We start from the raw sequence: 72,089 nt of genomic DNA, 5'->3' as shown, positions 1-72,089 counted from the left end.
GGGGGGGGGGGGCGCAAGTAGCTGGTCTTGCCTAGGGTGCAAAATGGTCTAGCATTGGCCCTGCTGGGTAGCCTCCTCTTAGTCAGTTAGGACCTGGACTGAAATACATTTTGGATTCTTAATGCCACAAGAGTTTCTGGTAAGGTTTCTAAAAAGTTCAAAAGCCTCGTCTGAAGTTACTCTAAAGGGGTGCATCATGATTTCTGCGGTATGAAAGAACAGGGACTCTAAAACACACTCTGGGTACAGAAGGGAAGCTACTACACAGGGTTAACTTGGTGGAAGGTGTGGAGGAAGAGAACAGTTGCCATGGGTAACCAAGGTTTTGTGGAAGGTGTATAGCAGCCTGTCATGAAGCGTGATACCTGACTTGGTGATGGTTCCTATGGTAGCTGGAGATTCTGTGATCTGGTTTCCTCCCTAGTGTTCATCTCCTCAAAAGTATCTCTGACCGAACCCGTGTTACGGAGACCCATAGCCTAATGGCATGGCACAGGAGAGCAGAAGGGGTTAACTAAGTGCACGCTTGAGGTCCATACTATGTGCGCGGTGGTACCCCATTCTATCACTGGTAGTGAGGTGGCAGAAATATGCTAGACAGAAGGAGAGGGCAAGGGCTTAGCAGTAGCCCTGCTTAATGCAACATACAACGAGGAAGGTGTGTAGTGACATGGGACAGAAGGCTTCAGAGAGGAACTCAGGAGGTCATACAGCTGCACACAGTGTACGGCTCATGCCTAAGTCGAAGTCAGTGGCGTCCCTAGGGGAGTGCTGGGGGTGCGGGCCACACCGGGCGACACCATCTCAGGGGGTGCAAGAGTAGGATGCTGGCACAGTGACAGCTGCCCCCGCCCCATGTAGTAGTAAAATGAGTATCCCCTAAGCAACTGCACGTGTGGTGGTTTCCGGCCGAAGAAGCCGATCGCCGGCTCTGTGCTAAAGTCGGAGATCAGCCTCTTTGACCTGAAACCGGCACATGCGCAGCTGCTTCAGGGGATACATATCTTTAAGGGATACTCATTTTACTGCTACACCGCCACCGCTCCTTCCTGTCTGGAGGGGTGACACCACGTGTTACCGCACTGGGTGACACCAACCCTAATACGCCTCTGGTCGGAGTACCGCCATAATATTTGACTTCACATGAACGTGGCCCTGCCTGGCCCTAGGGCATTGATGAGCACACACATATGCCAGGCAGGTACCCCTATGTGCAGTAGGCTCTGCCCACAGGTAGACACAATTTTATTAGCACAGTTTATAAACAGAGCTGCAGAAAATGTGCAGGCACAGCCTTTTGAATGCCTGTGCTTTAGCAGACACATACAAAATGAAATGAGTCAATCAGATTGGTTCAAGCACATGTTATCACTGTGATGGCCAATACAAGCCAAATCAGCAGTATCAAGCTGCCTCTCAGATCACATCAGAGAGGAGAGCTGTACTGTCAATGGTGTCAGTGATGCATTATATGATTGTGCTAACTGCCACCAAATGCCAGATCACCCTGTGCCTGCCTGCTCAGATCTCACCAGGAAGACAGGCAGCCATCATCAGTGTGTCTTCCCTTGTTAATGCTCATCCGTCTTTGTGTGACAACCTGCCATTTGGGCTGTATTTGTTTTTTTTTCTTTAAAGAAATGTAGCAGAATGTATTATGGTCTAAATGTCTTTTAAAAAAAGACTTCTTTTTACCAGAAAAAAGGGAATATTTTAAAAAAGTTTTGTTTTTTTCCCCCTCACAGAGTAAAAAAAAAAGAACAGAAAAATATAAATTATCAATATCAAATACCACCAAAAGCTCTATTTGCCTCTAAAAAGGATGTAACATTAATTTGAGTACACTATTGCATGACTGAGTCATTGCCAGCCAAACTATCACAGCACCAAAAATGGAAAAATGGCCTGGTAATGAAGGGACATATACAGGCTGGCACTCAAGTGGTTAACACACATCATGCTATTTACCTGCGTGGGCATAATTATTAGTTTATTACTATTAACTATTCTTTTTTTTTAAAGGTATGTAATGAAAGTATAGACAGCCACATTCACTTGATCCCAGCTGTAGTCCTGGTTTTCTAGTGAGAATAACCCCTTCCCACCGAACGTATGTACATATGTGACCTCACTGAAGTGGGTCTTCTGTGAAATTGCATATGCATGTTTGTGCTAGGAACATGCTGCAAAGTGTGCTTCCGGCACAGAAACCAAACTGTGCCCCTGTACTCTTACTCCTCTTAAATGGAGAAAAATAAATTGAAATATTTTCAAGAAAAATGTAAACATAAGATAAGTATTTGTAAAAATGAAAGTAATATAAAGAAAAAATAGCTAGATCAGGGTTTAGTCTATGCCAGTGTCAGGGTTAGGGTCACATTCAGTGCTGATTTACACATGTGTGGTGCGGATTGAAGCTCAGGTTTCACAGCTAATTGACACAGTAGCTGTTCACTGGTTCAATCAGGTTTATATCAGGTTCAGGACAGGACCAGCTCAGGATTTTGACCTGTTCACACATATCAGGTTTAGAAACTGTTACCATCGAAGTAAATAGCCTGTAATCTGCACCTGAACTGGACCGAACTGCTCAAAAATCGTACAAGACTCTTTTTTTAAAACTGCACTGAATCTGCACCGGCAGTGCACTGGACATATATGAACAGGCACCATAGGAAGCAATGTTATTTCTCATGGCATTCAGATTGGATGCAGTTCAAATCACATCTAATCTGCAAATATGTGAACCAGCACTCAGGGTTAGTGTGTTTTAGATAGGATTCTAAAAAAGCATTTTTTATTTAGTATCGCTGTCTGTGCACCCTGGGCCAGACAGTGATACAGACAACAAATAATATACACACAAGTGGTATTGCTATGATTGTTAGGTGTTGAAAAATTGATTTTGGGTTGTTCTTTGGTGATGGGTAATGGTAATGATAAGAAATACACTTACAATTAAAAAAATAATAATTTTTTTCACTAATTTGGGTCAGTTTTTCTTTGATTAAAAAAAAATAAATTTTACCATTTACGTACCACCAAATGATGGCCAAATTTGTCCTGAAAAAAACAAGGTATAATTCACCTGGATACATTAAAGCGGAACTTCACCTAAAATGGGAAGTTCTGATTTTCCGCCTCCTCCCCCCACTTCTGGACTTCTTTTTTTTGGGGGGAGCAGGAAACTTGTTTTGATAGGTACTCGCTCCCACCCCACTTTCTTTGTCCTGAACCTTCTGGGACATGTCACAGATCCCAGGAGGCTGCAGGACCATTCACAAAGCAGTGGGAAGCCGGCTGTGAACCCGCAAGAAGTCACAGCTGCCTTCCCAAAGTAAACATGCCAATGCCAGGGACCCAAAGACCAGTGAAGAACCAGCCTGGTTGAGGACGGCGCTGGATCCTTGGACAGGTAAGTGTCCTTTTATTAAAAGTCAGCATCTATAGTATTTGTAGTATTATAGTATTTGTTCTAGGCAGGGGGGACTGAGGAGACATGAAACATGCCAAAATTGCAAAACTGGTTTCAGGCTTGGCTTTACAATTTGTTTGGACCTTTGCCATTAGGGGGATAAGAAAGGTGTCTGAAGTTTTAAAACAGTACCAATAGCATTGTAAACTAACACTGAAATAACACACTGGGTATTTGGTGGCACTTTTACTAAGGATTCTGAAATAAACCTCTAGAGGGCGATAGTTTGAGTACAATATCTAACAGAAACTCTTGGAAAGAACTTTGCAGTATTATAAATAAAGAAAAGAATATGAGTTTACAAGAGAAACATCGGAGGAGGAAAAAATTCTAGAATAGTACAAGCAATTTAGATTACTGCAGCGGAAATATATTGAAATTCCTGATGAGACTTTTCTGCATAGTGATCCATTAACAATTATTTGTCTAAAATAATTATTTGACTTTGTCTTAAGGTCTCATTCACACAGGTTGAGCTGGTGTTTTACTGCCCAAGATTGCCCCTCTAAAAAAGAACAAGTAGTAAGGGCTGTATACATGCAGAGGCCATTGATGCATTGCTTCACAGTCGCAGCAAAAAATTAAATCCCCTATCATATTCAGCGGGCAGTACCTCCACTTAATGTGATACATTCAAGTGAATGGGGTCTCAATGGAATTGTGTTTATTGTAGCACACTGATGTGACCTCTTCAGAGTTAAAACAGGCAGTGAGGAGGCAACACATTGCCTTCCAGTTGCCTGTAAACAGCCCTCTGAAAAGTGATCCAACACAAATTACTATTAAGAAGGGAAACAAAGTTTGTCGCCCATATGAACAAGACATTACAGGTAATAAACGGTTCTCCAAATAACTCCAGTAACTGCAAAGGATCACTGTTGTACACAGAAGAGTTTCTGCAACTCTCTGGTGCTGCAAAAACAAGCCTCATTTTAGAACACTCTGTATTTATTCCTGCTGGGCTCAGTGGAAGGTCATTGTCTCCTGGGGCTGCCACTTCTTATGAGAAACACAAATACAAATGTTCAAGTGTAGGCTGTGTTCTGAGATTCAGTGTGGTGCGATTTTCAAAAAGAGTCTGGGACTGCTTTCCCTGCATTTCTGTGAGCAGGGCAGTCCATTGAAATAAATGGGCTGCCCTACTCACAGAAATGCGGGAAAAGAAGTCCCAGACCCTTTTTGAAAATCATGCCACACGGAATTATATGGTTTCGCATGTGCAGTTTTGCATGTGCAAAGATACAGACTTTTTGTCAATATGTAGGAATGCTTTTAAACAGCAGCACATTTCTCTCACGTATCGCACACATTTGCAGTTTGGGGTTAGAAAAACACACAAATATACAAAGCCCCGTGCTGCAGCATTAAAATACCTGCGAGGATCTACACCTTAAACACACTATCACCCATGAACCTAAATCAAGATCTTGAAATTAGCACCATTTTGTGGAATAAACATCAGCCATACATATACAGTCATGGCCGAAATTGTTGGCACCCTTGATATTTTTCCTGAAAATCAAGTATTTCACACAAAAAAGGTATTGCATTAACACATGTTTTGCTATACACATGTTTATTCCCTTTGTATGTATTGGAACAAATATAAAACAGAGGCAGAAAAGCAAATATGACATAATGTCACACAAAACCCCAAAAATGGGCTGGACAAAAGTATTGGCACCCTTAACTTAATATTTGGTTGCACACCCTTTGGAAAACATAACTGAAATCAGTCGCTTCCTATAACCATCAATAAGCTTCTGACACCTCTCACCCGGAATTTTGGACCACTCTTCCTTTGCAAACAGCTCCAGGTCTCTCTTATTGGAAGGACACCTTTTCCCAACAGCAATTTTAAGATCTCTCCACAGGTGTTCAATGGGATTTAGATCTGGGCTCATTGCTGGCCACTTCAGAACTCTCCAGCGCTTCTTTGCCATCCATTTCTGAGTGCTTTTTGACGTATGTTTGGGGTCATTGTCCTGCTGGAAGACCCAGGATCTTGGACGCAAACCCAGCTTTCTGACACTGGGCCCTACAGTGCGACCCAAAATCCTTTGGTAATCCTCAGATTTCATGATGCCTTGCACACAGTCAAGGCACCCAGTGCCAGAGGCAGCAAAACAACCCCAAAACATCATTGAACCTCCACCATATTTTACCGTAGGTACTGTGTTTTGTTCTTTGTAGGCCTCATTCCGTTTTCGGTAAACAGTAGAATGATGTGCTTTACCGAAAAGCTCTATCTTGGTCTCATCTGTCCACAAGACGTTTTCCCAGAAGGCTTTTGGCTTACTCAAGTACATTTTGGCAAACTGTAGTCTTGCTTTTTTATGTCTCTGTGTCAGCAGTGGGGTCCTCCTGGGTCTCCTGCCATAGCGTTTCATTTCATTTAAAAGTCGACGGATAGTTCGCGCTGACACTGATGCTCCCTGAGCCTGCAGGACAGCTTGAATGTCTTTGGAACATGTTTGGGGCTGCTTATCCACCATCCGGACTATTCTGCGTTGCAATCTTTCATCAATTTTCCTCATCCGTCCACGACCAGGGAGATTAGCTACAGTGCCATGGGTTGCAAACTTCTTGATAATGTTGCGCACTGTGGACAAAGGCAAATCTAGTTCTCTGGAGATGGACTTGTAACCTTGAGATTGTTGATATTTTGCCACAATTTTGGTTCTCAGGTCCTCAGACAGTTCTCGTCTCCTCTTTCTGTTGTCCATGCTTAGTGTGGCACAGACAGACACACAATGCAAAGGTTAAGTGAACGTCTCTCCTTTTTATCTGCTTTCAGGTGTGATTTCTATATTGCCCACACCTGTTACTTGCCCCAGGTGAGTTTACAGGAGCATCACATGCTTGTAACATTCTTATTTATCCGCAGTTGTGAAAGGGTGCCAATACTTTTGTCCAGCCCATTTTTGGAGGTTTGTGTGACATTATGTCGAATTTGCTTTCTTTCCTCCCTTTTTTTGTTTTGTCCCAATACACACAAAGGGAATAAACATGTGTATAGCAAAACATGTGTTAATGCAATACGTTTCGTGAGAAATACATGATTTCCTGGAGAAATATCAAGGGTGCCAACAATTTCGGCCATGACTGTATACACTGGTTAACTTAATTTGCTGTGACACATATGGTGTGTTGGTGTCCTATAGCCACTATAGTTTGCTGCAGTTCCCCAAATGTATTATATACCAAAACTCCAGAGTCAGACTTAAGAAAAGAGGTTTATTCTCGAAACACATTGACTTGCACCCCAGACCCCCACCCTGACATTGTCTGTGCCTTGCTTCCTTAGAGATGCAGTCAGGTATCACATACCTGGTGACAGAGGGCAATGGAGAGAGGGCTTCCCTTGCAGCTAAGTTCCAGACTCCCCTGAAGGTGGGACAGCAGAAGTCAGGCCTAGAGTAGCACAGGTCGCCTGTGTGAGTGCTTGTTTGGTGGTCCACCCAGGAGCACGGCTGATGCACTGAGATGGGGTCTGCAGGCAGGGGGTGCCTGTGCGAGGTATGCAGGTCTTCCAGAGAACAGAGGATCACAGGATAACCAGTTTATACCAAGGTCGGGTGCCAGGTGGGGATCGGAGCAGATGTAGTCAAAAGGGAGAGCCGAGGTCATACAAAGAGAGCAGCAGAGAAGCTCCGTTAGACAAGCCGGGGTCAGGTCGGGGTTAAACAGAGCAGACAGGTCCAGGAGCAAGCTGATTTGTTAACAGGAGATCACAAGTCAGGATATCAAGGGAATGAAGGTACTAGGGAGCAAGAGATCAACCAGCACCTGAGAGTAGTGCAGGGCTTCCTTATAAAGGCTGTTTGGCGCCAAATTTGAGCCAATGTGAACTTCTGCTGCCATGCAAGGTACTAGTAGGGGTGCCAGGTCTCCTAACACCTCTGCCGAGGACAGAGCCCTGACATCAGGAGACTAGACTGGAGAACAGTAGAGCAGGTCCCAATCTACAGGTGTGACAACCGCAGAAGTGCCATGGTGTACTGACTGCTCTGCCACTTTTATAATTGTTACTCTTTTGTATTGCACAAGATTTGTTTGCTCTTCTTTTTTGTTTTAGTTTGTGGATACCCTCCATTTGTTTGCAGCTACTGGATAAAGTGTAAGTGTTCTAAAATATTCTCCCATCCTGCACATGTTTGCTGTGGACTCTTACCATTCCATAGTCCTACAGTAAGCACTGAGTTTTCCTTTTTTCCTGTCTGTAAGTTAGTTGCAGCTCATTACTCATCCAAAGAAACCCTAAAGATGGCTAATGACATAAATGATTAAAACCCAATGGTCAACAACAGATCAGGGGACAAGTGTAAAGCCTATTATACACTATTAGAAAATCAGACAAATGATTTTTGTGTCCTTGTCTCATGTTGAAATCAGGAATACTTAAAATGGTATGAAAATTCTCAAATGACAGAAGACAAATTCCTACATACATAGCTATGGTCTATGTCTAGTCTTTCTGATTTTCTAATGGTGTGTACCAGGCTTTAGACCAGGGGTCTTCAAACTTTTCAAACGAAGGGCGAATATGCTGTCCTTCAGACTTTAGCAGAGCCGGATTAGGGCCAGTGAGAATAGAAAATATCCTGGCCCCAGCATTACTGAGAATAAACATGGCATCAGGGTTGTTGGTCAGTAGGAGGAGTAGTGCCCCACCATTGATATTAGTGGGAAGAATAGTACACCATCATTGGTTTCATGGGAAGAAGTACTGCCCTATTGTTGGTCTCAGTGGGAGTGCCAGATAAAGGGTAGCAAAGGGCCACATTCGGACCTCGGGCTGCAGTTTGGAGACCCCTACTTTAGACTATGGGTTGTTCATCAACCCCACGCCAACTGGTCTAAAGAAAAGAAACTCTCTGGGAGGGATTTAATTAGACTGTTTACTGTTTTTAAGGCCATTACCAGTTACAATATATCTGTTTATTGTATGAACATGCATTCTTGGCCAGTATATACTGTAACATTATAATATTAACTAACTGTGGTTCAGTTTTCTGATCTTTCAACTTTTATCTCATGTCAGTGGTTAAGGGGGCTATTTAAAATAAAAACAAAAGTCTTCAGTATTATTCATCACATTGACCACAAAGTGTCCTTTAAAAGGATGTAATTTTTTTTTCTTATCTTGCTAGATATTGATGTTAATCCTTCTAAAGATTTAGACACTGTGATTATTCCATAACATTGGTCAATGGTTAAAAGTTGTTTAACTAGAGCACAAACAAAGACTTTGACCTCACCTGCGTATGTTAAGTGGAATTTACCTTAGCATGACCTCAATGTTTATATGTGCATAAGAAGAAACTACATTGGTTTTGGGTTCGTTTTTTTTTTAACTGATTATAGGTTTATATTTCCTTAAACTGTTGTTTTATATCTGCTTTTATACTATATGTATACAATCTTCTTTTAACAAAAATGGTTTCCAAGAGCATTATGGGTTCCACTTTAAGGACTGAAGTCTCCACACATTCTTCTTTTTAGGACTGATCTACATGTGTGTTTATTTGTTGTAGTTCTACCTCTGAAGACTGAATAGACAGGTACTACCTTGTTCTCAAGTTGGATGTTGGAATTTCTATTGCTGTCATTACAAAGAAGTTATCATTCTCAGTTAAGGGCCAAGAGCTTCTAAAAAATGTATCTAAGCTGGCCAAACATCAGTAGTATTTGTTCAAACATTTGTACAGTAATTTAAGAAAAATTGTTTGGCAGAGCATTTAAAAGAACCATTAGTTTATGAATACCCTGAAATTAGAATTTTGTTTGAGAAAAATGTTCTCCAAGACAAATGTCAATTTGAAGTTCCTTAACTATTTAAAAAAATGGACAAACATTCCTATAAACAAATTCTTTTGAATAAAATTCTGTTGGTCAATGACCAGTTTTACTTCTTTTTGCATCCCTGGCTTTTCAGTAGCAATAGTCAGTTATTTTGTACACACCAATGTTACGTTTTTAGCTTGATTTGTGTACATCCAGTTCTGTAGGAGACATGGAATGATCACTTACTTCAACAATGCACATCTGAATGAGACCATAAAGTTATCTTGTGGGATGGAAATCTGTTTATTACCTGCTATTAGTGAGCACTGAAATGACAAATAATCTGGAAATCAGTGATCTTTTACACACCCTCCAACAGTCACCTATTATTGTGTAAAATGGTGATATGTTTTTCATTCTTTAACCTTCTTGTTTGCCACAGGGTCATTGGTTCATCATGGTGTATTCATCTTGGCAAGTAGCAGTGAAAACAAACATTTCAAGCTTATCTAAAGGCAAAACATAATATTTTACTATTGGATAAAGTGTGGAAGTGTTAGATTTACCCTAATTATTCTGGTGACAGATGGTGATGGGAAATCAAACATTTTACAGGAAAAGGAGGTAAGAAAATCTTCCAATTGGGACAAATTTTCTGGTGGCAATTGTCTAAGAGAGGAATTCCCCTCTCTTTGGGAAGCTTTCTTCTCACTTCCCGTTTAGTCTTCATGACAGGAAATGAATGAAAATCTTTCCAACAGGGTAGCAAAAAAAAAACTGACATTGGTTTAAACCATTATTTATTAAAAAATAAAAAATAAAAGTTTTAGCTTTAGATATAATTTAAATATCTAACCCACTCATAGCATTTCTGTAGAGAATGATATTACACATGCAGATATTAGCGCTGACCCCAAGGGATGCGTGCATTTATCAGACCAAAACCCATCTGGGGGCTTGGCCACTCTGGTGACTCTAGGTAACCTCAAGCTGAACGCATGTCCCTGTGATGGCGACGATACATATGAATATTAAATTTCCTTCTTTGTATGCTGTTTAAAGTTATGTACAATTGCTTAAAAATTGTTTTGAGATTGATAGCCCCTGCGTGGTCGTACCTTCTGCCTTGTTGAAGTTAGAGCACTGTTTTTCTTTTATTATTATGTTTTTTATCTTATCGGTGCAATTGATAGCCCCTGTAGGGGCATGTTTTATACTGATTAAAACTAATAAAAACTATTGAAATACAAAAATTTTTTGAGGAGCATTTAGGTATTTTTCCTTGTTGCATTCATCACAGTGGTGAATGACTCCTTATTTCAGATCCTGTTTACTTGCAGTGTCTCTAACTAAATGCTGGTAGAGCAAACCACAGTGAGGTATAGGGCAAGGTTCATGTTCACAAAGCCATTTTTATGTACACATCTATGTTACATCACAGTGTGTTGAACCCAGAATTCAGCATAGAGCAACACTGATATGAATTTACTACTGAAGTGAAAATAACATATGATGAGAAAAGTCATAAAAGATTATAAACTTGTGAAATAATAGACTAAAATTGTAAACAATCATAGAAATAAAGTCCTGGAGTGTGAATGGAATCCTTAAGGTGAAAGAAGTCCAGCGGATATCAAAAGAGTGCGCCCAGTCCAGGATAAAACACCCAGAATAGCCTCTTACCAGAACGCAATGACCCCTGTGTAAACCAGATGGGTCAAAATACGCATGAGAAGATGGGAATAACTCCTCCAGGAGATCCTATCATCCAAGCTGACAAATAAAATCCAAAATTGCATCCAAAAATGCTCAAAGATAAAACATTAGGGACATACCCATAGTTTAAAACCGTAAAGTAAAAGTTTATTAGAAGATGAAAATACACTGACATAATAGGATGAAATTGCAGGCTCCATACATACTGTACAATAATGGTGCTCCTGTTGGCTGCCGTGGGTCAGGTATCAAACGCTAGCCAATCAATTGCGCATGCATGACATGACATGCATGATGACATCAGAGGGGGGACAGACTGAAGGAATAAACCTGCCAGCAGTTGTCATTGTGGATTGCAGTGTGTAATAATCAAAGATGCTTTTTGTCCATATGCAAGTTCATAATAAAAAAATAAGTAGAATATTTAATAAAGCAGTGTACAAACAAAAGTAGGACCTTAAAATTTATTTAAAGTTAAAAAAAAAATTAGGTAGATAAATTAGTCATACAGTAATCATCAAGTTAATGACAGGAATGTCTTGCATTCTCCTTTACCGTTTGTCTTGCTGCAAGTCACCACACTGGCACCTGTCTCCATCTCTGTGAAGGTCCCTGGTCTGATGCATGCGTTGTCAAGTATACAGGACCTACTCTGCCGGCAACAACTTCTCAGCCTCTTTTGGCGAGTGGTTGCATGCCCCTTGGGCTGCATCCTTGTTACTAGGCAGTGGGATTACCACTTTTGCCTGACCTCCTTGACTGACATTGGCAAGTGGCTCTGTGTGCCTTATTTGAACATCACAATCCCAGGGATTTTGGGCTTGACATACTACTTTCTACACATACTCTATGCTGCATACTTGATCCTGACTGTAGTTTATATACTGTATCTTGACCTCAGCCTGTCTCTGGATTATGCTCAAGATCTGCTGCCTGCCCTAAGCTTTGCCTGTACCTGGATTACTTTATTATCGGCTCCCTGCCCTGACCACAGCCTGTCTCTGGATTGTGCTTATCACCTGTTGCCTACGCTGACCACCATCTGCCTCTAGATTTCGTTGCTGGCTTCACAGCTGCTGAGCAACAGGCCATGCCTGACATTCCTGAAGACCACTTACACTGTTTTTTATATCCTTGCTCAGTACTTCATGCCACTTGGCCAGTTACTATAGCACTGTGAATTAAGTCCTGGGGGCAACCAAGATCTGGTTGGCCTGCTTGTCTTAAGAGAACAGGAGGGCTGCTATAAGTGAAACTACAACAAAAACAACCTGCGCCACAAGAACATTTGAAAGTGAATGCTGCTGTGCCTTGATAAGAATCAAAAAGATTGATAAAATAAAAAAATCAGTGAAACAATAAAACAGCGCAAAACATGAAATGAATCAAAAATAATTATACACAAATCATAATAAATTCTGTGGTTATAAAATAAATGTCTAAAACCACCAAAATGAAAAAAAATATAAAATTTGTGTCCAAATACAAAAAGTGATGGAACCAAAAACAAAGAAAGTCCCCTTTAAACATGTAAATAGTGCCCCAAAATTTTTTTTAGGGTAAGTGTAATACAGAGAAAAGACTCCATGGATCCACACCTTCCTGTGAGTACTGATGTATTCAGCACTCACCAGAGATAAGAAAAACTGCACTTTATGGATACAATATTATCCTCCAATTTCCAGGGAAAATTTCCTCTCCATAGCCTTCTCCATATACAAGAGCTTCCTTACATCCAACTTCAAAAGGGATTTCCCCTCATAACAATGTGTTATATAGGAAGACAGAGGAGAACCAATAGTGCAATATTGCAAAGACTTTTAATTGAATAAAATAGTGCTTAATCTACTCACATTATAACTTAAAATAAGTCGCCAATTGACAAAATCCTCCAAAACAGACTTCCTAGTGCAAAACGGATTCCAGAAAGTAAACCAAACTGGCAGCACCGGATATGACGCAACATAGGAAACCAGAAGTACGTCTGTCTTTTAAAGTTGGATGTAAGGAAGCTCTTGTATATGGAGGAGGTTCACAATTTATCATGATTTGTGTATAATTATTTTTGATTCATTTCATGTTTTGCGCTGTTTTATTGTATTACCTATAAGTGAAACTACACTTTCCAGCTTTGGCCACGCATTATAGTTAGCCAACACATACAGATACTACTAAAATAGGTAAATGTCAAGGCTTCAGTGATGTTTGGTCACAGTTTAACAATTTACTGACGCCACTTTAAGTAGTATGGAACAGTAATGGGATGTAAATAAACTCGTGACTGCAATTACGTTTGACTTACGTTGACTGCAAAAACGTAAGTTTTTAAAGCATCGCTTATTTTTTGGGTATCATAGTTTGTTGCTATTTTTCAGCTGCACACAATTTTAGGTTATATTTAATATCTATTTACTCGACTCAGTCTTATCTTTTATAATTTGCAGAAAAAATTGGAAATGTTAGTGTCTGTGTGCACTAAAATTAATGTAATTATATTTTTTAATGAAAATATAGATTTGATAAACACTTGCACTATTATATTTAAATAATATATAATAACTTTAAAACATTACAGATAATAACTTAAAGGATAAGTTCACCTTTTGCAAAAAAAATTATCACAGAGGCTCTGCCCACCCAGCCATGTTTTTTTTTTTAAATTTTGACAGCTAGCGGGAGGAGAAGATCCCCCACTAGCTGTCAAAGTGGGGGAGCAGGGGCTGGACTATTCATATCATGTTACATTTTACACCCTGAATATGAGTGTAACATGTAACATGTTATGAAAGGTAAACTTATCCTTTAAAATTACAGATAGAATATGCACCTGTAAAGACACCTTTCCCACTGCCAAAGCTCTCAAAGCAGCTCTGTCAAAGAAAGTTTGGTTACCATGCCTGACACATCTGGGAACTCCTAGATTGTAAGCTCGAAAGAGTAGGGCCCTCGAACCCCTCGTGTTTTGTCTTGTTACTGTATTGTTTCATGTACTGTCCCCCACTATAATGTACAGCGCTGAGCAAACATTTTGGCGCTATATAAATAATGTATAATAATAATAATGTTGATCTTCTGTGTCACTCAATGCACTCCTGTCCTGTGACTACTAGGGACTACAGGACATGCTATAAACAGCTGAATTTTACAGCCACTATAAGCAGTGCTGACTATTAGAGGATCTATCTATGGAACAGATGGAAAAGCCCAGCCATGTGGCAACTGTCACAGTAACTATTGATATACAAGCAAAGTAGGGTTTACTCCCTACTTACTACGTTGTACCTACTTAAGCTTTCTGTAGCCTTATAGAAGTTAAAGTTTATTTATAACCTTTTTTTTTAAGTTTGGCTAGAGTGAAGAAGCATTAGAACAGCCTTTCACAACCTTTTCAACACAGATGAACTCTTGAAGTAACTTTCTAGTCTCAGGGAACCTCTGCTAAAAAATAGTATATCTACAACTCATGAAACATTAGTGTGATGGTCTGTGGAAACAATGCTTCTTAGAATTGTGGACATTGGGAAGAATTATCCTCTTACACATAGATTAAATGATCAATGGTGTCAGTAAGAATTTATCTAAGAGGCAGAAATTACTCATTGCTTGAGGAACCCCTGGTAACCTCTGGAGGAACCCTAGGGTTCAATGGAACCCTGGTGAGAAACCCTGGGTTTGACATTTCTAGTGTGGAGATCCACTCCTCTGTTTGTACTGGTGACCATTGTCAACAAGAATGAAAGGGAAATAAGAGACTATTAGAGTTGTACCCAGGACAAGAGGTAAGGGGAATTTTCCAATGGGGACACCTGTTCCAGGGACAACTGTCTAAGATGGGTATTCCCCCCACTTTAGGAGATTTCCTCTAACATTCTTTTCCTGAAACAGGAAGTGAGGGGCAAATTGACCCAATAGGACACAGACAGCAAAAACATAAACTGTCAGGGTCTGTACCCTTCCGTACGCTATCCAAAATTAACATTAATGCCATGAAAAACTGTGCATATTGATAGGGAGGTCAAATGCTTTAGAAAGCATCTTCTACTACCTCAAACAAGACTTGTAAACAAGGGAATATTTATTTTAGTTTTAAATAACACTTTGAAGAGTGTTCTGTCCCTCCAATCTAAGCATTGATAGCATGGTCTCTGTAGCTTACAGTTGTGATGAGATAGCGATAACTTCAACCTCAGTTGGATACCACAGTCAGTGACTCAATCGATAAGACATCTTGCAGATCTTGTGAAGTTTATTCCATAAACTGAGATAATCTTACAACAATGAACATTCGATAGGTCAAAAGATCATAATGTTTCCTGTTCCATGACATGAGGCTAGAGCTGCAATGCATTTCTGGGAAAGGGGGAGGGCTATCTATACAGCATTAACTAAACCAAAGGAAAGGGAGGAGCAGAGACAAGATATAGAAAACACTTAAAGGCATATGACAGTCAATATGACAGTCATGTGAAACATGACAAAGAGTCTTTTTTAAATGGTGTAGGGGGGCCGTTTTATTTGGCACTGATGCATGAGATAGGGAAAACAAGGAAAAGGGCTTTATGCTTTCTAGGCTATAACTAGGAGTCCCTGGAGACATCTACCATGCAAAGCTTCAAACAGGGAAAACCTTGTGGAAGGCTGTGACACTTTCCATATTGAAAACATTAGTTCAGTAGGGGAAAAGCAAGCATGACAACGGGACTCCATGTCTTTTCCAATCAGCCCATCAGTTTGGAGGTGGTACGCTAAGGTGCATAGATGAGTTGTTTTCAACAATTGACACAGCTCTCTGGTTACCTTTGACATGAAAAGGATTTCTTGGTCTGTTTTAATTTCCTTAGGAATATTGGAACAGGAAAACATTTGGATCAACTCTATGACTAAATCCTTAGGCTAAACCCTTAGAACACCCGTTGACTTGGCCCTTACAATTGCAAAGCTTTACCCACATATTTATCTACTTAGATCTACTAAAAAAATCTAAGTAATCCAAGCACTGTTTCATACTTACTTTACAATGTTTCATGTAACCTTATTCTTTTTTTATTGAAATTGGTCTTTGGTGACTTAAACCAGTCATAGACTGATCCAAGCTCGGCTGGTTCAGCAGGGAGATTTGATTGATTTATGGGAAGGCTGGTTGTACTGAAGTCGATCCAGTGATCGACTTGGGTACAATTAGCCTGTTGGATTTCTTACATGCAATTACTGCCAGCAGCTATAGCCGCTAGCAGTAATCATTATGTTCTGCCAGCAGGGATGGCTCCCCACTGACAGAACACAATAGTGTTGCAAGAGGGATTCCCCAATGAACACTGATTGTATTGATGAAGAAATTGAGCAATTTATCAAATCATCTATAGCTTTCCTTATACATCAAAATTTACTTAACAGTTCAACCTTATATGTTTGTAGAATCCAGTTGTAATGTATGTGGTCAGATTTAGATTTCTTTGAAGCTCTCACTGGGTGACAAGCATCTTCTTGTTATTATTATTATTATACAGGATTTATATAGTGCCAACAGTTTGCTCAGCGCTTTACAATATAACGGGAGAAAATACAGCAACAATACAGTTCAATACAAGAGGGTTAGGAGCGCCCTGCTCCTTGGATCTTACAATCTAAGAGGAAGGGGCTGGTGGTACAAAAGGTAATAACTGTGGGGGAAGAACTGATAGGAGAAACAGAAGATTCCATTATTAGCTGAAGGCAGGATAGGCTTCCCTGAAGAGATAGGTTTGTAGAGATCGCCTAAAAGTGAGCAGAGTAGGCGATAGTCTGATAAATTGGGGTAGAGAGTTCCAGAGGATGGGGGAAGCTCTGGAGAAGTCCTGGAGATGAGCATGGGAGGAGAAGACAAGGGAGCTAGAGAGAAGGAGGTTGTGCGAGGAGCGGAGAGTACGGTTTGGATGATATTTGGAGACAAGTTTGGTGATGTAATTTGGTGAGTTATAAACGGGTTTATATGTGATTGTTAATGTTTTGAAATGTATCCGTTGGGCAATGGGAAGCCAGTGGAGGGATTGGCAGAGAGGGGTGGCAGATACGGGACGGTTAGTAAGGTGGATGAGTCTGGCAGCAGCATTCATGATAGACTGAAGAGGGGATAGCCTGCGGTGAGGTAGGCCAATGAGGAGGGAGTTACAATAGTCAAGGTGAGAGATAACAAGGGAGTGAATAAGTTGCTTAGTAGTTTCCGAGGTTAAGATCGGGCGTATTTTGGAGATGTGAGGTTTGTGAAGACTCACACTAGGTTCACATTTGTGTGTTGCTGGAATGTGCGCAAAATCTTTACCATGTGTTTTGGTGGGTTTCGATTAAACTGCCCTAATTGTGACATGCATAGGTGGTGTGAACGGTTCCTAAGGCTGGCCATACACTATACAATTTTCTGTCCAATTTCTGCCCAATTTCCTTTAGATTTACCTTCAACTATGTAGTGCAAGGATCTGCCCAATTGGATACAATTGAAAGTGTTGTTCAGGTTTGACCTCATGTTATATGGTTTTTGGTAAATCTAAAGAAACATTCTCAAGAAAATTGTATAATGTATGGCCAGCCTTAGCCTACTGCAAGCAAAAACCCTGCAAGTCCTAAATATACATATACAATTGGACTTGTAGCACATTATTATTATACAGTATTTATAAAGCGCCAATGGTTCGCTCAGCGCTGTACATTACAAAGGGGGACAGAACATGTGACAGAATAATACCAATACAATGCAAAACATGAGGGGATTGAGGGCCCTGCTCTTTCAAGCTTACAATCTAGGAGGTAGATGGATTAACTAATGAATCAGATTTCTGCTTGAAATGCACAAACATATAGTAAAACACATGCCTTTTTCTGCAGGAAAATGAAGTGAACAAACTGAAATTAGTGTTTTTTGGCAGGCAGATGCCAGCCACCTGTATAATTTAAAAAATTGATAATAATAGTCATGCAAGACCTCCATATATTTATATATTTATATATATATATATTAAAGACCATTATGCACCTTCGATCAACAGAACACAGGAGCAAATAACTGGTGAGAAAGCTTGCTTGTTTTATCCCAGGAAACGTCAGCAATGACATGGTTAAACTCCCTGTGAAATAACAGCACCTGTTTTATCTGCTCTTCTAATCTATCATAGAGAGTGTCAGAGCTCAGCCCTCTGCTATAAGAACAGCTGCTTTTTCCCATGCAACTGTAAGGAACTGTTATGTTTCATAGGCTTTCTTTTGTGAATAGTTGGTCTCAGTGAATGTGTTGGCAGATAATATTTTTGACTTACTTAGAATGAATGCTGAAATATGTGATCCTGCAGATTTTTTTATGAGTTGTAAATTTGGCTTTGGCCACATACATTCAAGTTTATTTAAAAATCAAGGCGCAATAACCCATGTCCACCAAATATCCAGTAATCTGAAATTTATATGGTTGTTACAGCATTAACGTTGGTGATTTAGCTTTGCTTAGTGCATCTCTGAAACAGACCAACTTCCTTTTTTTTGTTGCTAGTTTGTTTTACATTTCAGTTGGCACATGTTTTAAAACCTGGTGTTTGACAAAAGAACATTTCATGTCAGATTTCCTGTTGAAGAAAAGAATCTTAGTTTATCTAATGGTGTCCAAACTGAGATGATCTGCTCATTGAGGAATTTGCAGTGTATGTGTTACACCATTGATCTCAGACCGTCACCTGTTATATTGCCTAAGACTTTGATCACAAGAGTCTCAGCTTGGAGAAAAGTACTTGAGGACAGCAAGCTTTTTCAAAGCACTTGTAAAGCTTTTGGCACATTTCAATATGCTTTGTTGAAGCTAGAAGAAAACTATAGTTCCAGTATGAGGATGTTAAACATAGATCTCAATGGGTGGGCTTAAAGTGACACTAAACTCTGGTTTAAAAAAAAAAAAAAAGTATATGGTCTCTCAGCCTCTCCAAATCCCCCCCCCCCCCCATATTTATTTTTCTTTTCTCTTTTTTTTTTCCTTTTTTTATTTTTTATTGTTGCTGTGATCAAATGTCCTGTCTTTATAACTTCCCTCCTAGATTGTAAGCGCAAGGAGCAGGGCCCTCGAACCCCTCATGTATCGCATTGTATTGTTATTGTACTGTCGCATGTTCTGTCTCCCATTCTAATGTACAGTGCTGAGCGAACTGTTGGCGCTTTATAAATTCTGTATTATAATAATAATGGCTATATATGTTTTCTATGGTCCCACTGTATGTAAAAGTAATGTGCTTTGCTTATTCCAAATGAAAAGGAAATGTGCGGGAGATCAGAGCACATTACAATAAATTATATATTAAATATATATAATACACTAAAAAAAAATTACTGACCCATTACGTAGTGGATGTGTGGATTATTTTTGGAGAATAAGGATGAGGTGCCACTTTAAACAGGCAGCTATCAAGCTTTCCACAAACTTGATGCAGAACTGAAGTCTGCTAGAAGCATGTTTAAAGTGACAGTCAACACTCCCATTAAAGAGGAACTTCACCCATGCCCATGAAAAAAATTTCCTATATGCTATTTGTCTTTGATGGTCCTTTTATGCAAATCTTGCATTGTCTTTTTCTCCCCTTTATCTCTTCTGTAGCACATTATTGTCCTGTACCGCCATCTTTGACACAGTGCCAGGTGTATCCTTTTGGGAAGCCCTTATGGGATATGAGATGTTGGTATCCCAGAATGCTGCAAAAAAAGGGTGATGCATCATTCTCACCTGAAGAACTGAGGCAGGTGGTGTTACAAATGTAAAAAAAACCCAAAAAACTTTTGGTCGACTTTTTATTATTGAGGAGGGGAAGGAAATAATGGTCTAAAGTCTATTTTATTTTTTATATATATTATATTATTATTATTATTATTATTATATGGTTTTTTTTTTTTCTTTCCTTTCCTGGAAGGCCCACTTTAGGATTTGTTCTATCATTCTCAAATTAATATTAAATGGTGGGTTATAGTCACTTATATGGTTGTTTATAGTCACTAGCAAAGCTTAGTGAAACTTTGCAAATGCCTGCTGTACATTATATTCCTCTAATGCAAGCTGAAGCACTTGTGAACATGGAATTGGGGCCCGTTAACACCTCTGCATTGCAGCAATGTGCACTAAAATGCTCACTTCATTGTGACATGCATCCCAACATACTGCACAGAAGACTGCACTTCAGCACACATGATGCTTGTTCTTAAAGTGGAACTAAAAGCACTATACTTACCTCCTCTCTCTAAGGCATGGTTAAGGTATGCTCCCATAGTCCCATTGACTTCTTTTAGACTGTCCCGTTTTCTTAAAGCACATCAAAGATGCAGCATGCAGGACTTCGCTGCATTATCATGAAAGTCAAAAGAAGCACACTGAAAACTGTGTGTAAAAGGGGAGAAGAGCTGTTGCAGACAGGAAAGAACTGGATCAAGATGGAGCTCAGATAAGGGTTTTAGGTTGGGGAATTTTCGGAAGGTGTATTTACCTATCTTGATCACTGTGCCCAAGAGCAGCTCACTATGAGGCAACAATGGGAGCCGAATCCTGTGAGGAGGTAGCAGGAATTAGGGCCACACTTTGATGTCTATAGATCAGTGTTTCTCAACTCCAGTCCTTATGGACCCCCAACAGGTCATGTTTTCAGGATTTCCATTATTTTGCACAGGTGATTTGATCAGTTTCACTGCCTTAGTAATTACCACAGCTGTTTCATCTGAGGGAAATCCTGAAAACATGACCTGTTGGGGGTCCATGAGGACTGGAGTTGAGAAACACTGCTATAGATGCACACAGCCCAGCTCAGGATCTAGCCCACACAAGAGCTTCCATAGCAAACGGCTTGCTATGGGATAATTTAGAAGGGAGGAGCAGCTGTAAGTCCAGTGGGGGACCACGGAATAGAAGGAAAGGGACCACTCTGTGAAGAATCAAAGCACAGAGCGGGCAAGTATAACATGTTTATGGGTTTTTTTGTGTGTGTGTTTTTTTTTGTTTTTTTATAAAAAAACAAAATGATTATTTACAATCACTTTAACCGCCACCCGCCATATAGTACAATGACGGGCACAAGGCGGTCACATGATCAGGAAAGGTCCCGATCGAAAGAGGAGATTGGGACCTTTCCGTGAGTACCTGACGTGTGCTGGGAGTGCAGGGCGTGCGCTCTCGGCACATATGTCCTTTTTTAATAGAACTAAAATGTGCGGCTGCTCGGCGTCTAGGTCCAGACGCCAGGAGGCTGCACATTTGTGTGCGGCCGGCGTGAAGAGGTTAACTAGATATGTGCATTTTGTTGCGGTTCAGACGCAAATGTCATTTCAGGAGATTCACATACATCTGAATCTCCTGAAATGACATTTGCGTCCGAATCCAATAATTTGGATTGGGATAATGAATGGATCTAAATTTTGTTCCATTCATTAATTCAAATGCACATGATGCCAGTCAATATTGTCCAATCTGTTTATGGCATTTCTCTTTGTAGATTGGACTAGCATCCAAAAAAATGAATTCCTTCTGTTTCAAAATCATTCAATTCAATAATATATAGCAAACTTCTGGAAAAACTGCAAAATTTTTCGAATCTACGAGACCAACAAATATACAAAATGAATGCTAAAGATATGCAAATGTGACAAAACAAAATTCTTCAATGAATAAATGCATTTAAAATGAAACAAAACTTTCTGGCGTGCATATGTCTAGTAATACCGCTTATGTTATCATGCTACTTATAGATCAATGTTCTCCTCTTTTTCGGTCTTGCTAAACATGACTGACTTATCTATATCAGGATAAATATATCTCAGATTGAAATAAGCATTCTTCTCCTGTTATTGAGTGCTTTAATAAATATTATTTTGTTTGTGAATGCATGCTCACGGTAATAGACACTTTAAGACCAATAAAACCTTCATTTATTGTTTACAAAAATCTGAAGTTCACAATATATTAGTGTGGTTCTTCTTTACTGAAAGGCATTACTTTGCTAGATATAAAAATACCAAAGTTTTACCAAATACTTTTAAAGACAAAAGAGGGTGGACCTTTTTGGACTGTTAGCAATTGGTCACTCCTCCTCAATCATTAACCTTAAAGGCAGGCGAGATATTTGGGAAGATGCCACTAGCCTGTGTTTCTTCACTTAGGAAATGTCAGTATAGGCTGTATAGGCTGCTAAGCAAACCCGAAGCTTCTTCATTTGGTATCCGCTTTAATATTTTACTCTTTCTAGTGCAATATGCCAAGATACACTGTACATGTACGGGGAGAATGGTTGGCAGTACCTTGTAAGGACTTTACAAAAACCATCAGAAGCCTGGGCAAGGAAGCTTTGAGAAGGTATATAAAGAATAAACCAGATAATGGAGGCTTTGATTCCCTGGATAATGTCAAATTTTACCTCCGAAGATGTAAAGGCCTGGGTTTATTAGACCTTGATGACAAATTGGAAGATTGTCTGGAGGATAATGAATTTGTTGAAGTTGGTAAGTTAATTTTTTTTTGTTAATTATGAGTGTGAATTATAGTATGTTATATACACGTGTGTGTGTTTGCCCCTGTTCTCTATCTATCTTTCTATCCTTTCAGTCGTATCCAACCCTTGGCGATTGCATGGACCGTCACTCATAAGCGACTTTTTCCATGAATTCTCTTAGCAATTATTTTACAGGGTAGGTTGCTAGGTCTTTCCCCAACCCCTACCATGCAGGAGATCCCCTCGTGGCCAGGGATGAAACTAGGACAATTTAGACAGGAGCCAATTAACCTACCAGCATGTCTTTGGAGTGTGGGAGGAAACTGGGGTACCCGGAGGAAACCAACACAAACACTGGGAGAACATGCAAACTCCATACAGGAGGTGCTGTAATTGGGAATTGAACCCATGACCCAATTACTGGAAGGTAGAAGTGCTAATCACTAAGCCACTGTGCCGCCTGCCCTTGTTATAACTGCTACAAAACACTCTAGCTACATTCTGAAACTGGATTTGGCTTCATAATGTTAAAAAGAGAGGCTTCTCAACTTTGATCCCTGTTTAAGTTATCCGTAGCATTTACAAATCCATATATTGTAATTCTTAACATTTTGCCAATACAAAATTGTGCTATAGTTGACTACAGTACATTATGTATACCCGAATATAGTTGGCATACATTTTATTATTTAATTTTTGTTCTTTGTTGTGATTATGAATTTTACCTTATTACTGCATACAGCACAATAAATCAAACCAAAATGTAAATCCAAATGGTTATCTTATCTCTCCATGGGACTTTGGAAATGTTATTTTACAATCTGAAAACATCTGTCAGAATTACCATGACATGGGTATTGAAGATATCTTTTTGCTTGCATGAATTGCTAATTGATTATTTTGCTTGTTTAAGTTGTGGAAGGAGATGTGATGTCCCCAGACTTTATACCATCTCAGCCAGAAGGTGTTCATTTGTATCCTTTACTAAATGAAATGTTGTTTGTTGTTGTTTTTGTTTGTTTTATATATTTAAATATATTTTTATTTTTATTCAAGGTAAAGCTAAATTTCTAGCACCTAGCATAAGTGTAGGAATTTCACACATCTATGCTGCTGTACAACAGGATTGGGCAACTGATGCTCATCACATTGTAATTCTGCAACACTTAGGAAGCCAAAGGTCATCATGCCCCAAAGCTAAAGGGTGTTCCCATAAACTCAGGACAATTCCAGACACATACACATCTTCCTGGACTCCCCAAAATCCATTGAATTGAACAGTATTCATAAAGCTGGCTAACAAATGTTTTAGTAGATAAATACATGTGAAGATGTAGGGCAAATATTTAGGGACTACATAATAAAGGGCAGTGAGGTTCTTTTTAGGAAGTTTTTGGTTTTCCTAGCTGTACAACTACAGGAACATGTTTGGATAGAGTGAGAAAAAGTTAACACCTCTGTTTAAATGCTGTCTTTATTCTCTTTCAAAAAAATTTATTCTCACTTCATATTCTGTCTGGAACCCATCAAAGAGACATAAATGAAAGGAAAGCTCCCCAGTGAGGACAAGTAAATCCTTAACAATCAGTATCCTCCTATGAATATGTCAACCCTAGAAGCCAAGTGTCCCCAGGGAGGATGCAGACAGAACTAAAACCCAACAAAGGGTCTGGCCTTCCCCTGCTCTGTATAACATAAAAAGATTGACTTAGGTTTTAAATAATTTAAAAAGACAGTTTTTAGAGAGATGCATAAATTATTTGTTTGAGAAACCTACATTTTACATGAAACCAAGATGAAAAGGCAAATGATTAAAACCACTTTTGCCAGGTGAACGTGATGATGGGAAAATATGCTTTTATAAATTGGAGGAATAATTTGTCTAATGTATGTGTCTTGGGTAAATCCAGATATTTAAATGTTTTTCACATACTACAGCATTCCTTTTGCACAAGTACCTCCTTCAGCCTTGATGTTATAATGTTACTTTCCAGTTAAATAAATGTTATTACATAATTGATATGTTATATTGCTTTTTTTTTGCCCCCCCCCAGTAAGTGCGTGCATTTCTTTAATAAATACACAGATATAGCAAATATAGAGAACCAGAAAAGGTGAGCATTTTATTTTAATTGTAACTGAAATCGTATAGAAAACTTTTATTTTTTTTTAACCAAAAAAAACAAAATACAGGGTAGAGCGCTTGTATGTCTTTGTAAAATTTACGTGCAGTCAAAATAGAAGGAAAAATATTGCACAATAATATAGGAGGTAAAGGTGTTCTGGAACAAAGTTGTCAAAATATTTATTTCATGTTTCAGCAAAGACACTCACATCTTTCCAGTTGGCCTCATCAGGGCCTTTTTTGCCCGATAATAGGTGCAGGAACTCAACCATGTGTGTGTGTATGTATGTGTATGTGTATATGTATATATATGTATGTGTATATGTATATATATATGTATATGTATGCATATGTATGTATGTATATATATATATATATATATATATATGTGTGTGTGTGTGTGTGTGTATGTGTATATATATATATATATATATATATATATATATATATATATATATATATATATATACACCCACACCAGCATCAAGAAGTAGATGTGGGCAGATTAGCAGGACTTCAAGGTGCATTGAGCGCTGTACTAACTTTTTGTAATAATTGTTAAAGGCAAATTTGTCATTATTATTTTGCATAAATTTAACAGACATAGCTTGAGAAGTATAAAGAACATGTACAAGTAGATAAAAAAACAGCACAGATGAGGTTATGATTAGAGATGAGCGAATCGAACCAGGCGAAGTGGAATTCGTTTCGAATTTCAGGAAAAATTCGATTCGCGGCGAATCCGAATATTAGCATACTTCGGGTGCGCGAATCGGATTTTTCCCGATCAGCCGGCAAAAGTGTCCCTGCAGAGAGCTCCGCTATTTCTGACAGTTCTCTGACAGTTCCTTCACATGTACAGCGGTTGAAACATTGTATCTATTTGTTTCCATTTAGGATACAGATGTTTTTATTCGGAAATAGATGCAATGTTTCAACCGCTGTAAATGTGAAGGAACTGTCAGAGAACTGTCAGAAATAGCGGAGCTCTCTGCAGATACACTTTTTGCTGTACTGGAATACTTCTTCTTTTCATTCTTCTTTTCATTCTTCTCATTCTTCTTTTCATTCTTCTTTTCATTCTTCTTCTCATTCTTCTTTTCATTCTTCTTCTTCTTTTCATTCTTCTCATTCTTCTTTTCTTCTTCATGAAAAGAAGAATGAGAAGAAGAATGAAAAGAAGAATGAGAAGAAGAATGAAAAGAAGAATGAAAAAAGAAGAAGAATGAAAAGAAGAAGAATCTTTTCATTCTTCTTCTTTTCATTCTTCTTTTCATTCTTCTTCTTCTTTTCATTCTTCTTCTTCTTTTCATTCTTCTTCTTCTTCTTCTTTTCATTCTTCTTCTTCTTCTTCTTTTCATTCTTCTTCTTCTTCTTCTTTTCATTCTTCTTCTTCTTCTTTTCATTCTTCTTCTTCTTCTTTTCATTCTTCTTTTCATTCTTCTTCTTCTTTTCATTCTTCTCATTCTTCTCATCTTATTTTCATTCTTCTTCTTCTTATTTTCATTCTTCTTCTTCTTCTTCTTTTCATTCTTCTTTTCATTCTTCTCATTCTTCTTTTCATTCTTCTTCTTTTCATTCTTCTCATTCTTCTTTTCATTCTTCTTCTTTTCATTCTTCTCATTCTTCTTTTCTTCTTCATGAAAAGAAGAATGAGAAGAAGAATGAAAAGAAGAAGAGAATGAAAAGAAGAATGAGAAGAAGAAGAATGAAAAGAAGAATGAGAAGAAGAAGAATGAAAAGGAGAAGAAGAATGAGAAGAATGAAAAGAAGAATGAAAAGAAGAAGAATGAAAAGAAGAAGAATCTTTTCATTCTTCTCATTCTTTTCATTCTTCTTTTCATTCTTCTTCTTCTTCTTTTCATTCTTCTTCTTCTTTTCATTCTTCTTTTCATTCTTCTTTTCATTCTTCTTTTCATTCTTCTTCTTTTCATTCTCCTTTTCATTCTTCTTCTTTTCATTCTTCTTCTTCTTCTTCTTTTCATTCTTCTTCTTCTTCTTCTTTTCATTCTTCTTCTTCTTCTTCTTCTTTTCATTCTTCTTCTTCTTCTTCTTTTCATTCTTCTTCTTCTTCTTCTTTTCATTCTTCTTTTCATTTTTCTTCTTCTTCTTCTTTTCATTCTTCTTCTTCTTTTCATTCTTCTTCTTCTTTTCATTCTTCTTCTTCTTTTCATTCTTCTTCTTTTCATTCTTCTTCTTCTTTTCATTCTTCTTCTTCTTTTCATTCTTCTTTTCATTCTTCTTTTCATTCTTCTTTTCATTCTTCTTCTTTTCATTCTTCTTCTTCTTTTCATTCTTCTCATTCTTCTTTTCATTCTTCTTTTCATTCTTCTCATTCTTCTTTTCATTCTTCTTCTCATTCTTCTTTTCATTCTTCTCATTCTTCTTTTCATTCTTCATGATGAGAAGAATGAGAAGAAGAATGAGAAGGAGAATGAAAAGAAGAAGAAGAATGAAAAGAAGAAGAAGAATGAAAAGAAGAAGAATCTTTTCATTCTTCTCATTCTTTTCATTCTTCTTTTCATTCTTCTTCTTCTTCTTTTCATTCTTCTTCTTCTTTCATTCTTCTTCTTCTTTCATTCTTCTTCTTCTTTTCATTCTTTTCATTCTTTCTTCTTCTTTTCATTCTTCTCATTCTTCTTTTCATTCTTCTCATTCTTCTTTTCATTCTTCTCATTCTTCTTTTCATTCTTCTCATTCTTCTTTCCATTCTTCTTCTTCTTCTTCTTTTCATTCTTCTCATTCTTCTTTTCATTCTTCTCATTCTTCTCATTCTTCTTCTTCTTCTTCTTCTTCTTTTCATTCTTCTTCTTCTTCTTCTTTTCATTCTTCTTCTTTTCATTCTTCTTCTTTTCATTCTTCTTCTTCTTTTCATTCTTCTTTTCATTCTTCTCCTTCTTCTTTTCATTCTTCCTTTTCATTCTTCTCATTCTTCTTCATGAAAAGAAGAATGAGAAGAATGAAAAGAAGAAGAATGAGAAGAATGAGAAGAAGAATGAAAAGAAGAATCTTTCATTCTTCTCAATTCTTTTCATTCTTCTTTTCATTCTTCTTCTTCTTTTCATTCTTCTTCTTCTTTTCATTCTTCTTTTCATTCTTCTTTTTCTTTTCCTTCTTTTTCTTCTTTTCATTCTTCTTCTTCTTTTCATTCTTCTTCTCATTCTTCTTTTCATTCTTCTCATTCTTCTTTTCATTCTTCTTCTCATTCTTCTTTTCATTCTTCTTCTCATGCTTCTTTTCATTCTTCTCATTCTTCTTTTCTTCTTCATGAAAAGAAGAATGAGAAGAATGAAAAGAAGAAGAATGAGAAGAAGAAGAAGAATGAGAATGAAAAGAAGAATGAAAAGAAGAAGAAGAAGAATGAAGAGAAGAAGAATGAAGAGAAGAAGAATGAAGAGAAGAATGAAAAGAAGAAGAATATTTTCATTCTTCTCATTCTTTTCATTCTTCTTTTCATTCTTCTTCTTCTTCTTTTCATTCTTCTTCTTCTTCTTTTCATTCTTCTTCTTCTTTTCATTCTTTTTTTCATTCTTCTCATTTTTCTTTTCATTCTTCTCATTCTTCTTTTCATTCTTCTTCTTTTCATTCTTCTTTTCATTCTTCTTTTTCTTTTCATTCTTCTTCTTCTTTTCATTCTTCTTCTTCTTCGTTTCATTCTTCTTTTCATTCTTCTTCTTCTTCTTTTCATTCTTCTTCTTTTCATTCTTCTTTTCATTCTTCTTCTTCTTCTTTTCATTCTTCTTTTCATTCTTCTTCTTCTTTTCATTCTTCTTCTTTTCATTCTTCTTTTCATTCTTTTTTTCATTCTTCTTTTCATTCTTCTTTTCATTCTTCTTTTCATTCTTCTTTTCATTCTTCTTTTCATTCTTCTTCTCATTCTTCTTTTCATTCTTCTCATTCTTCTTCTTCTTCTTCATGAAAAGAATGAGAAGAAGAATGAGAAGAATGAAAAGAAGAATGAGAAGAATGAAAAGAAGAAGAATGAAAAGAAGAATGAGAAGAATGAGAAGAAGAATGAGAAGAAGAAAAATGAGAAGAATGAAAAGAAGAATGAGAAGAATGAAAAGAAGAATGAAAAGAAGAAGAATCTTTTCATTCTTCTTTTCATTCTTCTTCTTCTTCTTTTCATCTTCTTCTTTTCATTCTTCTTTTCATTCTCCTTCTTCTTTTCATTCTCCTTCTTCTTTTCATTCTTCTTCTTCTTTTCATTCTTCTTCTTCTTTTCATTCTTCTTTTCATTCTTCTTCTTTTTCTTTTCATTCTTCTTCTTCTTCTTTTCATTCTTCTTCTTCTTTTCATTCTTTTCATTCTTCTACTTCTTTTCATTCTTCTTCTTTTCATTCTTCTTCTTCTTTTCATTCTTCTTCTTCTTTTCCTTCTTCTTTTCATTCTTTTCATCCTTTTCATTCTTCATGAGAAGAAGAATGAGAAAAAGAAGAATGAAAAGAAGAATGAAAAGAAGAAGAATGAGAAGAATGAAAAGAAGAATGAAAAGAAGAATGAGAAGAAGAATGAAAAGAATGAAAAGAAGAAGAATCTTTTCATTCTTCTCATTCTTTTCATTCTTCTTTTCATTCTTCTTCTTCTTTTCATTCTTCTTCTTCTTCTTTTCATTCTTCTTCTTCTTCTTCTTTTCATTCTTCTTCTTTTCATTCTTCTTCTTCTTCTTTTCATTCTTCTTCTTTTCATTCTTCTTCTTCTTTTCATTCTTCTTCTTCTTCTTTTCATTCTTCTTCTTCTTCTTTTCATTCTTCTTCTTCTTCTCATTCTTCTCATTCTTCTTTTCATTCTTCTCATTCTTCTTTTCATTCTACTTCTTCTTCTTTTCATTCTTCTCATTCTTCTTTTCATTCTTCTCATTCTTCTTTTCATTCTTCTCATTCTTCTTTTCATTCTTCTCATTCTTCTTTTCATTCTTCTTCTTCTTCTTCTTTTCATTCTTCTCATTCTTCTTCTTCTTCTTTTCATTCTTCTCATTCTTCTTCTTCTTCTTTTCATTCTTCTTCTTCTTTTCATTCTTCTTTTCATTCTTCTTCTCATTCTTCTTCTCATTCTTCTTTTCATTCTTCTTCTCATTCTTCTTTTCATTCTTCTTTTCATTCTTCTTCTCATTCTTCTTCATGAAAAGAAGAATGAGAAGAAGAAGAATGAAAAGAAGAATGAAAAGAAGAAGAATCTTTTCATTCTTCTCATTCTTTTCATTCTTCTTTTCATTCTTCTTCTAATTCTTTTCATTCTTCTTCTTCTTTTCATTCTTCTTTTCATTCTTCTTCTTTTTCTTTTCATTCTTCTTCTTTTCATTCTTCTTTTCATTCTTCTTCTTTTTCTTTTCATTCTTCTTCTTCTTCTTTTCATTCTTCTTCTTCTTTTCATTCTTCTTCTCATTCTTCTTTTCATTCTTTTCATTCTTTTCATTCTTCTTCTCATTCTTCTTTTCATTCTTCTTCTCATTCTTCTTTTCATTCTTCTTTTCTTCTTCATGAAAAGAAGAATGAAAAGAAGAAGAATGAGAAGAATAAGAATGAAAAGAAGAATGAGAAGAAGAATAAGAATGAAAAGAAGAAGAATGAGAAGAAGAATGAAAAGAAGAAGAATGAGAAGAAGAATGAAAAGAAGAAGAATGAGAAGAATGAAAAGAAGAATGAAAAGAAGAAGAATCTTTTCATTCTTCTCATTCTTTTCATTCTTCTTTTCATTCTTCTTCTTCCTTTCATTCTTCTTCTTCTTTTCATTCTTCTTCTTCTTCTTCTTTTCATTCTTCTTCTTCTTTTCATTCTTCTTTTCATTCTTCTTCTTCTTCTTTTCATTCTTCTTTTCATTCTTCTTCTTCTTTTCATTCTTCTTTTCATTCTTCTTTTCATTCTTCTTCTTCTTTTCATTCTTCTTTTCATTCTTCTTTTCATTCTTCTTCTCATTCTTCTTTTCATTCTTTTCATTCTTCTTTTCTTCTTAATGAAAAGAAGAATGAGAAGAATGAAAAGAAGAAGAATGAAAAGAAGAATGAGAAGAATGAAAAGAAGAAGAATGAAAAGAAGAAGAATGAAAAGAAGAAGAATGAGAAGAATGAAAAGAAGAATGAGAAGAAGAAGAATGAAAAGAAGAATGAAAAGAAGAAGAATCTTTTCATTCTTCTCATTCTTTTCATTCTTCTTCTTTTCATTCTTCTTCTTCTTTTCATTCTTCTTCTTCTTTTCATTCTTTTCATTCTTCTTCTTCTTCTTCTTCTTTTCATTCTTCTTCTGAGGATGAGGATGAAGAAGAAGAAGAAGTAGGATGAAAATAAGAAGAATTCCAATCCGGCAAAAAGTGTATCTGCAGAGCTCCTCTATTTCTGACAGTTCTCTGACATTCACATTTACAGCGGTTGAAACATTGTATCTATTTGTTTCCATAAATGGAAACAAATAGATACAATGTTTCAACCGCTGTATGGAGTGAATGTCAGAGAACTGTCAGAAATAGCCTATTTCTGACAGTTCTCTGACATTCACTCCATACAGCGGTTGAAACATTGTATCTATTTGTTTCCATAAATGGAAACAAATAGATATAATGTTTCAACCGCTGTATGGAGTGAATGTCAGAGAACTGTCAGAAATAGCGGAGCTCTGCAGATACACATAGCGGAGCTCTGCAGATAGATACAGCGGTTGAAACATTGTATCTATTTGTTTCCATTTATGGAAACAAATAGATACAATGTTTCAACCGCTGTATGGAGTGAATGTCAGAGAACTGTCAGAAATAGCGGAGCTCTGCAGATACACTTAGCGGAGCTCTGCAGATACACTTTTTGCCGGCTTGGAATTCTTATTTTCATCCTACTTCTTCTTCTTCTTCATCCTCATCCTCATCCTCAGAAGAAGAAGAAGAAGAAGAAGAGGATGAGGATGAAGAAGAAGAAGAATAAGTAGGATGAAAATAAGAAGAATTCCAAGCCGGCAAAAAGTGTATCTGCAGAGCTCCGCTAAGAAATAGCGGAGCTCTGCAGATACACTTTTTGCCGGCTTGGAATTTTCCTTCTTCTCATCCTTCTTCTTCTCATTCTTCTTCTTCTTCTTCTCATCCTTCTCCTTCTTCTCATCCTTCTCCTTCTTCTCATCCTTCTCCTTCTTCTCATCCTTCTTCTTCTTCTCATCCTTCTTCTTCTTCTCATCCTTCTTCTTCTTCTCATCCTTCTCCTTCTTCTCATCCTTCTCCTTCTTCTCATCCTTCTTCTTCTTCTCATCCTTCTCCTTCTTCTCATCCTTCTTCTTCTTCTTCTCATCCTTCTTCTTCTTCTTCTCATCCTTCTTCTTCTTCTTCTCATCCTTCTTCTTCTTCTTCTCATCCTTCTTCTTCTTCTTCTCATCCTTCTTCTTCTTCTTCTCATCCTTCTTCTTCTTCTCATCCTTCTCCTTCTTCTCATCCTTCTTCTTCTTCTTCTTCTCATCCTTCTTCTTCTTCTTCTCATCCTTCTTCTTCTTCTTCTCATCCTTCTTCTTTTTCTTCTCATCCTTCTTCTCATCCTTCTTCTCATCCTTCTCCTTCTTCTCATCCTTCTCCTTCTTCTCATCCTTCTCCTTCTTCTCATCCTTCTTCTTCTTCTCATCCTTCTTCTTCTTCTCATCCTTCTCCTTCTTCTCATCCTTCTCCTTCTTCTCATCCTTCTTCTTCTTCTCATCCTTCTCCTTCTTCTCATCCTTCTTCTTCTTCTCATCCTTCTTCTTCTTCTTCTCATCCTTCTTCTTCTTCTTCTCATCCTTCTTCTTCTTCTTCTCATCCTTCTTCTTCTTCTCATCCTTCTTCTTCTTCTCATCCTTCTCCTTCTTCTCATCCTTCTTCTTCTTCTTCTTCTCATCCTTCTTCTTCTTCTTCTCATCCTTCTTCTTTTTCTTCTCATCCTTCTTCTTTTTCTTCTCATCCTTCTTCTCATCCTTCTCATCCTTCTTCTCATCCTTCTCCTTCTTCTCATCCTTCTCCTTCTTCTCATCCTTCTCCTTCTTCTCATCCTTCTCCTTCTTCTCATCCTTCTCCTTCTTCTCATCCTTCTCCTTCTCCTTCTTCTCATCCTTCTCCTTCTTCTCATCCTTCTCCTTCTCCTCATCCTTCTCCTTCTCCTTCTTCTCATCCTTCTCCTTCTCCTTCTTCTCATCCTTCTCCTTCTCCTTCCTCATCTCCAAGGGCATTTAAATTAAAGGTACAGTGTTCTGCACTAATATAAAGGCTCTCTGAAGCCTAGAAACCCTTTTTATAAGTTAAATTCGTAGCGAATAAATTCGCATCGAATCAAATTTCTTCCTCAAATTTGGCGAATCAGCCGAATCGAATTTTTGAATAATTTGCTCATCTCTAGTTATGATCCATATGGATGTAAGAAAATGAGGCAGAGGAAAGAATCAATATCTTATATTACGGAGGTATAACATAATAAAGTACCGGGGGGGTATCCACGGGCGAGATGTCTGAAACAATATGAGAGAACTCCATACAACCAAAAATGTAAACTAAAAAAAAGAAAGCGAGAAAAAAAAAGGGGGGGTTGAAAAAAGCCAGCATAAAGCAAAAGAGGAGAAGAGAGGGGGTTGGGAGACAGGGACATTAGAAAGCCACAGTAGGGTGGTTCCTCAACCGAATCTCACCTAAGCGCCCCTACCCGCATCTCAGCACGGACTGCAGGGTCAAATCGGCGGATAAGCCAAAATGAAAATTAGTCGTGGGAGCAAGGCTCAACTAGAGTGCAACAGGGGAACACATATCTCGGAGAGTTGCAGAGGAAGAGAAATGGAGCCAGATCGACCACAGCAACTTATGTTTATCATAGGTATCATTGGTAAACACCAGCATTTCCTCCATACCCATGGCATCATTAAGCACGGAGACCCACATCGGGAAAAGAGGGGGGTGGCAGTTTTCCAAAAGAGGGGTATCAATTGGCGGGCTGCAGACAGACTTTTCTTCTGTGCTGCCCTTGAGCCCGGTAGTATAGATAGAAGAGCAAATTCCGGCGAAAGGGCCAAGGTAGACCTGGTTATATACAGCAAAGACTTGTCGCCAGAAGGGTTGTATTTGATCACAATCCCTCCAGATGTGGAGCTGTGTACCAACAGCTCTATTACAGTGCCCAGAAAGATCAGGTGTAGAAGGAAAGATTTTGTATAGAGAGAGGGGATCCCTGTACCACCGAGAAAGAAGCTTAAAATTATTTTCTTGTGAATAGCAAGAAATAGACGATTTATGAGTCAAGTGGAACGACGTGGACCAATCTTCTGCCGAAATGTCCTTACCTAGGTCTCGAGCCCACTCCTTAGTGTAGGGAGGGAGTTCAGAGTGAAGAGCATTGTGGAGCACTTTATAGAGCGATGCTAGGACGTGTCTCGGTGGTTCAGAGAGGGAGCACAGCCATTCAATCCCAGAGAGTGGGCGATGAATGTTGGAGGAAGAGTGTAAGTGCTTGCAAAAGGAGGATAGGTGTAGACTGGTTAACCAATCCCTAGACCCACCCTGAAGGAGCTAAAGACCCGATTGGGGGCAGATAAAGTCCCGAACCACAGGCCAGGAAGCGCGTGTGAAGGGTCCAATAATGGAAGAGCCCAACCCCTGAGGAAGAGTGGGGTTATCAAATAGTGGTGATAAGGGAGAGGGATCGGAGGATAAAAGAGTAATTATGCCTCATTTATGCCACAACCGTATAACATGTACTAATTTTTAGGGCTGTTTGCACCAAGGGACAAAAGCCCAGAATACAGACTGCTGCATTCAAGGCATTGGACATGGTGCACCATCTAGCCACAGCAGCTGCAAACCAGGCTGCCAGCAGCAGGGCTGGATGGTGCGCCTATGTCTCATGCATCGGGCTAAAAGCCCTGTGTGCTTGATGCCTTAGAGTTTAACATGTAATAATCTGCAAATAAAGCAATGGACTACCTACATGAACTATAACTCAACCATATCGCCTTTCTGCCACATTGCTAGTTGCAAGATACAGTAATTGTAGGACCTTCGTTACTAACGTATGCTGTGATGTGGATTTGCTGTAGTGAAAATTGACATAAACCTCTGTGCATTTCAAACGCCTGATTTATGTAAAGAAGAAGCTCTATCTATAAATGTCTGCACAAGTTTGTTTCACCTAGCTCTCTGCCATAGTATATCAAGCCCAGGATTACCTCATTTCATTACACCTCCCATTCTAGTAAATCGGAGCTTTGGAATTCCGCCACATTTATACTAATGGGTCAATATAATGATGCAGATATACAAATATTTAAATCGGGTCTTTTTCTTCATTTTACTATCCACTACAAACGTGATGGGTTGACCAGATCATCTCTTCAATAACTGATATCCAGGGCCTTTTTTCAGTGGGAACGCAGTTCTGGCACCTCCAGCACTGAATGTACAGTCAGGTCCATAAATATTGGGACATCGACACAATTCTAACATTTTTGGCTCTATACACCACCACAATGGATTTGAAATGAAACAAACAAGATGTGCTTTAACTGCAATATTATCTGCTCATATTCAGCCGAATGCTTCAGAACTCATTGGACGCCGCTTCACAGTGCAGATGACAATGACCCAAAGCATACTGCAAAAGCGACCAAAGAGTTTAAGGGAAAGAAGTGGAATGTTATGCAATGGCCAAGTCAATCACCTGACCTGAATCCGATTGAGCATGCATTTCACTTGCTGAAGACAAAACTGAAGGGAAAATGCCCCAAGAACAAGCAAGAACTGAAGACAGTTGCAGTAGAGGCCTGGCAGAGCATCACCAGGGATGAAACCCAGCGTCTGGTTATGTCTATGCGTTCCAGACTTCAGGCTGTAATTGCAACCAAGTATTAAAAAGTGAAAATTTGATTTATGATTATTATTCTGTCCCATTACTTTTGGTCCCTTAACAAGTGGGAGGCACATATGCAAACTGTTGTAATTCCTACACCGTTCACCTGATTTGGATGTAAATACCCTAAATTAATGCTGACAGTCTGCAGTTAAAGCAAATCTTGTTTGTTTCATTTCAAATCCATTGTGGTGGTGTATAGAGCCAAAAATGTTAGAATTGTGTCGATGTCCCAATATTTATGGACCTGACTGTATGTAATGGTAAGGGGTGTGCTGAAGGGTCTGTTGATGCTGGCTGTTGGGGGATCTGTTGTCACTGGTGGGGATGTTTTTGTGTGAGGGTCTATTGTTGCTGGTGGGGATCTACTGCTGCTGGGCAGAAGGTCTTATGTTGCTGATGAGGATCTACTGTTGAGGGGGAGGTTGCTGGCTGCTGGAGGGTCTACTGATGCTGGCTGCTGGGAAATCTGTTGTTGCTGCTGGGGTGGATCTTTTGTTCCTGGGGATGGTATTTTGTTGTGGGTGGTCTATTGCTGCTTTGGTGGGATCCATTGTTGCTTGGGTGGTCTATTGTTTGTTGGGATCTATCTGCAGGGGATTTATTTTACTGCTTTTCTCATTAGAAAATTCCATACAAATTATTTAGCAGCACAAAATGATACTTGGCTCTGTATTCTCTAAATGGGGAGGTACTGGGAGGTAGGTAGGGGGCAGAACCAAGGGACAGCGCTCAGGGGAGGCAGAGACAATGGGGGACTCGGGGAGTTCCTGTAACTACTCTCTGAGAAAAAAAAGCCCTGCTGAACTTGAAGGTGCACTGAGCTGTACTAACTGTACAAATTTTTAGGGCTGTATGTACCAAGGGACAAAAGCCCAGTATACAGACTGCTGCATTCCAGGCATTGGACATAGTACACCATCTAGCCACAGCAGCTGCAAACCAGGCTGCCAGCAGCAGGTCTGGATGGTGCGCCTATGTCTGGGTCTGTCTGATAGGGACATGTGAGCTAAAGTGGGGGCTTTTGCTTGTACCCAGTCGGTATTGGATAGCCCTGGATGAATTTTAAGAAAATTAGTTATTGGTTAGAGACAGTCTAGTCTCCCTTATGTTTGTGGCTGGGCCCTGACAACATGAGAGACTCTTACCAACACATTTTCAAGAATCTTACATTATTGAATCCATTGGTATGTGGCAGAAGCAAGCAAAATACAGAGAAGTCACTGGTAGTTATAATATTTAGTAGTTATTCAATAAAGAAACCATCATACCATTCTTGTTTACCTCTCTTCAGCCATATCATTTAGGCAGATGAATATATGAAAAGCTGTTTGGATACAATGCTTTCTAGACTTCACGCATAATTCACTTCAATTTGGCAAACATCCAGATCTGTGTTTTTAGATTCTACCCATGTTAAGGGTCCACACAAAGGCAAGGTGGCTAAGATGGTAACCTAAACCCTTAACATTCTGGATAGAGTAGGAAATGGCTACTAAAAAACCTGTAAGTTTTGGGGGGGGGGGGGGGGGGTTTGTGTTTTTTGTATTTGTTTTTCCCTCCTATGTTCCATCAGAAAGAATTATCTTTACTTTTCTGTACTATAGACACAACAGGAAGTGAGGCAAAATCTCTCCAAAGTAATGGAAATCTCTTTTAACCACTTCCCCTCTCACACCTGTTCACCCCCATGGACCAGAGCAGTTTTTACAATTCTGCTATAGACCTGTTTATTCAGCAATAGACATGTGCAGAACTCAGAAAATGTTTTGTTTCAGGTCAATTCGATAAGCTACTAATTGTGTTTCATTGCATTTGTAACAAAATTTTGTTTCGTTTATTCATTTTCATCCGGATTTTAAATTTTCCAATGGATTAGAAGTATTCCAATTTGAATTGAAAATATCAAAGCGATCCAAATTCATTGTGAAGAACAGCTGATTCAATTTGAATTTTGGAAGACAGGTCTATTCTTCTGTTTTCTATTCTGTTTTACTCGAGTCTTTTCTATTCTATTCTATTCTTTGAAATTCAAAGACCGCTATATTTCCTATTTTAATTTGATAGTATTCCATTTTTTTTCTATTCTATACTATTCTTTTCAAAATTCTAATTTCAGGAGATGGCTATATTTTTTTTTCTATTTTATTCTGTTCTCTTTTCTATTATATTTTCTATTTTACTACTATGTATTCTATTCTTCTGTTCTATTCCTTTTATATTCTAATAATTTTTATTTCCTATTCTATTCTTTCATTCTATTCATTTCAAAATTTGAATTTCAGAAGACCGCTATATTCTAACAATAATGCATTTGATCTTTGAAGGAAATCAGCAATATGTTTTACATTTCAAATTCAATTTTCGTTTTCAAATTCAAATTTGGATAATTCATTATTTTGGTTGAAATTTTGTTTTATTGTGGATTCGTTTAAATGCATTACTTTTGTCATTTGGATACATCCAAATCTCTGAATAACGGACATTTCATCCATATTTGGATTTGGAATAAAATGAAATGCACATGTCTATTCAGCAACAACATTACATTGTCGTTACTTAAGATAACAAGGTAATAAATATATTTGTTTTTAATTAAGGACAAACAAGGTTTTTTTTTTTTTTGGTTTTTTTTGGTCTCAGTCCTTTAGACTATTAAATGTAACAAACCTACACAAAAATGCACTTTTTTCTTTTTTTGACCAGTGTTCAGTTAAAAGTAAATAGTTACTTGGAATAAAGATTGCACGTTTTTATTCTGCAATTTATCCTATTCTAAAATTATGATTCTGGTACAAACCATTACAAAGTTAATTTACAAATGAAAGTGTTTTTGTGCTCTTTTTCAAATGTGATGTATAAATATATATATTTAAATGTGTAAAATTATTAACGAACAAACAAAAACAAAGTTTAAATATTAATGGTTCATAAAATAGAAATTAAAAAAATCAGCAGGAAAATAATAGAATTGAATGGATAAGGAGAATAAGGAGTTAATTTGGGCAGATTAAACAAAGGGTTAATCAGGGGTTAAAGAGAAACCTATATTTAAAAAAAAAAAAAAAAACCCACACAAAAAAAACAACTTTTTTACTTGTCAGGTCGTGTTAACTGACTTCATCTGCAGATTGAAGTGTTTATTCTTTGATCAGCAGATGAATGAACAGAATGATACAGAAGTAATAATATGTTGCACTGCATACTGTTACTTTCTGTAGCATCTGAACAAGTGTTTATTTTTGACCACTAAAGCTGCCAACCTTGATAAATTGGAGCTAGATTGCTGTGTACTGGGAAGGGGAAGCAGGGCAGAAGGACTGGATGTGCCAAATGCGTCCCGTGTACAATGATGATCTTTTTTTGGGCATGTGTAGCATGCCCAAAGTCTGCAAATAGTTAATACAGTTGTCACTGGAACAAGTGTCCCATTAAACGTTTCTCCTTTTATTTTTGGTCCATCTCACAATTCAATGGCCCCCAGGACACGAGAGCGTAAATCTCCCCAGTAGGATCGCAGAGAAAATAAAAACCTGACAGGGGTTATAACACTTCTGTACTCTATCCCAAAATAAAATTACACTGTTTTGGCGTTCAGTACACTTACAAATTGTAACCTTTTCTGCTGTGTAATCAAGGCTGGATCACTAGGAGAGCAAGGTATACCTGTGACATGAACTGAATTATTCAGATTTTATAAGGTTCCCAGACTATATGCAACATCTCCATTATATTCTAATGATAAGCACTTGATGGTCATGTAAACCGGTAAGTTATAAAAATAATAACTGGATTACTCTGTCTGGCAACTCCAGTGGCCATCATGTAGGGCAGAAATTAGCAGATCAGTAAAGTCTACATTTAGCTTCACTGCTTCAGTAAAATATTAGGGGTAAGTAAAAATGTGTAGGATACATTTTCTTGGCCTGTATTTTACCTACTAGTACTAGTTAACCTTTGAGGTGAAATTTGCATAAGGATGTTATATACACTCCAAAAAACATGCTGGTAGGTTAATTGGCTTTTGTCTGAATTGTCCCTAACGTGTGTATATAGGAACGTGGGTTAGGGATGTTAGATTTTAAGTCCATGAGTGCAGGGACTGATGTGAAGGTATAATATATATGTAAAAGTGCTGTTTAAATTGACGGTGCTATATAAGTACTTGTAATATATGTGCCCATAATGAAATCCGGCTGATTGTTGTGTTGGGTTTCATGCCTATGACATCCCACAGCCAAATAACTGATTGTCTGAAGTGGATTTTCATAGCGAACTATTTTGGTTCCTACAAGAAATGGCTGTCATTGTGGTGGATTTGCTAAAGTCAAATAGACTGTGCAGTTTCTCCAGATCGAGGTAAGTGAAGGGGAGCTCTGCTGACTTCCATCATCCAATCAAGTGTAAACAAAAATCATTTTTTTTTAATTTTTTTTTTTTAATTCTTGCATGTGGTTGGGTATTCTTTGTAAAGAGAAGCTTCACCTCATTAATAAGCTTTGAAGCAACTGCACATGCAGAAAGCAACTTCACTTGCAAAGTGCACTGTCTATCTGACTCTAGTAAATGTAACCCTTTGTGAATTGTTTGCATTTATTTGCTCATTTAGCATTACCTAGATGAGGAAGGTGGCACAAACATTTATGCATTGTGCATGACTTGTAGGGGGTAATTTATCAAAATTGGAGCAGACTGGACCTGGAGCAGCTGTGGTAAACAATCTGCTTCCATTTTCACCTTGTTCAGTTAAAGGCTATATTCTCTTTTTGCATAAAAAATAATAAATGCACATCTTTTTGCAGGTAAAATAAAAAGTATTATCAGCAGATTGCGGGTGCAATGTCAGGCTCCTGCACACACTGCCTACAGCTCTGTTGCTTGTCCAACTGTACGTGCTGTCATTGCAGAGTGAGCGAACTACGGGCATGCTGATCAGAGCACCCACAGTTCATTTAAACTACAAGTGGTGGCTGATGGCACTTGTAGTTCATTCATACACAGGAAACTGTGAATGAATGGTGCGGCTGTGCCCTTTAAGTTTTGAAAATGAAAGAGAAGTTGATTAGTTACCATGCACAGCTGCTCCAGATTCTGTCTGCTCCAGTTTTGGTAATTTTCCCTCATTCATTTGAAAAATGTAAACAAAATGTTGTGTGAAATAGTATTGTAGTCATTTTTCATCAGTTTTCTCCAAATGAGGTTTGTAAATTGATTGCATTTTTTTTTTTAAATCTTTTCTTATTTTAAACATATGAAAACATACAGACCACAAACACCCACGCAGGGGCAGGGTCAAAGCCCAACAGAGGGGGGGGGGGGGGTAAATTTGATTGCCTTTTTATGTGTAAAGTTTGTCTGCACCCATTAACATTTTCTGAAACTAACAGTCTTTTTGTGCAGTATATTAGTATAGATGGAGAAACCCTGACAACAGTGGATTTGCTCAACCTGGGAAAAGGCCTCTATAAAATAAGGGTAACTATTTTTACTTATTTAAAATGTATTGTTTTATTTTAAATAATTGTGAACACTTCTCATTCGGTTTATCACTCTATGTATGCTAGGGGGTATACACCCACTCAAAATGATAATACTACATATTTAAATGCCCTCCCAATCGAGATACCCAAAACTTTCTTCAAAAGAGTAAACTCACTATTCACAAAATGTATTTGGAGAAACAAACCACCTAGAATTAAAACCGGCAATATATGCCTGATCTATCCTATTATTGTCAAGCTGTTTAACTTAACAGAATAATTTGAAAAGTCCGTACTAAATAACTTCACAAAGTTTGGAATTTATTTTGAAAAGGACAATGGGGAAAACCCCCCAAAAAAACACTTTCCAGTACAATGGACAAAAAAACCCCAAAAAACACTTTAGTAACAAACACACTACGCTTTAGGAAACGGCTACGGTTCTGTAAACAACATGTTGTCACCTATGAGGCTAACTACTTTAGTCCTCATGCACACTGGACATTTTTACAGCTGCTGTTTTTGGCTTTTGGCGTGTTTTTTTTTTTTTTCTACAGCCAGTAAACTCCCCAGCATTGTTATCCTATGTGTCCATGCACACATAGACTGTAATCAGAGTTTTTTGGCTGGAAAAAACCCAGAACGAGTGGATTTCTAGAGGAGTTTTTTAGCTGTAAAAACTCAGCAAAGCGGCGTTTTTTGACTTTTTTTAGCAAAAAAAATTTTTTTTGGGGGGGTAATAAAAAAACGCAAATGTAAAAAACACAGATAAACGCTAATGCAAAAATGCTGAAAAACTCATGTTTTTAACGTGACTTTACACAGCTAACATTACCAGCGTTATTAAAATTACCAGTGTGCATTATTATTATAATATAGGATTTATATAGCGCCAACAGTTTGCTCAGTACTTTGCAATATAAAGGGAGACAGTACAGCAACAATACAGTTCAATACAAGAGGGATAGGAGGGCCCTGATCCTTGGAGCTTACAAGCGAAGACAATAATAGAACTGATAATACTATTGATAATTGAGACACTCCAAAACTAGATAATTTACACTGTACAATATGAAACTATTCTTACCCAGAGAAATTCTAATAACTATGTGCAGTCTAAAGCAGGGTATACACTTGTAGAATTTCATTTGAAATGTTTATTTTAAGAACTTTCATTTGATTTTCTAATTGTTAGTGGGGTCAAATTGACATTTTGTTTTCAACTGCAGTGAAGAGAAAACTCCAAGGAGCAAGATGGAAAATCTTTTGCAAATGGATGTTTTTCTAAATCTGGGTATATACTAGTAGAATTTCAAAAGAAAATGTGCACAAAAAGTAAAAAAAAATGACTTTACTTCAAAATTGTGTCTGCTTTTAGATGTACAGTGTATGCAGTTTTCATTCAGGAAAATCTATTTGTTCCAAAGTCAAATGGTAAAAGCAAACAAAATTTCGAAATGCTGTCATACCTCATTTATTAGGTCATCAAAGGTACTGAGAATTTTTGAATGAATTTTCTTTCAAAAGTTTACTAGTGTATACCCACCTTTACACAATGTATAATCAACCAAATCTGCCCTCCTAAGGGTTTACCCCCCTTCCTGACCAGGCCATTTTGTGCGTTACGGCGCTGCTTTACTTTAACTGACAATTGTGCGGTCATGCAACGCTGCACCCAACTGAAATTTACGTACTTTTTTTCCCACGAATAGAGCTTTCTTTTGGTGGTATTCTTATTTTTTGTGCTAAAAAAAAAAACCTGACAATTTTGAGAAAAAAAAACATATTTTTGACTTTTTGCTATTAAACATGTACAATAAAAAAATTTTAAAAATCAACTTTCGTCATAAATTTAGGCCAAAATGTATGTCTTTGCTAAAAAAAAATTCCAATACTTATAAATTGGTTTACGTGAAAGTTATAGTGTTTTACAAATGGCGGTGTATATATACTGGGATTTTTTAACTTTTATTTTTACTAGTAATAGCAGCGACTTATAGCGGGACTGCGGCGGACATTCTGACAATGGGGGGGAACTGACTTGGTGTCACTGACATCCCCAGAGACACCAATACAGTGATCAGGACTAAAAAAAAAAAAAAACACTGACACTGTACTAATGGCACTGGGCAGGAAGGGGTTAACATGAGGGGCGATCAGAGAGTTAATTATGTGCTGGGTGTGTTTTACTATAGGGTGCTGTCTGTGCACAGCCATCCAAAGCAGTGTGCCCGAGTTGACAGGGAGAAGAACTGTTAGTAAACAAAACAGGTTTCCTCCCCATAGGAGATCCTCGGTAATCACCGGCTGGGACCCAGTAATTGACAGCCGAATGGCGGCGTGGGTAGGGCACACGCGCGCCCTCTACCCGGAAATTCAAAATCGCGTATATATACATGATTTTGCACACCCATGCCACCCTATAGCAGTATTTGTTATATGGCAGTCAGGTGGCGGGTAAAATTGTAAAATGTTTATAAAAGAAACCGAGAACTAACCGGTTTAGAAAAAAAACATCCAAGAAGTAACATGCAATAGAATATCAAGATGTTACAGAACACCTGTAACACTACAAAAGAGGTTTCCTACATCTAACCCATTATGTTGGAAATAAAAACATAATTCTGGAACATACTTACACATGTGTTTTATGTTCTAAAATGTATTCCTAATGGTGTAAAGTAAGCCCCCCCCCTTTTTTTTTTCCTTTCTCATAACAAATATATATAGATGTATTACTCCAGAAGTAGCCCTGCTGAATCTTCATACTATCAAAGCTACATTTTTTAAAATGTTGAAAAAAATTGTAGCCTAAGCAACAGAAACTACGAATACCCAAATCTAGTAATACCAAAATACGGGAAAACAATATCTGCTCCATCCATTCCGTTTGTAACTGGAAACAAACCATTTTGAAAAAGACTTCACTATAAAGAAACCTAATCTTACCATGATTTGAAAACAACTAATACATATACAAAAGTATATGTTAAAACTGATAATTCATCATAACTATCTTGGAAAAACATTTACTTTACAATTTTTATACAATTCGTTGTAAATGCTGTAACCAAACTCGGTTTACAAATATACTTGTGTTAGCTGGAGTCCTGTTTAATATCTCCTTACCCTTCTCTATTATATCCCCCATTTAGAGTTGTTGACTACATTTTTACATCAGCATGTAAATATCAATATTTGCTGAAATTTCACCTGTTATGCAGTATCTAAGTTTGATTGATCCTTTTTATGCAATAAAATATGAATATATAAAATCACACACTCAGAAGATATTTTCGGTAAAGTGTTTATTACAGTTTATCATACACACGTGGCTATCTTTGCCAAAATCTCATTTTGAAAATGCTGTTTCTAAAAGCTTCTATATATTCTGAATCCAATAAAAAGTAGTAGTGAGTTAAATGAGCGCTAGGTAGATAGGTAAGCTGCTAGCACGACGGTCAAACCTCAAATCCTTATACACATCAACAATAGTAAAATGCAGCGCTAATAAACTTAATAAGTAAACTGATAATAATTCATAGACATTAAAAAACATGCTCTGTGGAGCACTAGGGATATTCGTGTAAGTAGTGTCTTAATATGACGCATAAGGTGCAATAGTGACACAAATATATAAAAACGTCCAATAAAACAAATATGGGTGAATTCGGTGACTCCGGTGGATGGAAAAAACAAGTATATATTGCACTAACCAGAAACGCAATAATATGCACATTTGAGTAAATTACACCACTCCTGGTCATCTGTATCCTGAAAGCAACTGAGGGGATCATCTGGTACTGTCAGCACATCAGGTGATCATCCGACTGCTAATCTCCAGGTTCTAGGATATATCCCATCCAGTGTAAATGGACCAATATTGGGCAAAAGGAGTAACCGGGAATCCACCTTGAATGGCTCCAAAATGAACAAGCCAGAGAGAAAGTGCCTAATAGTGCAGTATTTTTTATTTAAATAGGTAAATTTCATATACAAAAAGTAATGCACTCACATCTGGCAATGGAAACAATAATAAAGATGGCTGCTGGCCTTCCTCGTGGCCTGTGCGGCGCGACGTCACTGGGTTGGCTCCTCTCTAACGCATTTCGTGCTTGTGCACGTTTTCAAAGCCCTTTCAGGTTACCCACAGCCAGGCAGCTAGCATTTTTTAGGAATACATTTTATTTTTGTAAATTTTATTTATTATAGGTACTTGTATAGCACTGTCAAATACGCAGCGCTTTACATACATATATTTTACGTTCACATCACAATGTACAAGCTAAGGTCCCTAACTCACATTCATACATATACATACTAGGGCTAATTTAGACAGCAGCCAATTAACCTACCAGCATGTCTTTGGAGTGTGGGAGGAAACCGGAATTCCCGGAGGAAACCCATGCAAGCACAGGGAGAACATGCAGGCTCTAGCAGGTGGTGCCATGGTTGGGATTCAAACCAGTGACCCTGGGACTGCTAGGCAGAAGTGCTAGCTATTAAGCCACTGTGCTGCCCCAAATTAACAATGTTGTACTGCACAGGGCTACTGATGACTGCAAGCAGAACTATGTGGCCATAGTGCAGGAGGAGTACACATGTACCCTACAATGTATGTCATGGCAAAGGAAAGAAAAAGCAGTACATATCTGGATTAGATGCGGACTTTCACATTCTATATTTATTTAAAGACCCTGCAAGTACAGAAAAATATTTTTCTGAGCTGCCAGAAAATGAACTTGGCACTCCTAAGCCTGACAACAGTCAGATTATTTTGTGAAATGAGTGGTGTTGGTCCTTCCCAGCTGTTTTTTGCTGAACTATTCATCTCTAGGGCCCCATTAACATCTGGGCATTTTGTATCACAGGCAGAATCACCCATGATCCCAAAATGCTGTGCAAAAATGACCAATCACACCACAGGTGATCAGGTACCATTTTGTATATTTAATGGCACCTAAAACAAGGTGTGGTTCTGCCGTGCGATAAATTGCAACAAACAACATTATGCAAAGCTTCTCGCCCAAAAAGGAGCAGGAGATTCTTTTTGGTCAACAAGCTTTGCTGTCATTGCAGTGTGATTTATAAAGACAGAACTGCAGCATGTTTTATTTGCCATTGAAAACACATGGTACCTGAACATGCCTTGCGCAATTTATTTTTGCACAGCATTTTTGAAACGTGGGCAGAGTCATGATTATTCTGATACAAAACGCCCTGATATACACAGAGCCTCAAACTCTTTTGAGTGGTATATTTAGTAGATCAAAAGGGTGTAAAAAAAATAGAAGTTCACTGTTATGGTTTACAGGAAAACTGTCTCACATGTAAATCACTGTAAAAAAAAGCACAAAGATGAGTTCTTCCTTCCATATATCCTATGTTATCCTATGTTCTGATTAAACATGTTTGTGTTCTTTACAAGCTTACCCCTGAGGCTGAGCAAAGGGTGAAACAGTCAAGGCTTCTCATAGAAAGCATTGTGCAAGAGCAGAAAGGTAAACCATTATTACAAAGGATGAATGGGGGCAGTTGATGTGTATATTGGAATGTATCCCTGCTTACCTAATCTGTGTTCAATTTATTGTAGTTGTATATGGAATCACTACTGGATTTGGAAAGTTTGCTCGCACAGTAATCCCTGTAAGTCAGCTCAAGTAAGTACCAAACATGCACAGTCTTTCTATGTGTACATGCTTTTATAATCGGTTTGTCCTGTTACTATTCAGTGATCAAGCAAAAAAGTGTCCTTTTGTGGTTCCCTTTTTTTTTTTTATATATATAGATTATGGGGCTCATTCACACTGTATAGCAAATGGATAACAGTGGCTTGAAAGGGACCACACATTGTAATGCTCCAATACTATGCATGATTTTTGCCAAAATGCTGCACTGTAATAAATTCCTGTAGAAAGCAATGGATTTGGAAATGAGGACTTCCTCCAGCAAAGAATTTCTAAAAACCCCTACTGTGCGCTACTGGACCAAAAAGTGTTGTAAAATAAGTATAACATCAGAATGTGTACTACTTCACTGCTGCCACTACTATTTAACCCATACATATATTCAGTCATGCAACCATTTATAATAGTCACTAGTAGTGCTGTGATATAACCATAAAATAATACAAAAAATAATAAACAAAAAATAGTCTTAAATTACCGCTGTAAATTAAATCTTGTTCGGGAGTCCAATGTTATAAGCTAACACCACTTGAAAAGTCCAAAATAAGTGTCTTCTTCCATAAGTGTCTTAACTGGTGTGGTGGAAGGAGATGCTTATGTTGGACTTTAAAATAATACAAAAAATACACATAAAGAATAGGTTTTCTTAAAACACCACTGTGATTTAGGGAGTCCAATATTATAAGCAAACACCACTTTAACAAGGTTATATCACAGCGCTAGTAGTATTATAACTGGTTGCACTACTGAATATATGAACCAAAGAATATGTACTAGGAAGCATTTTTCATTCTAAAACCCTAAAAAATAACCATGTTGATAATTCTGGCACCATATAGTATCAGCTGTATGAAAGCAACTGTGATAAAAGGCACTGGGAACATAACCTATTGGCTTCTAGAAACTAGAATTTATTTTTTTTTGCTTTCAAGTGTATAAATAATTTTTGGCATTTGTTATATAAAATCTGCATTTTATGAGAAGTTCCCCATGACTGGCGGACAACTAATATTGTACCTACCCACAGGAAGTGTGGCATGGTAGGATCTGGCAATTACAGGCCAGTGAGTTTAACATCTGTTGTAGCCATGTTAGTGTTACTAAAGGCAGATTTATTTTTTTTATTAAAATAACAAACATGTTCTAATAGTGTAGCGCTAAATAACTAAATCAAACTAACTTAATTATACACGTGATAGATAAATATCATAAATCTAGTGACACAATACTTAGTGTCTAAAATGATCTAAGTGCTCATACCATAAATAATTTGACTCATAAGTAATAAAAAACTTCATAAGACATGGTAATAATAAAAAATATTCAAAAAATAGTGTTAGTGCCACTCAAAAATAAATAAATGGTGGGTGATCGTGCCAAATCACTTATATTAAATAAATTGTCCAATATCCAAAAAAACATAAAAATATTTTTAAAAAATAAAAAACATAGAAAAATATTTTCCAAGTGATGCTTAGATGCACATGCAGTGTGTTGATAAAGTGTCACTCGTGCACAAATCCACTCTGCTACTTTGGCTGCAATGCCTCCTCACCTCCTTTCAACGACCCCTAGGGGCCAACAAGCCTCTAGGATCACCCTGGATCCTCAACACTCCCGGATGATGTCTCTCGGGATATCCTCCTATATGTCTCCTCCACTCCTCCACGCCTTATGGAGTCCTCTACCACGACTCACTGTGGACACTCACTCTCACAATAGTGAGTTCAAAGAAAGAGAGAATCCTCCATAGTGTAGTATTTTAGCAAATTCAGCATTTATTTATGTGAGAAGAATAAGAGATAACTCACATTTCCCGTACAGCATATCCTTCTCCCCTGCATGGGTAAACTGCACTCATGTGGTCTCTTAGAAAATGGCGTCCGTACCGGAAGTGCGTCACTCCGGACTCCGGAAACAGCGTCTCTGCGTGCCTACGCGTTACGTCACGTACCTCGTGACTTCATCTGGGTCACGAGGTACGTGACGTAACGCGTAGGCACGCAGAGACGCTGTTTCCGGAGTCCGGAGTGACGCACTTCCGGTACGGACGCCATTTTCTAAGAGACCACATGAGTGCAGTTTACCCATGCAGGGGAGAAGGATATGCTGTACGGGAAATGTGAGTTATCTCTTATTCTTCTCACATAAATAAATGCTGAATTTGCTAAAATACTACACTATGGAGGATTCTCTCTTTCTTTGAACTCACTATTGTGAGAGTGAGTGTCCACAGTGAGTCGTGGTAGAGGACTCCATAAGGCGTGGAGGAGTGGAGGAGACATATAGGAGGATATCCCGAGAGACATCATCCGGGAGTGTTGAGGATCCAGGGTGATCCTAGAGGCTTGTTGGCCCCTAGGGGTCGTTGAAAGGAGGTGAGGAGGCATTGCAGCCAAAGTAGCAGAGTGGATTTGTGCACGAGTGACACTTTATCAACACACTGCATGTGCATCTAAGCATCACTTGGAAAATATTTTTCTATGTTTTTTATTTTTTAAAAATATTTTTATGTTTTTTTGGATATTGGACAATTTATTTAATATAAGTGATTTGGCACGATCACCCACCATTTATTTATTTTTGAGTGGCACTAACACTATTTTTTGAATATTTTTTATTATTACCATGTCTTATGAAGTTTTTTATTACTTATGAGTCAAATTATTTATGGTATGAGCACTTAGATCATTTTAGACACTAAGTATTGTGTCACTAGATTTATGATATTTATCTATCACGTGTATAATTAAGTTAGTTTGATTTAGTTATTTAGCGCTACACTATTACAATATTTATTCACTTTGAGCACTGTATTTGGTTATCAGTTGGAGTGTCAGCGGCTGCTAACTAGGGAAAAGGGAGGGTGGTCCATACAAGCGCAGGAGGATCTCTAATATATTATAACAAACATGTTCTACTTACCTGCTCAGTGCAGTGGTTTTGCACAGAGCAGCCTCAATTATCCTCTTCGCGGGTCCCCTGCCAGCGATCCTGGCTCTCTGTTCTTTGTGTGTCCCCATAGCAAGCCATTTGCTAGGGGAGACATGGTGCGTGCTCTCTCCCGACCTGTGTGTCTACGGAGCCATGCTTCATAGACGCACACAGCCAGACTTAGCCCCGCCCCTCACTTCCTCTTCACCACATTGATTGCATCAAGTTAAATAAAACGTTTTTAGGTTTTGTATCACTTTAATGGAATCCCTCATAAAAAGAAGGATCATTAATCACTTAAAGTATATGTAAACCCTCTGCTTGCAAAACAACCCATTCAGTTTAAAACTGAAATGAAAGGCAAAACATTTGTGTATAGAAATATAAAAATAAATAAACTGCCTTTTTCATCCTTCCCTCTGTTCTCAGTTGCATAAGAGCTAGGGGAGGAGAAACAGCAGTACACTTATCTTCCCAGTAAAAAGCTGTGCAGGCATGTCAGGGCAAGTCTAATCATTGGAAAAAAGCAGGCTGGATTCCCAGTACAGCCAGAGAACTGACCACACTGTAAACTCATGCCAAGTGTGGTCAGTTTTTAATAGGAAAACAGAGGGTTTGATAGGAACAGGGATTTCACACATATGAAGCAATGCAAAGAGAACAGGAAACTTATCCATACAAGCACACGGTACAACAGGCACATATCGGGAATATGAAATGTTGGGTTTAAATAGTCTTTAAAAACCCAAAATTTGCTGGACCCAAAGCAGCAGGCCTTTACTGAAGACAGACCATGTCAGGCTAATCTGCTTGAATCCTTTGACTATATCACCAATGTTTTGGACCAGGGTGATGCTGTGGACAAAGTCTATCTCAATTTCAGCAAAGCATTTTCATAATAAAAAGGGGCAGACTTGATGTACCACTTGATCTTCTTCCTTTTTTTTTTGTTCTGCTGTCACTTTTTCTATGTTTTTTATAGGAGAACATTTAAGCTGCAGGTATCTCTAAAATTTCAACTTCTGGTGCCTGACCCCAACACTGCAAAGTTTAAATACTCATTTAGTCAGGAGGATAGGAATAAAACAACTACTTACAGTATTTCTCACTCAGGCTTCTCCACTCTCAGTTGCTCCCAGAATGTAAGCAGTCCCTTGGTGACCTTGCATACACTACAGGATCGCTGATCCTGTATTGTACAGGATGATGTTGGAGACCTGTGACCGGTTGGACAAGGAAGAGTAGAGGCTTCAGGGGGACTGATCACACAACCTGTGGGAACAAGTATTTCAACTTTATACCTATCTCTCTAGACTAAACAAACATCTAATCCTTGCAGTATGGGAAGGTGGTGGGATGCATAGTGAAAGTTTGGGGATACTCAGAATTTAAGATTTTTACTTATATAATGCAAATGAAAAACTATCCGCCAGATTGGTTTATAAACGTGAAAATAAAATAAAAAACAAAATTGGCCAAAAGCATTGTAGTTTTACTTTAACCGCCTCCGTGCTGCCCTATAGCAGAAATACTGCCACAGGGCGGCATGGATGCGCAAAATCACGTATGTGTATAAATGTGATTTTGCAGTTCCGTGTAGGGGGGGCACGCATGCACCCTACCTGCGCCGTTATTCGCAGCCTCAGCTGTCAATCGCCGAGTCCTGGCCGGTGTTTTCTCACCATCACCCAGTGATTGCCGTGTATCTCCGATGGGGGAGAGACCTATGTATAAACAACAAAGATCTCTCCCCTGTCAGCTCCTGCACACTTCTTTGTATGACTCTGCATAGTACTCACATTGGAAATACAGTGGAAAGCACTTATAGCACACTGTGAAACAGCACACAGTTAACCCTTTGATCTCCACATGTTAACCCCTTCCTGCCCAGTGCCATTAGCACAGTGTCAGTGCTTTTTGTTAGCACTGATCACTGTATTAGTGTCACTGGGGATTTCAGTGACACCAAGTCAATTCCCCCCAGTGTCAGAATGCCCCTGCAGTCCCGCAATAAGTCGCTAATCGCTGACATTATTAGTGAAAAACATTTTTTCAATATTTATCTGACTAAAAGACATTTTAAAAATATTTAATGAGTGACTAAAATAACTATTCATGTATTGGTGTTCTTTTAATTGTCCTCTCTTTAGATCAGTGTGTTTTGTATATATATCCTAAATGTTTTCTGTAACAGCCAGAACAGTTTCAACAACTGCAGACCATGGTATACATGCATTTTTTCTTTTTTTCTTTGGCTTAGGGATCTCCAAGTCAATCTTGTGCGATCCCATTCTGCAGGTAATGATTCTTCTGTCTATTAAAATGATGTGTGTGTGTGTGTGTGTGTGTGTTGTTTTTCCATACTTGAAAGGGAAATTGTTTTGCTTATGACAGGTGTCGGCAAGCCTCTAAGTCCAGATCGTACCCGCATGCTTTTGGCTTTAAGGATCAATGTCTTGGCCAAAGGGTATAGTGGCATTTCACTTGAAACACTACAGCAAGTTATAGAAGCTTTTAATGGTAAGTCTGAAACCTCTGGAATATCCTTAACTGTATTTTATTTTTAAAACACAACATCTCACTAATTTTAAATAAGGTAAAGGACACAAAGTGTATGGAATGAACAGGTAGATGTTCTTGGGTTCAGATTTAGAGGTCCCTGTCTGGAAAGAAATATGAGAGCTACCGTTGCTGACTTGATTTCAAGGTGCAGGTTCCAGGACTGCCATTCTTACACTATACAACCTGGCAACTCACTGCACAAGTGCATTCATCTAAATTATTGGAACACCAGACATTAATATATTTAATAGAGGAAAGTGATTCACTAAGTGGTGAAATAAGGATGACCATGAGAGCCCTGGTCATGTATCCTAAAAATGAGTCAGCCATACAAAGCAGTGTGCTTACAGTGAAGCACAAACACAGCCGAGTATGCAAAACTGCACACAGTTAACCCTTTGATCACCCCACATGTTAACCCCTTCCTGACCAGTGCCATTAGGTTTTTTCTTTTTTAGCACTGATTACTGTATTGGTGTCACTGGGGATGTCAGTGACACCAAGTCAGTTACCCCCCCAGTGTCAGAATGCCCATCGCAGTCCTGCTATAAGTTGCTGATCACCACCTTTACTAGTAAAAGTGACGACATGTTTTGCACTGAAAGCGGAAGTGATGTAACATTCTTTTGCTTCCGCTGTGTGATGAGACTGATGGGACTGAGATTGAGTTCAGCAGTCACTTTTGCAGCATTTGTTTTCTTATTCCTGGTCACAATCCTGCGCAATGTCCTTCTTTGTCTTTCGGTCAGTTGACTGCGCTTATGCTTATCATATGATGATTTTCCAGAAACTGTATATGCCCGCATAACCTTTTGATAATGTACCTTGCGACTCTGCAAATAAATTGGCAACTTCAGTTACAGAGGCACCAGCTAAGCGGCACCAACAATTTGCCCTCTTTGAAGCTCAGTAAGCTCTGACATGACTCCGTATTACTAGCAGTGCATGCAGTAAATGATGAAAGTGAGGCTTTCCACCTGTTAGCTAGGTGTCTGATCACACAGCGGAAGCAAATGAATGTTACATCACTTCTGCTTTCAACACGAAACATGTTGTCAATTTTCACACCTGCAAATCATATAGTGTTTCCATTTTTTTTGTCTATCCCCAGTAGATCAGAGATTTTATTCACTGAGCACAATAATGTAAAAATCAATAGATAATTACACTATATATTTGCACGTTTATGTCAAACTGTGCAAAGTATAATTTCTTTTTTCTTGTGGCATCAGAATCAAAGACTGTTGTTGGATGAACACTGTAGTTGTGTCATGTTGAAAAAGTTGTCAGTGGGTCTCAAGACCTACATTCCTCCAGATGGCTCCAGATTCTGTCTGCCCCTGATCATATATATTCAAATTCATAGTGTCTGTAATTCTACAATCTAGTTTACAGGTAGTCATTCATATCACTGAAATAGTCTAAGGAAGAAAGCAAGATTTGACATTGGTATAAATGATGGAGCTTTGAGTATATGACTGTAGGTTTAAAGGTTTATGCTAAAATGCACATCAAGGTAAAAGCAATTGAGAATTTTGGTGGTAATGTGTATGGTGTGGTACCTGTCCCCTTCAAGATATGTAATTAAATATTTTAGCCATGATCCATAAGTTAACAAATTTCAGTAGATGCATTGTTGGCTAAATGCTTCCATTTGTTGTTTTTCAGCTTGTTGCTTGCCCTACATTCCAGAGAAGGGAACCGTTGGAGCTAGTGGAGACCTTGCCCCCCTTTCACATCTTGCTTTGGGCTTAATAGGAGAAGGCAAGATGTGGTCACCAAAGAGTGGCTGGGCTGATGCTAAATATGTAAGACTTCTCAACTCCTCCTGATATATTTGCATCTTGATTCTTCCGTTATCAATTCCATGAGGCTTCTGGATATTATTGTATTTTACTATTATAGTATAGAAAATGAACTGTTTTTAAATTTCAGAAACCATGAAAATCTGTTTACTACCCAAAGTCTATTTTTAAAACCATACCTTTCTCCCCAAATACTGTTCATCATCACACTTTGGGGGCTTAAAATGTTCCAGTGGCCAGGCTGCCACTTGTCATTTCTGGTTACCAGAGGACATGTAGGAGCTAATTAGCTGAGTCTTCATGCAGTGAAAGTAATTTTGTTCACTGTCTTGCATGATTAATTTTTAGGTGTGCTAGTTCTAGGACTGACCTTGAGTCGGGGTTACAGTTAGGAAAAAGTTAGGGTTATCTTTAGCTTTGAGTTAGTGTTAGGTTCTGGTTAGAGATATTTGACTATTTTAAAATACTTTAAAAAAATCCCTTTTTAATCGAGTAAGAAGCAGCAGCCCCGAGCCTCAAAATATATAAACTCTGAAACGCTTTATTCTTAGGACCTTATCACACAAATAAAGTTTGCATTCCCATACTAATGAATGGGAATTCATAACCTGTTTGGAGCAGGTCAAATTTAGGTCAGAAGGAGAACCTGTCATTGAATTCTGAATGATCTCAATAGCACCTCAAAATGGTATCGAACTAATGCCATCCACCAACCCAAAGCCTATCAACACAGCCTCTTTTTTGTTTTTGTTAGAATAATCTTTATAGCTGTAGAAATTAAACAATCTCCCTGACCTCTTATCTCTTGTTTAGTCTTATCTACTGTTCGGTTGAAAAGTAGCTGTGAATATAAACCAAACTGCATGCTGATGCCACAGTGTCTTCTAGCAGGCATTTTTACTTTAATATTCACATGATGCAAGGGCAGCAATGTGTACAAAAGGATATAACCATTCAGTTTTTGAGTCAAGAAAATGTTTTGTTAAAAATCATAAAATATATACGTAAATGCTTTGCCAATCAGAGGCTATTGCAGCGATCTGGTGACCCAGAATCGGGAGTTCTGGGTCCCAATCGTTAGGACAGGACCCAGTTCTTTCAGTGAGACCCCAGTCTCTGTGCTGGGAGCGTGCCGTGCAGCACAAAGACAGGTACGCAAATATGTGACCCCAAGGAAAAAAATCCAGTCCAGTTGGGCCACACATTTGTGTATGGTCGGCGTGAAGGGGTTAAAGGCACTAAATTCACTTTAACACAATACCTTTTAGCCACACAGCTTATTGGGGCTCATTGTAAAATATCTCTAATCTTATTATAATATAGGAACGTTTACATGCTTAAATACTGTATGAATAATACATGTTGTGTATGTATATATTTTTTTGTTTTAGTGAGCCTTTGTATGAACAAAATAGGTTGTAATATGCTGTTGTAATGCATCTTTAAATGCAGGTTCTTGAAGCACATGGACTAAGACCAGTATCGCTGAAACCTAAAGAGGTAATTGTTTACACTTGTATAATTCATATTTAATAGTTTTTCTCCAGATGTTTTTAATGCTAATTGTAGACACATGGGACTAATATAATTTACTCATAATCAGGGGCGGACTGACAACTCATGGGGCCCCCGGGCAATAGGGAACCATGGGGCCCTTGTGTCCTTGTCCACACTCAAACCACACCCAAAAAAGCCTATGAAAAAGGTACCAGGGGCATCTCATAGGGCCCCCTTCTGACCCCGGGCCCTAGGGCAGCGCCCGAGTTCCCAAATGGTCAGTTCGCCCCTGCTCATAATATGCTGAGCTTGTCAAGCCTACTACATTCACTTACAGTGATCTAGTTTATTAGATTCCTAGATCTTGTTTTGCTTCACGCAGTGAAGCAACATTACACCCAGAGAGAAGACGAGAACTGCATGTATGTGATGGTCCATTTGACTTTTTAAGGACCCCCTAACAATGCATATTTCCCTAGCAGGTATGCATAGAGCTGCATTAAATAGTATCCCCTATGAGAGTATGTTAATTATTTTACCTGTGAGTCCGTCTAAAAATGCACCTTGTATTGGCCTTGTCACACCATAGTAACATTTTCCTGCTCTTATGGCAGTTCCCTCTTATCAGCTGAAAAACTTAAGGATGTGGCTTATAGGCAAAGGAGCAGGAGATTTTGGCTCGCTTGTTTGACACCATAGGAGCAGAAGAGCGTTTACCTTGCACTGTAAGTGATTCTAGTGTGAAATGGCCCTTTAGTCTCAAAGACCAAAAACAAGCTCCACTACTCTAGACCATTCAGCTGGTTTCATTGTGTATAGGTGTGTACTTATAATGTGTATATATTGTTATGTTACTATAGAGGATTTATATAGTGCAAACAATTTGTGCAGTAGAGAGGCAGTAGAGTTATGATACAACTCAATACAGGATGACCTAAGGTGTAGGAGATGGCCAGACAGGTTGGGTTAGGGAGTTGCAGAGGAAGGTAGAGGCTCTAGAGAAGTCCTAGAGGTGTGCATGGGAGGATGTGAAAAGGTAGATAGAGAGCAGGAGGTCTTAGTCAGTTTGGGTGGTATTTTGAGATGGGGTTGGTGATATAGCTGGAGGCAATGTTGTATATGGCTTTGTATGTTGTTAGAATTTTGAGTTTTATATGTTAGACTAGCCAGAAGCCTGTGGAGGGATTGGTAGAAGGGGTAGCGGCCACTGACCGGTTGGTAAGGTAGATGAGGCTAGAGTAGCATTCATGATAGATTGTAGGAGGAGGGGGGCTTGCATAAAGGCAGTCCAACAAAAAAAAGTTGCAATAGTTTAGGTGAGAGATAACTAGGTGAATTTGTAGCCCTGTGGTGTCATATGTTAATAGGGGGTACATTTCAGAAATGTTAGGGTGGTTATTGTGATAAGATTTTGACAATCATTGGATGTGGTTCCTGAAGATGAGATCAGAGTCCAGAGTTTACACCTAGTACCCTGGCATAAATAGAAGGGACTGATAGCTGTGCTATTCATTATCTTTTTCTAATGTTTATAGATTAAAAAGTCAGGGGCAGGAGACCCTGCTGGTGGGCAGGGAGAATAAGCTCCGTTTTGAAAAACTGAGTTTGCGAAAGTGGTGTGACATCCATACTGATAGTAAATTAGTGGTTCATGAGGAGACTAAAGGGGGTGAGACTTGGAAAGTAAAATTTGGATGTTACCAGTGTAGAGATGTATAGAAAGTCATGGGAGGTTATTAAATGACCCAGGGAGAAGGTGAAGATAAAGAATAGAAGTAAGAGATCCTAGGACAAAGCCTTGGGGAACCCCAATAGAAAGCAGAAGAGGATAGGAGAAGAGTTGTAGATGACTCTGAAGGTGCACTGGGCTATGTAGGAGTAGATATCAGGAATAGTCTTGGAGGTCAAAGAGTGATATAGTTGAACACCTGCTCCTCCTCAAAAAACTCAAAGGCAGAAAAAAGTTTAGAGGATACGTTCCTTTTGGACAAAAATAATGTACATTTTTTTTGCAGGACAGCATCAGTAGATTGCTGATGCCATGTAGGTCTCCAGCAGATCTGTCAGAATATTTACTTGCCATACGAGATGTACGACCAAGCAGATATTCTGACCGGAAGCTCCAATGAACTATCACGGCGCTTCACAGCACCATTATAGTTCACTGAAAACTACAAGCTGACAGCCGCTAAGACTGCCAGGACTTGCAGTTCATTCATTCATGGAAGACTGTAAATGAATGATGCAGCCATGTGGGCGGAGCCTCACATGGCCACACTGTTTTCAAATCTGACCGATAGTACGGAGAGAAGTTTCCCCGTACCATCTGTCAGAGGGAGGGGAAGTGGCTGGTGGGCTGCAGCTATGGAAACATGTTACCCTAAAAAACGGGTGGAACATGTAACATGTACCAAAGATGAACTTATGCTTTAGGGTTTGAGTTTGGATTGGCAGTTGGTTTAAGAATATAGAATTTCAGCTGCCTAAGTAGCTGACCTATATAGGTAAGCCTGAAAATTGCTGATCCAGTGAGCCTGAGAATAAAAGAAACTTGTCATGAAAAGATGATCTAGGCTAAAATTGCTGGCCTCTTTTTAAAAGTGCTAGTTTCTTGTTGGTAAAGTAAGTGAAGTCCGAACAAATGTATTTTTCTTGGGTCAATAACTCAGGCATTCAAGCCAGAGTTTCAGCATAACACATAAGAACCAGCATTTTCAGGGAATAATCTGCAATGGCAGGCATTCACATGTCTCTTGTGAGTCGGGTTTCCTTTGAGAAACCTTAAAAAGATCCTTTGGGGGAGTTGACGAATGAAGTTGATAATTTCTGTTACAATAAGATGTAGTGTAGTCATGGCTTGTTCTTGAGTTATATTTTGATATTACTGTCTGTGTATCCATATTTAGATGACCTAGTTGGATATAGTTTTAGGATTTTAATGAGGAGACTAGTTCATTTCAAACTCTTGATGTACTGTTTGTTATACAATTCTTGTAAAATAACCAATACCAATCAATGAATGTATTAATTGGCCAGTTTTATTTGCTGTTTTACCCAATGCTTGCAGGGTTTAGCTCTTATTAATGGGACACAGATGATCACATCTTTGGGCTGTGAGGCCGTGGAGAGAGCCAGTGCAATTGCCAAGCAAGCTGACATTGTTGCTGCTCTAACACTAGAGGTCTTAAAAGGAACTACAAAAGCTTTTGATACTGGTAAATATTTGTGTGGCTAAACTGCTATATCTCCGCTCAAGTTGCTATAATGCAGTTTGAATTCAACAATCTGGTGATGGATAATAATATACTTCTTTTGATACCCTTGTATTGATTGCCCTTTTTTAGCTACTCGGCAGGTTATAAACAAATACACCAGTACACACCAATATATTGCATAGATGTATAAAAAGGTGAAAATACTAGAATAAAGGAAACCCATCCATACTAGAAAAAATGCTAAAGTAAAGTTTAAACAACCTTAGAGTACTGTATTTTTTTATATATAAATGTTAATCGTATTAGGTCTTTAATATTTTCTGTAATGTCATTACTGATTGAAAACAATAGACTGAGTAGTAAAAGCCAGAGGCCATATGCCCAGTGGTTTGGAACTTGGGAGTTTATTTTTCATCGTAAGAAAGTATTTTTTTTTTTGTTTTTTTTCCATCTAAAATATTAAACTGATTTAGTAATTATGAAAATTGTGAAGCTTGATCAACTTGAACACTATGATTTCACTTTCAGATATTCATGCTCTACGACCTCATCCTGGACAAGTGGAGGTGGCCTTTCGATTTAGATCACTCCTAGATTCTGATCACCATCCATCAGAGATTGCAGGTAATTTCCTATGTTCCTCTTTATGCAATATTTGCCATATAAATCTTTTTATAAAGAGAAATTGTGTTGTGTTAACCAGTTAAATTCAGTTTTCTAGTATTCAAAAGTGATCTGGAATGTATAGACAATTCAGAGGCGGACTGACAACTCATGGGGCCCCGGGCAATAGGGGATGATGGGGCCCCTGTGTCCTTGCCCAAACTCAAAAAGACTATGAAAAAGGTACCAGGGGCATCTCATGGGGCCCCCTACTGACCCCGGACCCTCGGGTAGGGCCCGAGTTTCCAAATGGTCAGTCCGCCCCTGAGACAATTCCAAATGTTTTTCTCCAATTTGTTGGAAGACCGTTTTGTGCAGATGCTAGTTGCTTTTGAGAAATTACACTGCTAATGATGAAGTTGACAAAAATATTTAAAAGCAACAACCTATAAACTTAAAGTGAATTATACTATATATTCTTTTCACTTCTGATCATTGCGATAACAGGTGTTGATTTGTTGAATTTTCTGAAAAATAGTCCATATATGAATATTCTAAACATCAGATAATTTCAAAGTTTTTTTTTTTTTGTTTTGTTTTGTTTTTTTGTATCCATCTGAAGCTGGCTGATTAATTTATTCATAAAATAGTGATTATCCAGGACAATTCATTACCAGAATGAATTGGTAAGAAACGAATAGAAGTAATTTTGGTATGTCGTAATTCTACCTTTTCTGGAAATGTAGATCATAATTTCAATACTGAGACTTAAAATTATTTAAGTTGTAAATCTTTGCTTTTTTTTCCTCACAGAGAGTCACAGGTTTTGTGACAGAGTCCAAGATGCATACACACTGCGCTGCTGCCCACAGGTAGGCATTCTAATGTGCAAAAGTTAGTTTCTAGAATCTAGTTGGTGTATTTGTAACAAAGAAAAAGCTCTTCATCTTGCAATGAAAAAACCCACGTTTACCACCTCTGTTAATGAGCTGGGAGTGCATTAACTTGTAGACTTGTGTCTACTAACCCCAGGACCCTGCATTCACTATATCTCCAATAGTACAGAGAACATGAAAATGCAATTATTTTAGTAAATATAAACTGCTAAATACCTTTTCTAATTGGCAGTTAGAGCAGTCTTGTGACTTATATCAGTGTTGAGCAGAGCACTGGCTAAAGCTTGTAGGAGGAAGTTTCTCTAGGAGGATGCAGAACCCCTGGCCTCTATCTGGGAAGTGCTGATTGGCCCGGTGCTGATCACAAACACTCTCCCCCCCCCCCAAAAAAAACCTCTCTACTAATACACACCAAATTGAGCATGTGCAGAGTGTCTCCACACGATATGTCTTATCAGGAAATAAGAGTGGAGCACTGGAAGAAGGGGAGGATCCTTTTTACCCAATGCAGAGGATTAACTCCTTAGGCTCCACAGTGAGTATAACAAGCATGCTTTACTGCATATACAGGCTGATTTTACTGTTGTAGGTTTAGTGACACTTTAAATAGACTACAAATTAGTTCTAAAGTATTATTAACCCTGTTGGGTCTTTTTTTTAAATCTGTGTCCCCCTGGGAAGATTCACACTCTTTGTCCTAGAAACCTTTGTCACTAGGACTGAAAGTGATGGAACATCCAACATTTTGAGTTGTCACTGAAACAGGAGTAGAGGAGAAATCTCCTAATAAAACAATTGTTGCGGTGACAACTGGCTAAGAAAGCCTTTCTGTCACTTTGGCGAGATTTCCTCTAATTTCCTGATATGCCTATGAAGTGAAGAGAACTCTGTCTCCAATTGGACAGAGACAGCTAAAAATGGTTAACGCTTTGTTAATGGGATGTAATGTGTATTTCCTATATGAATGATGCTGTTAATGTTGACTGCCTGATTTAATATGTGTGTCCCTAGGTACATGGTGTGGTGAACGATACCATTGATTTTGTGAAGAGCATCATTGCAACTGAAATTAACAGCGCGACTGACAACCCTGTATCATTTGACATAATCTGAAGTATATTATAACTTCCCAGTAGCATTTCTTTTTTTTTTTCTGTTCAACCTAACCAGTGCACTTGCACGAGACTACAGCTTTATATAGCATGATTCATGACTTGACATAATCCAAGAATATCTGAATATTTGACATGGATAAAACAGGAATAAATAGTGATGACCCAGCCACATGTACAGTACTAGTACCTAGTACAGCAATAGAAGATTGAATGACATTCACTGAATGATGAGTGTTCATGTCTGGTGACCTAGACATTGGACTGGCTCCATGTTTTGCTACAGTTGATCACACCTCTGTGTTTTCACCAGTTTTAGAAAACTGTATGTTATATTTTATATAATTTATATATAACAGATGCATTTAATTGGCTACAGTGTTCAGCAGGACACAGTAAAGACCATAAAAAACAGGTTGGTTCCCTGAGATGCATTATAAATTAACCACAATGCATACATGGTCATTTCACCTGCTGAACACCGATTAAAAACGAAGATAAAAGTGTCACACCTGCTTTATTTCCCAGCAGATTTTTACTTTCATTTGAAGTTGGCCCATGCTAAGAAACACATGAAGGCTGCCACTGCTGACCTCTTCTTCTGAAAACATTAGTTGCGTGGCTGTTATGCTGATACAGTGGCTTCAGTACTGCCCTGGGACATGTATACAGACCAATGCTATCATAATTTACTATACTACAGATGTTTATTTAATACACATTACACAAAAATCAAGGGCGCTTTATCAAAACTAACTTTTTATGAGCAGAAAATGTTGTGATGTTACACAATGATAACTTGTTTATGTATAATCTGATCTCGTGTCTATCCTGGAAACTACAGTCAAGCAGCAATCCTCCTTCAGGCTCCAACAACTATGCATAGCATTATAGCATTAAGGACATAATTTATGAAAGCGCTTGAAAAACAAATTCTTCCTTTTTGAAGTGTGAGGCAGTGAAAGAAAAAAAAACTCTGAATGTCTGCTTGGAGTCAACACAGACTGAGGCAATTCTTATGAGTTACTACCATGAATGAAACCCATAATACTCCAAGTGATCATTTTGCAGGTCATGCACTTGATGTTGAAGGAATAATTTTCTAGATTTGGCCATTCCCTTATTTTATATGCAATTCAACACCAGAAACACAGAACCGTTCCAGCATTCCAAAAGATATTTTTTTCAAGGTTACAGATTTTTTTTGTACTCCCCATTATTCCTTTTCAATTGTTCTTTAAAGCGGAGCTTCACCCTACCAAACACCTATGGTCCTACTGCTAGCTAATACCTCTGTCTTTATGTTTGGAATTTTTTTCTTTTTTCCTGCCACTTCCAGCTAATTGTTGCCACGGCGAGATACATAATCTCTGGTCTTCTGTTGACTCCTGGGATATCAATCCAAGGAGTAACCGAGCATCCTTCACTTCTGGCACTGCTTTATTTCAGAACCGGAAATGACGTGATGCCAGGTGATTAGGCACTGCATATGCCTCTGCTGCTTTTGAGTCCTTTGTTGCAGGGGAGGACTGACCATTTGGAAACTCGGGCACTGCCCGGGGTCATTAGGGGGCCCCATGAGATGCCCCTGGTACCTTTTTCATAGGCTTTTTTGAGTTTGGGCAAGGACACAGGGGCCCCATGATCCCCTATTGCCCGGGGGCCCCATGAGTTGTCAGTCCACCCCTGCTTTGTTGTAATCAGGTTGCTATAACAGAGTGGGAATTTCCACCACCATTACTATAGTAACCTATGGACAACACTGTGCACAGTGAATGTCACTGGTGCACATGCGCGGGTTTGAGAGGTTCATGTTTGGTAAACCAGCTTCACTAAATCCTGGAAATCACTGGCACCAGCTTCAGATGTCTTTACCTAAGACGGCCCCCGGCTACATCTCATCAGGGCAAGGAAACTGCAGATTAGGCAAATAAGCACTTGATGGACTATATTAATAATATCCAAATTTTAATAAGTATTTTTTTTAAGCTGCATGGGGAGGTTTTTATTAAATTTTTCATTAGGAGACTGTAGCTTCTCTTTTAATACACTAGCCAGTTTAGGCATGGAAACTTAGCAGCCAAAATATAAAACAAAATTCGGTATTATTATGTCTGGGTTTAGCCTAACTATTTTAAGGGGTAGAAGCAGAGAAAAAAGAAAGTTCCTTGACCCTTTCTCAGATGGTTTTTGCAGCAAGAGGAGAAACCATTTCAGGTGGAAATTTCCATGGTGAATACCCAGCTAAGGTAAACCTATATTTCTTTGGTTCCATAAAACCAACTAAAGACCTAAAGTATCTTTACAGGAATAGAATGTCAAGATCTGCCTCATTTTGCTATGCTTTACAGGCCTTGGATTATCTTGCTATTGGGGTCCATGAACTTGCCGCTATCAGTGAGAGAAGAATTGAAAGGCTTTGTAATCCTTCCCTCAGTGAACTGCCAGCATTTTTGGTAACAGAGGGTGGACTAAACTCTGGTTTCATGATTGCACACTGCACAGCAGCTGCACTTGGTGAGTATTCAGTGTAATACAAGCCTAATATTTCCCATGGAATCTAAAGCTGGCCATACATGGTTAGATTTTCTTTGGAATACTTGTAGAAAGATCATTTGCCAGAAGATTCTTTCTTGGCATCACTCAGTCAACTTCATTCAGAATCCCTTAAATTTTCATTCAGACCTGCTGTTTAAATGGAATCCCATATGCAATAAATAGATTTTATTATAATAATTTTGATTTTTCCCTTGAGAAAACCACATTCACAGTTAGAAAATTGTTCATCACGCTCCTTTAGAATTTTCTCATCACTATAGCTAAAGATAAACATTGATCTGACCCCACTAACTATTAGACATTTAAAGAAATATTCCAAAAATGAACACTTTTAACTAGTATAGTATAGAATTCCACTAGTGTAGGGCCAGCTTATAACCCCTTCAATGTATTGGACAGTGTGAGGTAAGGTTACAACTTCTATCAAAATGTTTAGGTTGGTATGCCTGTTTGGGAGATTTCTTCACACTTGCTGTCTATTCAACACGTGTCATATTGAATAGATAATGAAGGGACTCCACAATGGCACAGATCATAATTAAAACCTGAAACCTAAAACTTTCCTACTTAAAAACCTTAAAAAAAAAAATTGGGCTTTAGTTTCTGCTTCTGTATAGCAAGGATAAACCATAACATTATGAGACCACAAATGTAGACTTGGTTGCATTTAGATGACATGCTATCCTAGCCACGACTGAATGATGACACCTTTTTGCACAAACTCCACCCATGTTGTGGTGATTATTTCAAATAAAAACTAATGCCAGAATGTGTAATTGCAGGCATCATTAAGTCTGCTTCACATGCAGAACTACTTTCAGCTGCACAGACCACCAAACCAAAAAAGATAAGTTTCCTGAACTATAAAAAGTCTACTGACTATTCACTGACCCTTGTACCCCCTCCGCTCTATAAATCTCTTACTAAATATAAGAGGTAGCTAGATGAAGGAAACAAATTAGGTGGAAGTTATCACAATCTGTTAGTTTTGAAGCTTGGGCCCTCTAACCTGTTGCTCTGGCCCACAACTGCCATTATGGTCAATACATCCCTGGTTAGGAGCCCAATTAGAATATGGTGGCTGTGGGTATGTTTTTTACTTAGTGATATGATAGGACACACTTTGCTACTCTATCCAATACTGGAGTGACAACCATTAAACTATGCTTTTTTGTTTTTTTTTTTCCTTCAGTTTCTGAAAACAAATCTTTGTGCCATCCATCATCTGTGGACTCCCTTTCAACTAGTGCTGCTACTGAAGATCATGTATCCATGGGAGGCTGGGCAGCAAGAAAAGCACTTCGAGTCATTGAACATGTAGAACAAGGTGGGAAACGTTACCAGTTTATTTCTTCATTATGTCCATCTTGTTAGGATTGGGTAGGGAAATGAGAAGTTTAAAGAAAAATAGGAAGCGAAAAGGAGAATTCACTTGGTAAAGCCCAGTTCTAATTTAAAGGATAGGTTAACCTTTAGCAACATGTTACACCTGTATTTAGGGTGTAATATGTAACCTTTTGCTATACACCAGGCCCCCGCACCCCCTGAGTCTTTCCCCATGCCCCCCCACTCCACCCAATGCGAGTGGGCAGGGGTTTCTCTCCCTCGCAGATCCTAGCGCAAATCAACGTGGCTGTGCGGAGCTTCACCCGCACAGCTGCTTCATTCATTCACTGTGATCTGTGAATGAAAAAACTACATGTCTCATCTTCCACCACAGAAATTCTGATAAGCGCCCTTGTAGTCCATTGACACTTCCTGCAGCTAAGCGACAGCTCGTACAGTGGTATGAGCAGAGAGCTGTAGGACTTCTCTGCAGGAGCCTAACATTGCACCCATGATCCACTGATATCCACAGCTCCAGTAGCCCATAAGGACCTTTCTTTTTTCTGAGACTGCGAGAGCTATTGTGTATGTTTTACAACAGATATGTTTTTTCTTAGATTAAGGCAGGTCATTTACCAGGATATTTAAGTTTGGAACAAACTCTGTAGTTAATAAACATAAAAGGTACCATTTATTCATGTATATTTAGATTGCAAGTATGCATATTTTGTTTCTCGTCGTTTTTTGTTTTTTTTGTTAATTCCTTTGTTGTCACAAGTACTTCCAACAATTTATACTTATACATGCTTGGGCCCCTTTTTCACATGGGGCGGACTCCATCATGATCACCAGGGGATCTGTTCACTCTGCTCTGATGAGTCCTCTGATCCCCTGCTGAGTGGGTGGATGGCAGGTCCATGTCCACTCAGTTTATGCAGAACGGACATAAACAGAACCTCTGCCATCCTATTACACCCGATTGCCCTCCAATCCAATTTGCCTAGATGGAGGGGGATGGAACCTCTTCGCTGTCTGTTTACACCTGCCTACCTTCAAACCAATCTGGTCTGGGAGTCTGTTTACACCTGTTAGTTCTTAGGGTGAATTGAGGGTCCCCTGAGGTCTGCCTGAAGAATTGACAGGCAGATCTGATTGGCTTCTTCATGTGAAAAGGCCCTGCAAGAAGTTCAAGTGACATTTTCCAATGTAATGCGTATATATGCAGTCTGTATAAGAACTATAAGCCGCCAACCCAATAAGTACTATAGTACCTTTGCATAGTAACTAGGGAATCCGATTAAAAGATGGTGACCATTATGAATCCTTGACCTGCCACTATATTTAAAATGAAATAAATTCTAGGTAGTGAAGCATTTTTCAGAACAATTATGGCAGACCCCCTGCGAGGGGAGCTTTGGGGGAAAAGTTCAAAGTGGGTAAAGGAAGTGGTATAGATAAGCTGGCCTCCTACAGAATGGGGGATTGAGGGGGTCATGGATAATCCAGGTGGACCCTACTTCAGGGGGGTCGATCCTTGGCATGGGCATGTTTCTAGAAATGCCAAGCGCTGCAGGAAGGACTATTAGATTGCAGCTTGGCAACCAAGGAAGCTAGAAACATGTATGTCCCTTGGGTCAGAGAAAGGGAGATTTGGTTCAATGTTTGTAGATAGGTGGTTGGAGCCTTTAAAGTATAACCAGGGCATCCATGTCGATCTGAATTATCTGCAGTTAATTTTTCACAGCCCTAGCTAATAATGAATAATTATTAAAGTAACTATTTGTGTGGCATAATAAAATCAAACAATCTACAACTGGCAAGTGGACTCTAAATAATACATAAAAAGCAGATCAACACACAGCATTTCCAAATAGTTGTTACGGTATATTTGCTATCCAGCGTCTAAGTGTCGATCCATTTGTTTGTATGTGACACTAAATGATATTTCCTATTTAGTGTTGGCCATTGAGCTACTTGCAGCCTGCCAGGGTATTGAATTTCTACGCCCTCTTCGAACCACAACTCCATTGGAGAAAGTCTATGACCTTGTCCGCTCTGTGGTCAGGTAAAAGCAAACAGTATCTCAGTGTGTGTTTTGAAGGCCTACTTTTTGTAGTGGTTAATGATCAATAAATGTTCCATGCTTGCCTTTTGCTAGGCCTTGGATGAAGGACCGTTTCATGGCTCCAGACATTGAAGCTGTTCATAGATTGCTTGTTGATCAGAAAGTGAGTGTTTTTTTAATTTTTTGTTGTCATTTATCTATTTTTTGTAAACCATATATTTCAGGGTGAGTCGCAGCATCCCTCTAAATACAGGTACACTTACCTTTGCCTAATTCTCATATCTAACATTCTTTCTCACTAACCCACTCCTGACACCTGTGTGTTTTTTTTTGTTTTTTTTTTCCAATTACTGAATCCTCAGTTTTACATTGGGGGACTGTGCTACAACTGCAAGACTATCGTTTTGGCTCTTGTAACGCGGCCCCACTGATCTCCGTCTACAAGTTTGATAGGCAGTACTAAACGGGCGGTCAAACTCTGCAGCCAGAGTTAAAAATGCAGCAGTTGTGAAGCTAAGTATTATAACCGCAATATGTACTGCCCTATCAAGGTGTAATGTTAGAATTTGTTTGGGCAGCCAAATTATGTCTGAGCCACCTGTTTATAATGCCCCCCAGGCCACCCATGTGAAAGAACTCTTACGTAGTTACATAGTTAGTCTGGCTGAAAAAAGACAAAAGTCTATCCAGTTCAACCATAGAAAAAAAAAGTTATAATTGTATACCCACAGTTGATCCAGAGGAAGGAAAAAAAAACCCAGCAAAGCATCATCCAATTTGCTCCTACTGGGAAAAAAATTCCTTCCTAATCCCCGAGAGCCAATCTGATATTCCCTGTTAGTATCCAGTTATAGTCTGTGTATCCAAGAAAGAATCCTTTGAAGCAATCCACTGAGCTTGCCAGAACCAACTCTTGAGGGAGTCTATTCCACGTTTTCACAGCTCTCACTGTGAAGAAACCTTTCCATGTTTGGAGATTAAATTTATTTTCCTCCAGATGTAAAGAGTGCCCCCTTGTCCTCTGTGATAACCTCAGGGTGAATAGCTCTACACCAAGTTCACTATATGAACCACTGATGTATTTATACATGTTGATCATATCCCCCCTTAATCTCCTCTTCTTAAGAGAGAATAAATTCAGTTCCTCTAATCTTTCCTCAGAGCTGATCTCCTCTATGCCTCTTATCAGTTTGGTTGCCTTCTCTGTACTTTCTCCAGTTCCCCAATGTTCTTTTTGTGAATTGGTGCCCAAAACTGAACTGCATATTCCAGATGAGGCATTACTAATGATTTGTACAGGTGTAAAATATCTCTCTCTGGAGTCTATACCTCTTTTAATACAAGAGAGGATTTTGCTCGCTTTAGAAACTGCAGCTTGGCATTGCATGCCATTATTAAGCTTGTGATCTACCAGAACTCCCAGATCCTTCTCCACCAGTTGTACCCCCTAGTATGTATGATGCATACATATTCTCAGCCCCCAAGTGCATAACCTTACATTTATCAACATTAAACCTCATTTGCCACATAATTGCCCAATTAAACAGAGCATTGAGGTCAGCTTGTAAGTTGAAGACATCCTGTAAGGACATTATTCCACTGCACAGCTTGGTGTCATCTGCAAAGACTGAAATGGGATTACTGCCTTTTTATTTCCCTTGGTAAGCCTGTGTGGTTAATTGTTACTGAGTATGTGTATTTTACATGTGAGATGATACTTAAAAGTTGAAGAGCAAGACAGTTTTGACAATCGGAGTGAATGATTAATTTAATGTACACATTTTCTTCAGAGGAAAACTAAGCTAGCAACCAAAACAGAACCAAAGGTCTCTGATCTGATCTTGTACATATGTATGTAACCAAAAACTGCCAGAACCACTAAACCGCCTTCAGAATTTGCTTATCTTTCCTTACTGACCCATGATATCTTTGTGAATGAGGCTCTTTAAGAAAACATCATCTGACTCGGTGCTAAATTGTTCAACTTTACTTCACGATACTGATCACTGGAACTGATGGCCACAATTGCTAACTTCAAGACCACTTTGACATCTGTGGACACCTCCTTGTCCTCTGTGGACTTAGAGGAGACAATAGGTTGTGGGGGGCCAACGGGGTTGATATTTTTTGTATGATAGGCTTTTGTTCCTGTAAAAAAAAAAAAAAAAAAAAAAAAAAAGGCAGCACTATTTGCTAAACACACAGGGGTTTATTTACCAAAGCTGGTTCAATCAGAATTTCGTGCACTTCTGCATGGAAACAAATCAGGTTACCAGTTTTATTGCTAAGGCTTCATTGAACAAGTTGAGGTTAGAAGCTAATTGGCTACCATGCACAGGTGTACAAGATTCTGAGAGAACCAGCTTTAGTAAATCTCCCCCTCGGAGTATGTGCCCATCTTCTAAGACAATTATTGTGGCAGTTCATTGAGTGTACGTTGTGAAGGAGCAGTGCAATGCATAGCTCTCAACTGTCCTTTATTTTGTGGGACTGTCCCTGATTTGGAACAAAGTCCCTCTGTCCTCCTCACATGTTCCTCATTTTGGTCTGATCTATGTAGTCGTATATAAAATGCACTACTTATCCTTCAAGATGTGTTTCACAGTGCTAAACCTTTTAATCCAATTTCTAACTAGTTGCACTTGTGAATTTCAAAAGCCAGTATAAAAGAATAGTAGTAGTAGTAACAAAAAATAAAAAAAGCACTAATTTCATTTTATTTTGTATAGTACTCCTTTAAGGGGACGTGGCAGGAGGCGTGTCCTATGCTTACATACTTTTTCTAATAGGTGTCCCTCAATCTTTCCTTCCATTTTGAAATGTTATGCAATGCTCTGATTGCACTGCTTTTACCCTTGCAAGACATGCTTGGAATTTGCAGAACAACTTCCACCTTTAAATTTTGTCACAGATTTCTTTTCCATTTTATATTTGCTAATAAATGTTTTTTTTGTCCGCTCTTGTTGTGTAGATTTGGCATGTGGCAGAACCATACATTGAAAAATATAGGATGGAACATATCCCTGAATCCAGACCAGTGTCTCCTACTGCTTTTTCAGTGGATTCAAGGTCTCTAAGTAACTGCTCTCTGCATGAGCACCAGGACCATATTGATCAACCGGACAATATTGATCACCCGGACCACAATAATCATGAATTGCAGTCCTCACTAAATGATTTGCGTTTAAGTCCATAGCTGTTTCCAATTGTAGATGTCTCATTACTGCAAAAACTTATTAAACTCTACAGGCTTGTGTTGGTAAAATATCTGTAAAATACATGCCACCCCCCCATATATTGTAATTTAGCTGTAGATGATGTGTGCTGTAATGTAATCCTTTTGTTGTAAGCATGTAGAAAATTTATATTAAAACATGGTAATATCAATGACAAAGCAAATGAGTGATTCAGGATTTGGATAACCATGACAAATGTTTTTTGCTGCTGCCCTATTCACATTTAATTGCATAATCTCATATCAAATGCCTTCATTCAGAAAAGTGGAGATATACATAATATTATGCATTACACTGTGCAATACTATTATATTACCTAAAACCCAGATGGAATATTGATACTGAAAATCAGTATTTTCTTGTGGATTCAATAGTATTTGTGGGTGCAGCAATATTTCAATGTTACAAGCAGGGGCGGACTGACCATTTAGACACTCAGGCACTGCCCGAGGGCCCAGGGTCAGTAGGGGAACCCATGAGATGCCCCTGGTACCTTTCATTGGCATTTTTGGGTGTGGTTTGAGTGCAGGCAAGGACACAGGCCCCATGATTTCCTATTGCCTGGGGGCCCCATGAGTTGTCAGTCCACCCCTGGTTACAAGTACATGCTGCACCTTGGTGCGTGTGTATAGGTACTGAGCTTCACATCAATGCACTTATTTTCAAGGCAACAAATAATGCATAAACAACTTCAAATATTTCTAAAAACACTATTTAGAGGTAAATACATTTTGGAAAAATTTTATTTCTATGCTTAGGAATATATGACGGATCGCCCTTTGCAACCCAGTGTACACCCTACAAATGCTGAAGCATTGAGGGATCCTGTCAAAACGGTTATTTTGTGATTTATGCAAACGTGGTACAACATATAATTTTATAAAAACAAAAAATAAAATGGTAAAAAACAAAAAACCACTAAAGTTCCCTTCAAATTGAAACCATAGCTTGCCCATCCTAGGTAAAATAACAAATTTGCTTTACAAGAGGAAACCTAGTGTCTTCTCTTTCCTAAATAAGGACCTTTTTTATACATGGATCTTTCGTGCTAATTTTTGATTGTTAGAAGAATATTCTATAACTAAATTAAAAATTAGCAGAATATTCTATATTTCATTGGTATTTGAGGTTTTATAACATACAAACCAGTTGTACAACGTATAAAAAGATGAGCTGGATCACAAGGCATAACCGTACATACAAAATTTGCAGTACAGAGGGCATGTCTAATATTATGTAAAAAAAACTATAAAGGGTACCAAGAGTTATAAACATACAGAAATGGGACCAATCATCTTGCTTACCAATCATAGTGGCCACACATTTCCCCTTCCATAGCTGCCCAGCAGCTACACCTGTTCTACACTAGTTCAGTAGACACTGATAAGTAGAAATTTTCAAACGGCTGGCTGACTTTCACAATAGGTGTGTGCTGTCAGCCTAAGTAGTGGATTCACCTACAGATGATCCTCACTTCTGTAGCGTCCTCAGAGATAGGTTGCTAGTTAGGTTAGGAAACTAGTTTCTGTAGTTCTCCTGTAATCAGTTTAACAGTTTGTGATTGTTTTGGGCTATTATGTGTCTTATTGGTTGCAGATTTAACTGCTTCCCCTACCTTCTGGAGAGTTCTTTAATGTAGTGGGCTGGGAGATTTAAATTGGCATCCTGAATGTTTGTGGTCCCAGCCAATCCTTGTGAGAGATTGCCTAG

General features: G+C 38.3%; 1 protein-coding gene across 1 annotated transcript; it reads left to right on the top strand.

The window, feature by feature from the left end:
- The first annotated feature begins 22,116 nt into the window (after window positions 1–22,116).
- HAL (histidine ammonia-lyase) lies at window positions 22,117–70,542 on the top strand. Its single transcript, XM_089674206.1, has 20 exons — window positions 22,117–22,459; window positions 23,363–23,423; window positions 24,536–24,563; window positions 40,803–40,877; window positions 46,311–46,383; window positions 46,476–46,542; window positions 51,764–51,801; window positions 51,898–52,023; window positions 53,734–53,873; window positions 55,323–55,370; window positions 58,435–58,582; window positions 59,111–59,206; window positions 59,999–60,057; window positions 61,093–61,173; window positions 63,377–63,442; window positions 63,545–63,710; window positions 64,945–65,079; window positions 67,035–67,143; window positions 67,237–67,306; window positions 70,115–70,542. Exons 1-20 carry the CDS (start codon window positions 22,213–22,215, stop codon window positions 70,337–70,339), a joined length of 2,058 nt encoding a protein of 685 aa, XP_089530332.1. The 5' UTR covers window positions 22,117–22,212; the 3' UTR covers window positions 70,340–70,542.
- The last annotated feature ends 1,547 nt before the right edge of the window (window positions 70,543–72,089 follow it).

Source organism: Staurois parvus, unplaced genomic scaffold, assembly GCF_062004578.1.
Source record: "Staurois parvus isolate SC_StPar_1 unplaced genomic scaffold, SC_StPar_1.0 ptg000147l, whole genome shotgun sequence".
Taxonomy (NCBI): Eukaryota; Metazoa; Chordata; class Amphibia; order Anura; family Ranidae; genus Staurois; species Staurois parvus.
Note: the sequence above shows the minus strand (reverse complement) of the source record. Positions and strands in the feature narration are given on the sequence as shown.

What these genes read in the sequence shown, in the direction of transcription:
- HAL (XM_089674206.1), top strand. Translation starts at nt 22,213, where the DNA reads ATGCCAAGATACACTGTACATGTACGGGGAGAATGGTTGGCAGTACCT. An exon ending in ATCCCTGTAAGTCAGCTCAA is followed by an intron (nt 46,543 to 51,763) that starts GTAAGTACCAAA and finishes TCTTTGGCTTAG; the next exon opens with GGATCTCCAAGTCAATCTTG. An exon ending in ATGGTGAATACCCAGCTAAG is followed by an intron (nt 63,443 to 63,544) that starts GTAAACCTATAT and finishes TATGCTTTACAG; the next exon opens with GCCTTGGATTATCTTGCTAT.